Below are 72,089 nucleotides of genomic sequence, written 5' to 3'. Positions count from 1 at the left end.
GAATACACTAATGGCTGGAAAAGCTCAAAAAGGGTCCTTTGAGGGAGTTCTGGATCAATACTGTAAGATGAAAAAGGCAGGTTTTAGACCAGACAAGATTACTTTTGTGAGTGTGATCAGCTCGTGTTCGGAGTTAGCTATCCTTGGTCAAGGGAAGCAAATTCATGCTGAAGCAATAAAAGCAGGAGCTAGTTATGAAGTTTCTGTAGTTAGTTCATTGGTTAGTATGTACTCTAGATGTGGATGTTTGCAAGAGTCTTTCAAATCTTTTCTGGAATGCAAAGAGCGAGATGTTGTGTTATGGAGTTCAATGATTGCTGCTTATGGGTTTCATGGTCAAGGAGAAGAAGCCATCAAACTTTTCAATCAGATGGAACAAGAAAATCAGCCAGTAAATGAGGTCACTTTCCTGAGCTTGCTTTATGCTTGTAGTCATTGTGGATTGAAGGATAAAGGACTTGATTTCTTTGATATGATGGTGAAAAAGTATGGACTCGGGGCTAGATTAAAGCATTATACTTGTGTGGTTGACCTACTAGGCAGGTCTGGCTGTTTGGAGGAGGCAGAGGCCATGATACGATCCATGCCTGTAAAAGCAGACGCAATTATATGGAAGACATTATTATCTGCGTGTAAACTCCACAAGAATGCTGAAATTGGACGAAGAGTTGCTGCAGAAGTTCTTACGATTGATCCTCAAGATTCAGCTTCATATGTTCTACTTGCCAATATTTATTCTTCAGCTAAGAGATGGCACAATGTTTCTGAGGTAAGGACAGCCATGAAAGACAAGATGGTGAAGAAAGAACCAGGTGTAAGTTGGGTAGAAGTGAAGAATCAGGTTCACCAGTTTCATATGGGTGGTGAATGCCACCCAAAACTTGTGGAGATTAATCAGTATCTGGAACAATTAACTTCAGAAATGAAGAAGCGGGGCTATGTACCTGATACTAACTCTGTTTTGCATGACATGGACAATGAGGAAAAAGAACAGAACTTGAGGCACCATAGTGAGAAATTGGCAATTTCTTTTGCTTTAATGAGCACCCCAGTGGGAGTGCCAATAAGGGTGATGAAAAACTTGCGGGTTTGCAGTGATTGTCATGTTGCCATCAAGTACATATCAGAGATAAAAAATGTAGAAATTATTGTGCGTGATTCTAGCAGGTTTCACCACTTCAAAAATGGTACATGCTCTTGTGGAGATTATTGGTAATAGTTACCCTTGATTTCCGTTTCAGATTATTGTTCATGATGTTGCATAGCTTAAAGGTAAGAGGGAGTAAGTTCTTGGTCGCTGCTACAGCACTGGTCTTCAATTTGATTTTCATCTATCACATCACAACCTTACTGCAATGCTTGGTTAAGGCTTTGGTATCATAATTTCCATATTCATAAGTGAAACTTCAAATTAAAAGGGATTCTTTATGGTCAAATTTGAATAAAGAATACTGATTAGTGGTTGCTTCTGACCTCGGATGTTAGTTATTGTTGGTTATCAAGTGCAATTAAAAGCCAATCCTTCCGTCGACGACGTGTCTTCCGCCGCTGCCAATGAGCTCCCATTCCACCACTGCAACCGCTGTGATCCTTCATTACGTGGATCATCATCAAAGAGGTAACATTTATTAAATAATTGTTTATTATTCTTTATTAGTTACTTTTGAAGACCAACTGTCTCAGTACGGAGGAGAGAAGGGGGACCGAGCAATCTGAGCGATAAGATTAATAATACTTTGTTTAAAATAGGAGTGAATTTGAGATGGTTTACGAAAATTTTGAAGAGAATGAAGTTGTTTCTATTAAAGTAAATAGGTGGGAAGTTTGTGAATGATTTGCTAAATATAATAAATATTAAAAAAAATTATGAAATAATTTAATATAATTTTTTATAAATATAAATTAGAATAAAAAAATTAATAAAGAATACTAATAATTAAAACTTAAATTATTATTTATTTTATTATAAATGTAAATATATATATATATATTAATAATTAATAAATAAAGTATAAATGTTATATATGTATGTATATATATGTATGTATATATATGTATATATATATATGTATATATATTAAAATATAATTTTTACGTATAATTAATATGTAATTTATTAATTTTATAAAAAAATAACGTATAATTAAATTTTCTTTACAAAATTTATTTATTGCTTCACTTATAGCTAATTCAACTTGAATGTCAAATTTTCTTTGTTGACACAATCATGTGTATGTTGTAACGTCTATTGTGAACAAGATTATCAAACTTAAGAGTCTACGTAGACTTCTGGAAGTTCTGTTTACACGACTAGGAGACTTGTAAAAGTTTACTTTGTATAACAAAAGTATTTTAATTATATAATTAATTAAAAGGTACTTAAAATAAATTTCACAATATTAATAAAATAATTACATTTAGTAGTGAATGAGAATTATATAAGTTAAAAGTACCTCAAATAAATAAGTTCATACAATACAAATATTATAAACCATTATGCAGTTGGGTTGGGTTATGGATAAACATTATATCCTACAAAATTTTTACTTATTTTTAATAAATGGGGTTGTTATTGGGTTGTCCGTAGTTGAATTTGATCTACTACCAAACATATCTTAAAAAGTAAAATTTTTTGAAATTAAAATTAAAATTCAATTGAAGAAAAACCCAACGGTTTTTAATTAAAAAAAATGAGTTTGCAAGTATACTCCCAATGTTCTCTCCAGCGTAACCTTTAAAAAAACTTCGTCGTAGAGGCAAAAAAAAAATTAATATTCTCTTGGTCAAACAAACCCTAAACCCAAACTGAACAAACCCACCAAATGATCACGACCGCAACGAACGAAGCGATGCACCACCACGATCATAATATAAACTACGACAATCAAAACAGAGATGCAAGAAGAGGCAACCACGAAAGAGTGAACACGACCACCAACACCAACACGAATAGACATTACACCACGATCAAAATAGAGACACGCCACCAAAAGAACACGAGCGAACCCTAATGTTGGCAATGTGAGTTTGTCTAATTTTGGGTTCAAAAACGGGTTGTTTTGGATTTAAAGAAAAACCCTTTAAAATCGTCAACTCAATTGCAAACTAAAAGTTCAACCGAGTTCACCGAGTTCTGTGCAAGTTTATTGAGTTTACTCTAAAAACAAGTTTGTTTATGAATTAACTCATCCAATGAGTGACAATGTAAACTCAAACGAGTTAATTCGCGAGTTTGATAACCATGATTGTAAAGATAAAATAAGTAAATAAAATATTTGAATTCTTGTCATAACTTTAGGTCAAAATCTATCTATCAAACAAAGGTAAATCATATACTAACTTAGTTTATATTTAATACCATTATTCAACCAAAACCTATCAGCCTCAAATTCAAAACTTTCTTATTCTTTCTCAATAAGTTAGTCAAAAAGTTCTTAAGATATTTGTTTATAAATCCATGATTCATGCTTATTCGTGTGATAAATACTTTAGATCGAAAGTTGATGAATTTCATTTATCAATAAAAAAGAACTAGTCTCTCAAAATCTTTTTCACCTTCCAAACATCATATTTGTCTCGATTTCACCTTCCAAACAATATTTGAAATCCTTATTTTTCTTATTCTAAGAATCTCATTCATAAAATACATATTTATACTTATATACATATTTAATAAGATTCATAACCATGAACATAATTTACATATAAGTATTTACAAAATTCTACGTTGTAATTACATCATGTTTAAGAGATTTGATCTGCTAGTATATTATAAAATGGATTGAGATGCATTGTGGTTGTTGGAACAGTGAAAATGATAGTAAGTAGTCCTATAATAGAGATGTTTATGGTTCCATATGGAAGCTTTAATAAGGTTGGTTCATGTCTTTTAAATGTTATTATATTATTTTGCTCGTTTATGATGAATTCACTACAAGAAAATCATGAGATAGAAACTAATTTGTAGAAACCAAAATAATTAGTTACAATAGTAACTAAATTAGAGACCATTTTAGAAACTAAAAAGAAATTTAGTTTCTAAATTAGTTTCTATTATTTTCTATTATTGTTAAATAGTTTCTAAATTGGTATCTAATTAGCAACCAAGGTTTTTGCTACCAAATTTAGAAACTAAATAATTGGTAGTTAAAACCTTAGTTGCTAATTAGATACCAATTTAGAAACTATTTAAAAATAATAGAAACTAATTTAGAAATCAAATTTCTTTTTAGTTTCTAAAATGGTCTCTAATTTAGTTACTATTGCGACTAATTATTTTGGTTTCTACAAATTGGTTTCTATTTCATGATTTTCTTGTAGTGATTTTAGTTTTGGGAACAGAGCATTTATTATTGGAGAGAATAGCCTAACAAACGGATGCCATGCATACATATTCAAAATCTATCTAGCATTTATCATTAAGAAAAAGAGACAGTAAACATTAAAAAGAAAAGGATGTGAGAACAATTTGTATAACACTAATGTGCAATATATGTACAATCAAACTCGTTATTTGATTGGTTGTGCATCAATATACATTATCAATGTAGTAACTAGTTAGGATAAATGAACTTTAATGTAAATTACCATCTAATATGATTCAAATATCACTCTTTTAAATTTTAAAGTCAAACCTCTAGGTACATTTAATTTAAATTTCCCTCTTCTCAAAATAGTGTTAGATATAAAGTGAAACCAATAACACTTTATTCAGACCAAACAATACCAATTAGAGCATAATAATGAGGTTAAAGACACCTCACTTGACAAAAATATAGAATTAATAATACACATGCAAAATGATAAATGCCTCATTCCTTTGAATATTTTGAAGATTGAGTTGTTGATTCTGTGATATTTTCTTTCTTCTTTGAGTTTGTTGTTCTTTTTTCAAGAGTGTGTGTACACATCTTATTGTAAAATTCTTATTTATATGTAATTTGTAATGATTATATTTCTCTTAATTTGAACTCTAATTCTATAATTTGGTTCCAATTGGATTAAGATTTTAATGGTTTGTTTGTAAGAGATAATAACAAAAGGATAGATCCATGAGGTAATTGTAAAAACATAATTCAGTAAATGACACCTAAAAGGTTTCTAACGGAGAAGAAGAAGAAAATTTGATTAAGCTTGTCCACTGCATTAAATTCGTCGTGTCATAAACAATGACTAAAGAATCTTTTTATTCTTATCCGAGTAAATAATTCCATAAGAAAGAATATAAGTTTATAGTCTTTCCATTGCCTTGGTTAAGACTTTAATTAATTATATGATAATTAATTCTTGTCAAATGAGACTTTGGATGGTCTTATTACTTTTGAATATTTGGATTAAATAAACTTACTTTGTTCAAACAATTATATTTTATGTAAGTTTCATGCAAGTTTCTTTTCTTTGACGTAGATCGTTTGTCCTTGTCATAAATTTGTCATCCCAAAGTTATTTTCTCACATCCAGCTTGTCTCTCCCAAATGTTTCTCTAGATCATGTTAGATGATACCCTTTGTTGTAAAATTTGTCGGGCTTAGAGTGTGGAATGAAGTCCTAGATTTTGTTGGTTTTTTAGCATTTCATGAAATGAGAGATGAGGGTGAAAACCTCATGTTCATATGTTCCACATCTTTCATTTGATGAAGACTCAATGGACTTTTCATTAGTTGCTAATGTATCGTTATATGGATGACCTACCAATATATTGACTTAATTGTGATTATGATATAAAAATTTCACAATCTATCATTCAACATTGCTCATTGATTTTACTCATAGTTTAAAGGGATAATCACATTTTTTTCATTACAATAATAATTAGTTGTTTGTAAATATTTTTGTATTACCTATTTTTCACCTTCGTAATAACCTAACAACTCATATATGTTCTCTGTTAACTATTTGTTGTATTTGACTTCCCTATAACTAACCAAAGTAAACCATAAAGACAAACCTTGAGATTCATTCATGTAAGTGATCTAAACACCTACTAAAATACTTTTCAATACAATAATATATAACATTTTCACTTTTTGAAAAACAATTAAAAATACATGATTTTTGGTGAAGACATAATTATAATTCTCTTTAATTATTTCATCCATATTTGAATAAAAATATGGTTCTCTCCTCATCTATTGCAAAAAATATTGAACTATAATAAAAAAAAATATAACATAATGAAAACGTTTATTATATTAAAAGTGGCAAGTCTTTAAGCAATTGAAAATATTTAATATATAATGGATTTTAATTAGTATATTTAGAATACTTGCCATTAATTAAACGTTGATTCATTGGTGTATTTTCTTTCTTCACGGAAGAAGGATTTCTCATGAAATGAAATCCTCTGTCTTAAATAATAATAATAAGAAGAAGAAGATGCATGCTTATTTAATATCTGTGTTCAGAAGAAGAAAAAATAAAAATATACACAGGAGATAATCTAATTCCTTTTGACAAATTTCTTGCAATTTTAGTCAATCTAAGATGCAACTTTAATTGCAGCACCATATGCATGCCAATTATTTGAATAAACCCCACGCACCATGTCCACCAATCATATTATATTATATTATATTATATTATATTATATTATATTATATTATATTATATTATATATATATATATATATATATATTATTTCCTTCTCAATTATTTGACTTTTTTTTGTGCTGCTTTCTGTGCACTCTTTCTTCTTCTTCTTTTTCCCCACTAATTAAGCATTTCTCACTGCATGAAATTGGAAAATTTTTATTTCCTCTTTAGTCATAATATGTGTTCAGCACATTTAAATTAATTGTAGACAAGTCTTTATCATGAGGCACTTACGTCAATTTTAAATTGCAAGTTTTAAATTTAGAAAAGATAGATAGAGTAGCAGACACCCTATATCTTCTATGATTGCATTATGTATTGATTCCTTAATTAGAAAATAAATATATAATAAGAAGTTGACTTCCCTCTTCACGCCCTTCTTAGAAATTTGTACATTTAATGCAAAACTAATTTATTATTATTTTTTATTAATGTATCATAGACATCTCATATCCTTCATTTTTTTTTTAAATATTGTGCCCTCATATGCATTGGTGTCATTTTCATTAGAGATGAGAGTCTGGGATGGGCAATGTGGATTGATTCTCAGTTCGTTATCAAAAGGAGTAAGATGAGCTCACTAATTTAGCCCACTGATCCGCTTTGGCTCATTCTGTATAATTTGCAATCTGTGCGGGACAATAGTGGAGCGAGGCAGGTATGCCCATTGACCTGCATAAATAAAAAATAATTAATTTTTTTTGTTTAAAAAAATCATACCTCATTTATTCATTATTGCAGTATGACCTTTATTTTATTTTATTTTAAAAAAATTGAATCTAACGTACTAAAAAAATGAATGTTTTATTTTAATCCTCTAAAGAAGTTAGTATTAAGAGTGATAATGAATTTAGTTTTAAGTAAAGTCTTATATTTAAAATTTATTAATAAAAAATAATATAAAGAAGAGATTTCAATAGGATAGTTAAAAAATTAGTCATCTTCATTCAAATATTTTGTAGCAAAACTTTGATAAGATCCTCTTATACATTTACATACATATATAGGAAAAAATATATGTAAAACAAAATTTTAACTATTTTTAATCCAGCCTTCTAACAATCCACCCTCATTTATATTTTTATCTTAATTGAATGAATTAAAACACATATAAAATTTTAATTTTTTCAATAGTAAGAATAATTTTTTTTTATAATTGATAAAATTTTAATTTTTGAAAAAAACATATTTTTCTTATGCGTGACGGGTAGTGAAATGAACATACACTTCTTGTACGAGACGGACCAACCCAACTCGTATTTTGTGGGTTAAAAATAAAACGGACAAATACGAATTATCACCCCTATTTTCCATGTCCTGTATGGGCTTGATAGGGTTAGAACATAGAAAGTACTAGGTTAATGAAATGGTTTGAAGCTAATAGGATCCGATTGGAAGGTGTGGAAGTAGAATTGATAATATATAATTCTAGTATAAGGTTTACGATGCCTTTAAAAGAATAACATATATTATTCATTAACAACACTACTTATCTCAATAAATAATAACATAATAATTGTGTGGTCATAATTAAATTCATTTATTTCAATAAATAATAACATAATTGTGTCATTATTATTAAATTAATTTATAACGACGGTCTATATCATCGTTGATCTGTTAAACTTATAAAGACGTTTTCATTAATGATAAATTCAAAACTGTTCTTAAAAATAACTTCCAATCATTCTTAGAAGTTCTTTGTACAATAGTAACGAATGAGAGTTATTTTTGAATTTGAGTTATTTATATTTTTAAAAACTTAACACCGTGTTTAAATAGAGAATTTTTAATTGATAATTTATCTATACCTATATATATGAGATTTTTTTTAAATGTTATTTTGGTATACACATTTATTTTTCAATTTTATTTTTATATTAATATTTATTTTATTATGTGATTTTAAACATTTCAATTATTTTATTATTTTTCTAACGAGTTACTAAATAACCAGCCGTTTTATGATTGACCTATTTAGTTTTGGAAACTGTTTTTCTTCTTTGCTTTTAAAACTAATATTTCTTCTTTGTTTTTAAACTATTGTGAATTTTCTTTTACACATCATGTTCTTGGTTCTTTTTCTAGGTCTTCTTCTCTTTCAGTGGGTCTTTTTCTCTTTCAGTGGTGTTGTTTCATGCTCTCCGTCACCACTTTCTATATTTCGATACATAAAACAGGTATTTTTTCTTAATTCTGCACTGCATTACAATTCCAGCCTTAAATTTTATTTTATTTTTGCTATGTACTAAATTTATCAAAAATATCAAAAGTAATGAGATCACATATATGTAGCACAGACACTCACACGAATACTGATACAACGAGCACTGACACGGAAATATGTATAATATCTAAAATGTAGAGCACGGGAACACATATCCATATATTATATAATTATAAATTATATAAATTGATAATAAAGATTTATGTGCACAAATATGTTTTAAATTATTATTTGGAGCAGAAATATGTTTTTCATGATTGGTTTAAAAAAATTTGTTTAGTATTTTTATAGTTATAATAAAAATTTATACAATAAATTTTAATTTTTAAAAAATTAATATATTCTTTTTTTAAATTGTGTAAAAACCATACTAAAATGTTAGAAATCTAACAAAATAATACTTTTTGAATTAGACACGGATACGTGTTCTATAAGTGTCATATCGGTGTTCGATATAAATATCTATAAATATTCGACACGTCATTTAAAAGAACTTTCTTTATGACATTCTAAAAAAATATGCAGATATGCGTAAAAGCGCTTTTTAAATGTTACTAAATGAAATATATTGATTAGATAAATAATTTTATAAAAAATTGAAATTTTAGAGTAATTTGTTTACTATAAATTAAACTATTTTAAATTATAATAAAAGCTCACATAAGTATCATTACGAGACTTTGACATTCCAAAGAGGCTTCTGTTCAAAGACTCAATAACCTATGACATCACATGAAATACCATAAAAAAAAGAGAGAAGAAAAGGTAGAAAGAGCACATGAGAGCATACCAAAGCCATGTAAAAATGAAAACCTAAAAAAGAGAAGAAGGTTACCCACAATTGAAAGTTTGGGAAAAACATGAAGACCTAATAAAAAATTGCATTGATAAGATTGAGTAATGATAAAAGAGACTTTACCTCTGCTATGATCTGCATATGGTCCTTCCCTGCTTTTAGTTGCAGCCTGACATTGCACATGATTCGATACCTTATTTTTATTTTTTCATTACCACTTACAAAAATTCCTATTCCTTCTATTCATGACATCTTTTAAGGTTCAAATATATCAATGGACTCTTCACCAACAACATTTTCAGACCAACAACAAAAATTAAACTTACATTCTTATATTATTAAATGCTCACAAACTAAAGTATTTTTCGTTGAGTACTATATTCACAATTACTTTTTTTAACTTTAGAGAAACTTGATTCTAAGTGTGAGAGTTACCAATTATAATTTTAATTCAATTAACACATGGTTCTTTTAGGTTGTGTTTGAATTTGAAGAGAATTTGGAGGGAAGAGATAAAGTGAATTTGTAAAAACTTGAGAAAAAATATGAGGATGTGTGATATTGTTTAGATTGAGTGATATTAAAATAAATTTGTGAGGATGATTTATTGAAGTTTGTTGAGGTGAAGGTTGAGAGAGGATATAATTTTTTTTTAAAGTGTAAAATGTAAGTTTATAAATTTATCCTAGTTATTAAAAAACATTTGAATAATGAATTATGATTTTTTTTTTAATTTAAGTTAATTAAATTATTGTAAATTATTTTCGATATCATTAAATAATTTTTTTCATAAAAAGTATGAGTTACCTAACAAAGTTAGGATTAAAAATTGGAAATTTTTACATAAAAATAAATAATTGAATATTCAAAATTCTAAATAAATATCATTCTTAAATATTTTATGTCTTATTTAAATAAAAATCTGAAATATATAAAATTCTTAATCAATTATAAGCATTTCAAACTTAATAAAAAAAATAACAAAAAAATTCATTTCAACACAAACAAAATAAGGAGAGAATCGATCCTCCCTTGAATTCAATATGAAAATTGATTTTAACCCCCCACAGACAAGAGAATCAACTTGTTTGTGTGTAATCACATGAGAATCAATCTTGGTTTACCAACAAAGACACAAAATTGATTATGTGAAGAATACAACAATAATGAGAATGATTCTCTCTTTCAGCACAACCTAGGTCAAAATCGATTCTCGATTCATTACAACATAATAAAGAATCGATTCTCACTACATGTAACAAAGTGCAAAATCAATTCTCATTTCATTACAACGTGAATGAAAATCGATTTTGCTCAAAAACAGAATAGAGAAAATCGATTTTCCTTCTTAAAACACTGCATTCAAAATCGATTTGAGTCACATTGGGTCAATGTCTCATAGGAGATAACTATACCATCAATTTAAGGAAAATATGTGTACAATCTCTTCATATTAAGGAAGATCCAAAATAAAACTCTCTCTCTCCCATCTACGCTAATTCCTCCAAATTACTAGAACCAAACATCATTATCACTATAACCAAACACATCATTAATAACATAAAAAAAATTCTTTCCTTTTTTTTTAGCTAAAGTTGTTGTTCAATATATACAAATATTTATTGTTTATCCTGTATAGTATTGTAGCACTATCCTTTGTCTTTACCATATATACACTTTCTTTAAGAAGGTTAAAGGGATACGAGAAAGTAATACACATCAAAGTGGAAATTCATTAAAATACAGTATCCACATTAATTAAATTCTTTAAGATAAGTTATACTAAAATAACATAAAAAGTTAATGTTTTTGTTTATTAATAAATTATTTAGCATGACAGCACATAAAGTATTAACTCAGATTGTTCCTTTCTACCATTAATATAATTATTTGCAAAAATAATAGCAAACTAGTGATACAAAACAATTTGAATACTTTTATTTATTTATTTTACAATAAATGATGAGTAGTTGACGCCGTCAACCGTCATATAATTGTTCTGAGAATTGTGACACTTCCCCAAAATAATTAGTTCAAACTTTAATTAAGACCTATGTTGCAGGCAGAACATTAGAATTCACTAGCTTTAAGGACTTTTATATCTTTTACAAAATTATTATTGTCCAATTACCCATAATTAATTTCAGCAATATATGTTTTTTTCCTCTTAAAAATAATCTTTAGGCAAATAAAAAATCTCATAAAATTCAATGAAAGTATACTGTTGCGTTACAACGATTAAAAATAAACTTAATTTACTATATATTATTCTAATCGAGATTTAAATCTATATATTGTTCACTATTATATATTAGGAATAAAATAAAATAAACTTAAACTCATTTTTTATATATATTATAAATATTTTAATTTAAATAAAAATTATTTTCGTAAGGTGTAATTGTGATTCCGAAGAAAAGTAGAAGAAAAATATGACCGAAGCACCTCACCAAACCATCATTCAAAAGCCCACCTACCATAAGTAAAACAAATAATCTTAATTTGAGTTAAAAAACAATTCTTTGTAATTTTAAAAATAAAATGAACGATTAAAATTTTCTTAAAAGCAGCACCGTAGTGCATTTGATTGAAAACTGTATTCTTTGAAGTATGTAATTAACATAGGACGATCAAAGTCATATGAATAAAAAAGATGAAGTAAAGAATTTAATCTCTTAAATAATTATTCAAACTCTTGACCAATTATACATTATCCACGCAAAAGATTACTCAGAAACCTTTTGATCCAACTTGGCCAATTCTAGAACCTTTTTTTTATTTTATTTTCAATGTGCACCTGAAATCTGATTAGTATTTTGGTATTTAATAACAGCACGAATGGTAAAAAGTATAAAAATATAAAATAAAATAATAATAATAATAATACAATAACAATAAATGGAAAAAAAAAAAGTTACTCTTTGGGTCCCACATCCACGTCTCTCCCTCTCTCTCTCATCTCCCAGTTCTACATACTTTCACTCTCCCTGTATATTTTAGTTCTTCTGGGTTTCTCTCTCTCTCTCTGTGACTCTGAGGTTTTTTGTCTGCTAGCTTCCAAGAGAAAATAGTGCTCACTTACCGTATAAAGCCAATACAAGCTCAGCGGAAGGACACACTGTTTGTGTTCTGTTACAATCTTTGTTTCCCGTGAAAAACCTTGCATGTCTTTGCTCATCTCTTAATTTTCAAGAATCAGTCTGGAGAATTGAAAATTGAAATGGGTTCTTAGTTTTCAAGACCTGGAGGGAACAAAAGAAACTTTTTTCAGACAATTCACTTTGGAAATTTCAGTACCAAATAACAGATTATGCTACAACAGGTGAGGCTTGGATCAGATAACACCTGCAAACAAGAAGTTTTCCTGTTTTTCATCAAAAGGGTATGGTTGCATGGACCAAATTTTAGTTTTTTTTATTAGGGTATTTGGCTGCTCAAGATAGTTTACAATCTTAATTTGTATTCTACCATGCATATGTATGTAGGTTTGGAAAAAATTTATACTTTTTTATCCTAGTTTCTGATTAAGTTTTTGGTAGTCTGAGCCTGGATCAATATAAGGGTATAGATTTGTGTGTTGATTTTCGTTATTGGGTTGGCATTTTTTGTATCGTCTTTTTTTTCATAGATGCTATGGACCTCTCAGTGAATTATTCAATTTTTCTTTCTTTTGCAGATTTTTTGGGGTGGTTTGGATCCGTGGTTGCTATTGGCATGGATTTCAAGTGACTTCAAATTTAAGGCCTGAAGGTTTCTGTGTCAACCTTTTCGGTTTAATTTTCTTAAGGGGTGGAGGGACTCTTGAAAAAGGAGAATATTTAGAAACCTACAAGTAACTGAGCTGAAAATGAGTTCAAGAGTAGATACTGATGAAGATAGTGATAATAACAAAGGTAGTATGTGGGATTTGGATCAGAAGCTTGACCAGCCTATGGATGAAGAGGCAGGAAGGCTTAAAAATATGTACAGAGAAAAAGTATGATGCCTCATTGCAACTTGGTTTTACCTTCTTTCTCTTACTGAATTTGTCTTGTCATTAATGTTAACTCTTTGGGGGAGGGGGGGTTGGGGAATGCAATTCATTATAACTATAGTTCTTAACTTGTATAAAAATTAATAATTGCGACGATGAATTGTCAATCCAACATTAAAAATTTAACTAATATAGCTATCCTCACTGAGGCAGCCCTGACACAACCGTATTGTTATGCCCTGGTGACTGGTTGGTCATGGTTATTAGGAAGCATTCTCTTTGCAGCATAGAGTAACCCTCTCCCTATACCTTCGCATAGGTTAATATAGGTATCATCAAATGTTACTCACTATTTGAAAGGATTCTTGAACTTTAAGTTATGGAATCTAGAATTTTGTTTGTCCGTTCTTATTATTAATTTCAGTCTACTTAAATTGTACTCTAAGTTGCTGTTGTCAAGGACTTCATTAGAACACAAATTTAACAAAAACTAGTGTTTTCCTTAGAATCAAGAAATATTCTCCGCTTTTGAATGCACTGCAGAGGATATATTTGAAATGGTTCAGATCTTGAAACCGGTCAGCAACTGCAATTTTGGTTGCAAAGTCAAGGTTTTTGAACTCGCTCAACTGCAATTGGAGCTGCATCAGTCACATTTGTCAACAATTTCCTACAACATCAAGAATTGTGATGAATTTGAAACCGTATTTGTCTAGTTCAATAGACACTTAAAGCAATTGTAGTTGGGGCTGCATCACCTGCTTTAATCTGCAATTTTTCCACAACATCAAGGAACACAATTGAATTGTGACTATGGCCACAACTTTAACAACAGTTTGAAACCTTATTTAAATTGCAAATACTTAAAGCAACTTGAGTTCATAATGTCAATTTGACTTGAAATCCAGTTATTCTGGTGTTATGCAGATTCATTAATAAGCTATTATGTAAGCTAAGAGATTTGGTATGTAATTCCTTGTTAACACAGTTTATTTGTTCAGAAATTTTCCGCACTTTTGCTCCTGCGTCTTTCATTTCAGAGTCTTGGCGTGGTTTATGGAGACTTGGGCACTTCACCCTTGTATGTTTTCTACAATACATTTCCTAATGGAGTGAAAGATCAGGAGGATGTAATTGGAGCTCTTTCTTTGATTATTTACTCTCTTACATTGGTGCCACTCCTCAAATATGTTTTTGTAGTATTAAGAGCAAATGACAATGGCCAAGGTATGAATTGTTTTGTTCATTTTTGGCCTTTATGTTTAAGATAATACTTAGTAGTACAAAATTGTAACTTCTTGAATCTGGTTTTAATGATATTTTCTGTAAAGAAGATTCCCACAACATACACTCTGTGTAGTAAATATTTGCATCCCATATGATAGTGAGACAACAATCTGAAATTGGAGGGATATCTTAATACCAGTAATTTTTCCCCTTGCTTTATGCCTTTCCTTGGATATCTGCTGTGTTTTATTATTCATAGTTAAAATTCCTTATATGTATATCAGATTCACAGTTTAGTGAAGAATGACGATGTTTGATTTTTCACTGGCAAGTGTCTTGTTAATTGATAAACTATCCAGTTTCTTTTCATAATTTTAGTTAAAATTCACTAGTTTTTTTATATAGGTTGCATTAGATAGATATGTTACTTCAGACTGCTGAGCTTCAATGAGAGTTTTATCAAACTGACATTTGTGGAACAGGTGGAACATTTGCACTTTATTCCTTGCTTTGCCGACATGCAAAGATAAAAACCATTCCCAACCAGCATCGAACTGATGAAGAGCTAACGACATATAGTCGGTCTACCTTCCATGAAAGGTCCTTTGCTTCAAAAACGAAAAGATGGTTAGAGGAACAAGAATCTGCAAGGAGTGTCATTCTTATTCTTGTTCTTGTTGGTACCTGCATGGTTATTGGAGATGGGATTCTTACCCCAGCTATATCTGGTATGCCTTCTTTCTGAAGCTGATCTTATTCCCATTTTATTAAGAATATTTCAATAATTTCAACTTGTTTACTGTTTACCAAAGATATCTATCAATGCATGTGTGCAATTGCTTGCTGATTTACCAAACTGTGGAAGGTAATTACAAATTCATTATTTAGGCTGACAAAAAAGCACAATGATGTGAATATAAATTATTGGTAAAATGACCTTGTATGCTACTTGTACTAATAGAGTAGGCAACAAAGATGTATTTAAAACTGAATCTTGAGAGGGATAAGGAATTTATGATATTAGTACACTACTTAGAAAACCTGTGTTCTTTGTACTTGGTTCATTACTTCTTAAGAGTATGACTTTCTTTTCATTAGATATGTTAGAATATGTTTAGAATAGTCTAAGTAAGCGTTATTCAAAAGCTGTTTTTTGGGTAGTACCTATCTGTATCTAGGATTACTTGTCTTTTACTTTTTCCTTTCGCATCATTGTATCACAGATCTATTGTATATAAATATGAGCACCTAAGGGAGACCTTTTCAAGCTCTCAAAATATATTGTTCTCTCTTTCTTTATTTTCTCAAGTAGATGTATTACTAATTGTCACATGCCTAGTTTCAGTTTTCATGTAAATTACAACTTCTCTAATATTCCCCCCCGTATATAGGTATGTGCAAAATACTCTGTTCTATTCATCACTTATCTGTTATCTGATTCTCACACCATATGTATACTTCAGAAAGTTTCCGAGAAAACACTGTGCTGTAAGGATACAATTCATGTGAAACCTGTAAGGATGTAGTATTTTTTTTTTCTTGAAATACTATGCTGTACAGCAGATTAGTCGGCCACTGTTGACATTCCTCTTTTGGTAAATTTAAGGCTGGATTTGGTAGAGGGAATTTTTGAGCTTAAATATCATTATAAATTTTAAATTTTTATCTGGCATATCTTCTTCGTTTGAAGTGTTCAGATGAGTTTGAGTTTATTTTAGTCTAAGGTTTGATCAAATGAGTCAGAAATTAAACAAAAGGGAGAAATTAAAGCTAGGTGTTAACTAACAGATCTTTGAAAATATTGTTTTCACCATTTGATATACAAATCTTTGAAGATAATAAACATAATGAAGATAAAGTGACATGTTTGTAGTATGATACGGAAAATAAACACTTTTTTTTCTGAAATCAAACAAGCCTCTAATTCTTTCTTGAAGAAAAAATTCCATTTATTTTTGATTATGTTGTATTGAAAATTTGCAAAGGGATCCTTACTAAATATTATTATTGCTAATAGGTTTTTGTTTTCTTGAGTATCATCTTTAACAAATCTCCAGTTATTTCAAGAAGAGATTCATAACCATATCTTCTGTTGTAGTTTTATCAGCTGTTGGTGGCATCAAAGTAAACCAGCCTAGGATGAGTAGTGGTATGTTCCTTTCCTACAACTATAATAAGACATTTTTTTAATTGCTACTTCTATGTGTGCAAGTGTTTATTGCTTGAATTCATTTTAAGTTTCTTTCTGTCTGAAATACAGGTGTAGTAGTGCTGGTTGCTGTGGTAATATTAGTTGGGTTCTTCAGCATGCAACATTATGGGACGGATAAAGTTAGTTGGCTCTTTGCTCCAATTGTGCTTCTTTGGTTTCTCCTAATTGGAAGTATAGGTATATTTAACATCTGGAAGTACGGAAGCAGTGTTCTAAAAGCTTTTTCTCCAGTATATATATATCGCTATTTTAGAAAAGGAGGAAAAGAAGGCTGGACTTCCCTCGGTGGGATCATGCTCAGCATAACAGGTATGATTCAATTTTATTGTTATTGTTTTCCTTCTCATATTTCAGAATTATTAATAAATGAAGTGACTATTTATAATTTTGTACCGTACAAATTGTTTTGTGATGACTTATATCAGGGACAGAAGCTCTTTTTGCGGACCTAGCCCATTTTCCAGTCTCAGCTGTACAGCTTGCATTTACTCTAGTTGTATTTCCTTGTCTTCTTTTAGCCTATTCTGGGCAAGCTGCTTATCTTATGAGTAACTTGAGTCATTCTCAAGATGCCTTTTACCGTTCAATTCCAGGTTAGTCATTTTTCACTCTATTGAAATTTTTGTCTGTGAATTGTGGTTTTCCTGTAGTATTTTGGAATTGTTACTCCCAGAATCATGGTATTAAACTGATTTCAGAATTATGTGGCTAGTATTTGTGGATATGTTACTATTAGAATATTTGTTTTTTATTTGTATTTTAGGTAGTCATCTGTTTACTGGCCAAAGTTTTGGAGTTTATTCTCTGTTTAGTTTCTATTTTCTAGCTTGACAGCTAGCTCTTCTGTGTGTACATATTTTGATTATCAATCAATGATGAAATAAGGGCGTGAGAGAAAATTATCCCAAAAAACCTGTTTCTGGAATATATTCTGATAATCAAGTATATTGCTACATTAAGAATTGAAAACTTAATGGATGCTTCTCTCCTTTTCCCCCTCCTATTTTCAAATATATGTTAATTAATTTATTATAATTTTCTTTCTATACTTTACAATGAAATCATCCTTGCATATGCCAGGCTGTGTAATAAATTTAACTTGTCCTTAGCAACTGAAATGAATTGGAATAGATAATATACATCTCAAAAGGACAAGGTTAAGCCTTAATTATTAGATTGAGTATAATTGAGAGTTATAATGATGTTTTGTCCCTTTTGGTTAAGTTAGACGTTAGATATAGGGGCTAGTTCTGTGTGTATGTGAGAGAGAGTGAGTGCATGTGTATGAGTACTGAAGCCTAACCTGTGTGTTGGTTGTTCCTTTCAATATCTTCTCTTTTTCTATATTAGATAACTAGAATGTCTTGCCTCAGAGCATCCCCTCACTTTTCTAATGCAGAATTTAGCTGATCAGGTTTATCATTTTTGTTGAATAATGTGCCGTTACAATTTTTTAATGGAGATTGAATGCTTATCGAAGATGTATTAAGAAGATTATTTAGTAGTATTTATGTGACTCTTTATAGTTGTAATGTTAGATCACTGTTATAGAATTCTAAGAGTTATTTTTTAGTCTGTAAAATGGCTGTGAATGTACTTCAGAATGGTCAATTCAAATATTAGATGTAATGGTCACAATAATTGTTGGATTTCCACTACCAAACTTTTCTTGTGTCTTTTCTCATTGCTTGCTTATATATTTTGAACTGCGATGGTATCTGTTTCCTTATGTTAAAGCTTGCATCCAGTCTGTTCAAATACTCTTATTTTGACATGTTTTCCTTACTGAGTAATATTACACACTTTATAAACCTATTACAAGAATTGTCTACTTTTTCTGTTTGATGATGCAGATTTGTTCATTTATTAATTGTTTTGTTTATATATTAGATGTTGATTATCCATAATATTGCAGATAGAATATACTGGCCAGTATTTATTGTTGCAACATTGGCAGCCATAGTTGCAAGCCAGGCCACAATAACTGCAACTTTTTCAATTATTAAGCAAGCTCTTGCCCTTGGATGTTTCCCTAGAGTAAAAGTTGTATATACATCAAAGAAATTCCTTGGCCAGATTTATGTTCCAGATATTAATTGGATCCTTATGGTTCTTTGTATTGCTGTTACCGCTGGGTTTGAAAATCAAAACCAGATTGGAAATGCATATGGTAAGTCTTCCCCTTGCTTCATGTTAAGATGAATATGCTGTTGTTTTTAGCATGCACATGATGTAAATTTTTCAATTTTAGTCTTGATAAGAAGACAATTGAGAAACAAAATGATCTTAATCCTTAAAAAAGAAAATATAAGAAAAAAGAAAAACGAAATAAGCTTCTACATAAGTCAAAAAATTAACTTTTGGAGAAGCTAATATGAAAAAGCTTCTACAAAATTAGCTTAGAAGAGTCTGTTTGGACAAACTTCTCTATAGACTTCTACAAGAGAAAATAAGAAGAAAAAGTGAAATGAACTTCTCCACAAGTTAAAATTAACTCATGCACAAGTAAAAAATAAAAGTTTAGAGAAATTATATTAGAAAGCTTCTATGAATTACATTATGCAGAAGTTAATTTTAACATACAGAGGAGCTTGTCTCATTTTTTCATCTTTTTTCTCATAGAAGTCCTTATGGAAAAGTTTGTTTAATAAGCCATTATACATAAACTAATTTTAGCTTATAGAGAAATCAATTTCATTTTTTCTTCTTTTTTTTATAAGTTCTCAGTTTTCTTTTTATTTGGTGAAGTATTAGTAAGTAATTTCATTTAGTAGCTTGCATCAACTAATGAGCACTACTCCTTAACCTTAAGATTATATCGTACAACCTTTATGCAGTTTGTACATCCCATTTAGACATATTGATCTTGTCCGACAAGTTTATGTATATTCATACACAAACGCTAGCATACTGCTTATGCTACGTGCTTCCCATTTGAATATCTTGTTGTTTTTGGTCCTATATGAATTACATTTAAATATGCAAGATGGATAATGAGGGTGGGCCTTGGAGCAACAGAAAGGTTGCTGCATTGTGACCTGGAGCTCACAGGTTCAAGTCCTGGAAACAATCCTGCTTTGTGGGGGGTTAAGGCTGCGTACATTTACCCTCCACATACTAGGTGAGAGCCTTGTGCACTGGACCACCCTTTATATTTGTTTGCAAATGTTAAAATGCACAACAAACATTATGTTAGAGAAACAATCGTAAGAGAGAGAACTGTGAAATGGGATTGACTAACAAACTTCATTGGCCTCCTTGTACATGCAAGTATTAGGGTGTTTACAAGTGTAGTACATACACTGACAAACCTAGCCTATACTAAGATAAGGTCAAACCCACTGGTTATCCTGTTTATAAACTCCCTTACCGCAGGATCTTTGTAACACCTTTCTTAAGACGATTTCCACTTTGTATGGCCAAAACCATCACAGAAACAAGCTTGATGTGTGCTCCCTATACGGGCTACTGTTTGGATCATACAAATTACTAACAGCTATCAAGAAATAGAGCCAATTGATATGAACGGGATATTCAACTCAGTTTTTCAAGTTTGTTTTGCAGTAAAGGGATTATCAAAGTAGAAATCTAGGTCTTCCACATGGTGTTAGATCAAGATCTCATACCATGTTGGAGGGCATCACTAGAGATGGAGAATTATAAATTGAATTCAATATCACGCATTGTCTGTGTGTAGTTTGTATTGTATATGCATGGATTAGGATACATACTAGTACTTGAACCAGTCCAACTATACACTTGAGGATGAATATCCTTGGAGGGAAGATAAAAAAAATATAAGGTGAATTATTCACGTCTCTCATGAGGGAAATAGTATAAGGTGCATATAGTGGGAATTAAAGGTAACACTAGTGGGAGTTAATTACTAGTGAATATTAAAGATTACTTACTGGGAATTAATGTGGAATTTAGAGGGTTTTACCTAATTTAACCTATAAAAGGATGTACTTGTAATATAATGAGGGAGCTATATGAATTTTATTTGAAGAAAATTGAGTTTTCTCTTTGTGAGAACTTTATGGATCAAATTTGATTTGATCAGGTAACCTGTAGTGATCAATCCCTTGACTTGTTACTCACATTTCATCTTTCTTAAATGTGGCGTTCAATATCCTTTTCCAAGCTAAATAACAGAACAGTCCCCCTTCCGTTTTTTCATCAGAACGGATAAAAATAACAAACATGTAGCAAAATTTCTCAATCTCCATTAACTTAAAATAATTACACACACATATAGAGAGAAAGAAGAGCAAGAGGTATATGAATATGGGAACTAAATCTTCACCATAAGATCTAACCATGAATGTGTAAGATTAAAATTAAAAGGTGTTTATCGGGATGGTGGTAGCCTTATTTCAATGTCAAGAGAGTATAAACAACCAAATATTTTCAAATGTTTGAGTAAATTTTTCAAAATAGCCCTATAACGTTCTTTCCCTACCTTTTGCACTTTTGTGTTTCAAAACAACACGGTTTAGGAAACTTTGTAATGCTCTTGGACATGTTTAATGCTTCTGTTTTACAATGTCATTACAGCCTTTCTTCCAGTATGCTAGTTAAACTTCGAAATTGTAGGAACTCAATTGTATATTTATTGTTTTTGTAACAGGTACTGCAGTTGTGATAGTCATGCTAGTTACTACATTCCTTATGATTTTAATCATGATACTAGTGTGGCGTTGCCACTGGATTCTCGTCCTCATCTTCACTAGTTTATCATTGATTGTGGAATGCACATACTTCTCCTCAGTCCTCTTCAAAGTTGATCAGGGTGGGTGGGTTCCACTTGCAATTGCTGGAGCATTTCTGATTATTATGTCTGTTTGGCATTACGGTACTGTGAAACGCTATGAGTTTGAAATGCATAGTAAGGTCTCAATGGCATGGATTCTGGGTCTTGGCCCAAGTTTAGGACTTGTTCGCGTTCCCGGAATTGGATTGGTCTACACAGAACTTGCAAGTGGAGTGCCCCACATTTTTTCTCATTTCATTACCAACCTACCAGCCATTCATTCCGTTGTTGTTTTTGTATGTGTGAAGTACCTTCCTGTCTACACAGTCCCGGAAGAAGAGAGGTTCCTTGTCAAGAGAATTGGACCTAAGAATTTCCACATCTTTCGATGTGTGGCACGGTATGGCTATAAAGACCTGCATAAGAAAGATGATGATTTTGAGAGAAAACTCTTCGAGAATCTGTTCACATTCGTTCGACTGGAGTCTATGATGGAAGGATGTTCAGATTCAGATGAATACAGTTTATATGGACAGCAAATAGAGCATCCAAGAGATGGCCTTATGCATAACAATGGAAGTACAGTTTCTTCCAATATGGATTTAACAATGTCCTCAATAGATTCAATAGTACCAGTTAGATCACCACATCACATGAATATTACTGTCAGGTCTTCTGGTCAAACAAGCAGCCAGACAGAAGTAGACGAACTTGAATTTTTGAATAGCTGCAGGGATGCTGGGGTGGTTCACATTCTAGGAAACACAGTTGTGAGGGCAAGGAGGGAATCAAGGTTCTACAAGAAAATAGCTGTTGATTATATATATGCATTTCTTAGGAAGATATGCAGGGAAAATAGTGTGATCTTCAATGTTCCTCATGAGAGTCTCTTAAACGTTGGTCAAATTTTCTATGTATAGCAGCATATAGCCCCTGTCCTTCTGTGATTGCCATTTTTTTTGCGAAGTTGAGCTAAGTGTAGCATAAGAACAACAACACTTTGCTTATGGTAATCAATTTTTCAATTCGGAGGAATTGACTTAGAAGAATTTTTTTGGCATTATCTCTTAAAAATTGAAACTATTGGTCCCAGATGGCTACATTGATTTTCAACTCATTTTTCTGTTAAAACTAGGTTGTTTTAACTCTTCTCCATTTCATGCTGCCTAGCTACTTAATATCATTTGAAATTTTGATTATTTTCTCTACTAGTGATACCTTGTGGATTTAGTGAAAATTTCCCAAATTAAAGGTTAGGTAAGGTGAACAAACTGCAAATTATGGGAAAGTTTGGTAGAGTTTGCAGAACTTTTCTAAACATATGGGGTAAAAGTACGTGTGTGGGGATACATTGGTGATGACTCTTTTAAAGTAAGGGGGACACAAGTTGAACAAACTCAAAGTTATAGGTGAGTTAGGCGCAACTAAGCTTTATATTTTTGTTGGGTGGAATCTAAATTGCTTCATGTGGAATCTAAGCTTTATATTCTCTACTTCTGTTTTCTTATTTAGTTTTTTTTTTCATAGCTATTATTGTCACAGAATGCCAAAAGTGATAACAAAGGTGCTGGCGTAGTATGGTTTCTGCAGATCAAATATCATTTTATCATCTCAGAAGTCAACCCTAGGAGCAAAGGATCCTACATAGAGATGTTTGGATGAATTCTGTAGAGAAAAAATCATTTGATAGTTTTATTTAAATTTTAAATTCAATCTAAATGGCTTTGAGTTTAATCTGTTTCTATTAGTCTATATAGTTTATCTATGGAGGAAGCAGTAAATAAATAATTATATATAATAAATATGACAAAAAATAATAATAAATATTAAATATCTCATCTGAGTTATTAGTCTTCTTTACTCAGGGGTGAGTTTGTTTAAACTTATTTAATTAAAAAAAAATCATCCCAATGTGAGGATTCGGAAGGAGTTGCATAGCTCAATGTGACCTATCTCTTGATCTCTCACATAGTACATTGCAGTTCTTCACTCTCACTGCAACAGTCCTTCATTTCCTATGCAGTGCAATGTTACTTCACTTTTAGTCCAACATTTTTTTAATCAGAAGGACTCATTTTTAACTCTTTTTTTCTGTGGGTAGTTTCTTCCTCTACCTCCATAGCTTCTCCTCACACCCCATGTTAGAAATATTTTTTGAATTCCACTATTTTTTTTATTTACACATCTCAAATTGTAGAATCAGAAAAATGTTTATGGATCTGCAAATATTTTTAGATTATGCAATTTTTTTTCTTAAAAAATATGCATTACAGATTCTAATATTAAATGTATGATTATAATCTATAATGTATTTCCCCATAAATTTTTTTTCGAATTCTATAATCTAAAATGAATATATATTTTTTAATTTACACATCTTAGATAGTAAGTATTTTCAGATTCCAAAATATCTTTTGGATTTTATAATCTAAAATATTTATAAAAAAAAATACATTATGGATTATAGAATCGGAAAGTTTAGAAATACTTTGAAGATTTTATAATCCATAACGTATGTTTTTAAAGAAACACATTTTGTTTATAGAATTCAAATGATATTTTTATCTAGAAATACCTTACGAATTCTATAATTATGAGTTTTTACTTATATTGATAAAAAATATTAATAAAATAAAGAGTATTTTTGGTATTTTAAAAACTATGGATATGTTGATTTCATTCTAGGTTTAGATGTGTTTTTTATTCTTTTAGGATCCACTTTGTATGTTTTCACTCTCCATGTGTGTTAATTTTGAATAGAATCTCTAATTTGCTATTGTATAGTAATTTGGAGGTTCTTGTTCTGTTAAGATTTTAATCCAATTTTGTAAAAGTTATTGGTTAATTTAGATCTTTTTGTTGTACCCAAATAGAAACAACACATAATATTGTTTTTATTTTCGAGCTATCACGATCCTTAATTCAAACAAATGAAAATTAGTTAAATTAAAATAATCATTTTAACCTCAAATATCATGTTTGTTTTTAATATTTGTAACAGTAATAAGATCTTCATTTTTTCTTGTAATCATACTTTTGCTCCTTTTTTTAACTTGTTCTTTCAATAGGTAGTGCGAATGTAGAGATTAATTTATTGTGAAGATACGGTATATGTTTTTTACTTATATTACAATTATAATATAAATACTTTTTTTTATATCTTTTGTTGGAACATTTTTTTTTTAGTTTTTCACGTATAAATTGTTTCTTTTGATTGACTCCAGAGGATCGTAATAGTTTTATAGTTTTAACATTTTACTTATGAGATCAATTTCTTTATTAAAAGAAGGAAGAACATTTAAAATTATGATTTATTATTTAATTTTTAATTTAATATATAATTTTCTTTTAATGGTTTACTTTTTACAAGAAAGTCTGAGTTATATGAAAATACAGAAATATCTATATGGTTGGAACTTGTTGAAAGTGGGTTTCCTAGAATTTTACAATACTGTATCTTGTTTGCTAAAACTAAATAGAAATGCTTCATCTTATATTGGCATATATATAATCAATATCTTAATTCACCAAATTTTAAAATAATTGTACATCAATTACATGTAGTTATTTCATAATATACATTAATTTTTATAATTTTAAACAATAGAATGTCACCTAAAAAAAACTTGGCAACTACGAGTTTCATTTGATTTACTAGTAAATCATGAAATATAAACTAATTTTAGAGACAAAAAATAATTAGTTGCTTTTATAACTAAATTAGAGACTATTTTAGAGACTAAATTAATTTTCGATTTCTAAATTAACTTCTATTATTATTAAATATTTTTTAAATTGATATTTAATTAGTAATTAAGATTTTTTCTACCAAATTTAAAATCTAAATAATTGGTAGTTAAAACATTGATAGCTAATTAAATATCAATTTAAAAACTTTTTCATAATAATAAAAATTAATTTAAAAACTATTTCTTTTTAATTTTTAAAATGGTCTCTAATTTATTTACTATTACAATTAATTATTTTGATATCTAAATATTGATTTTTATTTGATGATTTTATTGTAATGTAAATAAAAAATTCACAATTAATACTTTTTAGATTTACATAACTTTTAATATTGTTTTTTATGTAAAACAAGTTGCTTAAAAAGAATTTGTACTATTTATTCTTAATAATAGTGTTGAAATCTGTGATTTAATATAATGTATATATGTGGGTTATTTAGCATTTCAATAAAAGTACGATGAAATCATTAACATCATTTAATTTAACTTTTTGGGTGCACATGATCATAAAAGAGTGGTGTTGTCAAAGCTTAACCCTCCGATTAACAAAATAAAACGTAAATAAATTAATTAATGCCACCAAAACTGAATCTAAGTAAGACTCAAAAGCCACTGTAATAATAGTTTTGTATGGAAAAGCTTGAAGGTGAAAAGCAGATTCTTTCTGCTAAATTTTTGGTATGTTCTAAAATATATTGATTTTGATAACTTAATTACTCAAAATTTTCAACTCATTTTAACAATAATTATTTTGTATTCATCTTTATATGTAGAAAATATAATTTTTAAGAAATATAAATAATTTTATGAAGATAAAAATTGAGGAATTATATGATTAATTTTTATTAAGGGTTTATGTAGTTATATTTTAGTTAGATAAATTGTGTACTTTTATTTTCAATGAAATGTAGAACTATTCAATTAAAGATGATATAAAAATAGATATAATATTGTATCCCATTATATAAAGATAAATGATGGAAATGATAAGAGTATTGGATTCCTTAATACTGATACATCCGTTAATTCGTTCTATATTAAAAAATAAAAATACATTATATATTTAATGTAATTTAAAAGATTGAACTAATATAATGCTAAGTTGCAAAACTAAATGATACTTATCCCAAAAGTAAATTACTATCTTGATAGAAAACTTGTTAACAGAAATTTCAAATCTATATTTTGTTCCCATGATTTTGTCAATGTAATTTTTTATTCTTATAAACATTTAAGTTAATTCCTTAGTCTTCTAATTTTTTTGATTTTAATGTTAATGTATTTTTTGATTTATGATTGAAAATATATTGAAGTGTGAATCAATTATAATAATGTTTGATACAAATTAATAAAAGTGTTTTTTTTAAACAATAAAGAATAAATAAATTAGATGTATTTAAGGGATGCTCCAATTCTATGTAAAAAAAGTTATATGATATAGTCTCTATAATTCACAAAAATAACATTTCAGCCATTACATACCCTGCTCCCTAATCTCAATCATACAAAAGTGACTCACTACATAAAAACCATAAGATGATGTGGATCTCATATATCTCTATAAGCCCCTACATTCCTATTTCAAATGAATTTATTAAGAAATATTTGTGCTTTCATTAGCTGAACATGACAACATTTGTTAGATTTGCACCAAGTTTGATTTGCATCAAGTCTCCTACATTTGACATTTATACAAACTTTCAAACAATGATTGCTATATAGAACAACAAAAGAAAAGTGGTCAAGAGCTAGAAAAACAAATGCATCCTTTTAGTCTCCTCCACCTTAGCATTCTCCTGTTGATTTGCAATATAAGAGTATTGTGATGTGTCATGGCTATTTATGCACAATTAACTATTCATTCTAACCAAGATTATCCTCTCACCCACTTGCTTCATCTATTTACTTGCATAAAACTTCAATCCTAGGTTTTGCAAACTTGAGTCATGTTATCCACAAAACATATAGTTCCATCCAAGACTATCATGTTATCCATAAAACATATAGTTACATCCAATACAAAATGATAGTTACATTAAATCCTAATTTTACACCTAATGCATAACTACATTTCTTCCTATTCTCCCCGAAGGTTTCAAAATTTCAGAACTCATAAATATATCTTACCCCTTTTTGTATATTGTACATATCATTTGGACGCATACTAATGAGCACAAATACTAGTTAGAGTAAGAAAATACTGCTTTCACTACAAAAAAAAGTGTATATTGTGGCGGTTATTTTCGTATAAACTGGCGTTTATAACCGCCACAATATACGCTTGTGACGGTTTTCCAAACCGCCATAGAACTGGCCGCCACAAAGTTTAATGTGGCGGTTTTACTCTACCCGCCGCAACACCCGCCACTTTAAACATAGTGTAAGTAGTGACAGTTTTTATATGTAAGTAGTGTCAGTTATAACTGTCGCAATTTACATCCATTGAAGAAGATTCTGGCGCCATAATATACGTAAGTAGTGGCGTTTTTAACTGACGTAATTTTAATTTTGAATAAATAAAATTTAACCACCAGTTTTTTATAATCTGTTTTATACAATTATAAAATTTAACCACCACTTTTTTATAATCTGTTTTATACCATTATAAAATTTAACCACCACTTTTTCATAATAAAATAAAATAATGTATAAAGTTATAATCATCCATTCATTTCATTGAAAATTAAAGCACACGTAATAATGTTCAAAAGTTTATATGTAATTGAAAATTTAAACATATAAAAAGTTCATACATCCCTAATCAAGTTTAAAATTACAACACATAATTATTCAAAAGTTCATACATCCCTAATCAAGTTTAAAATTAAAACACACATCCCTAATCAGTTTTGCTTGCAACACTTGATCCTATTACTTGATTAGGTGATGGAGCACCACTTCCATAATCTGATGCCTGAAATAAATAATTTTAAGTTAATGAATTTGTATGTTTATAATTATAAAATAAAAGACACCAATAAATATTTAAATATATTAATACCTCATTGGGGGATGTATGAACATTTCGGGGGTCTGGAACAGCTCCATCAAACCTGCCAAAGGACAAAATCTCCATAAATCCAAGAAATGCATATCAAAAACAAAATTTTGAGTAAGAAACATTTCTTACATTAAAATAAAAAAGTAATAAATGAATAGCGTAATTTTGAAAAGAAATCTGCTGACATACAACAATGACAACCAAAGTGGTTAAGGTATCTCCCACTTAGGTGGGATAAATATCTACTAAGAAATATTATATCCATTTTATTAGGAAAAAGAACCTAAAATTTTGATACATACTTCTTTCTTTCCATTTGATTCCTTGACATTCTTTTGATGATCATTCTCAAGATTTGCCATACTCGTGTACTTGAATATAAAGTCGTTTGTAATTGCAACCTACCATTTAAATATAGCACAAGAAAAATTATTAGAGAAAAAAGAAATGGCCTGATATCAAATTGAGGAACCATTACAAACCTAGATGAAATTTTAACTCAAGCATGTGAATACGAGGAGTGATAGAACAAAAAGTAATAACAAACCTGTTGTTCTAATCTCTCATCTTTTGAGAACCATGCTTAAGTAGTAAGATACTCTATTTGATCTCTTGCACAAATCTGTTAAAGGAAAAGCAGTGCAGGAAAGGAAAATAATAATTAACAGTAAAGGAAGGTAAACTACAATATGCAAGAGTATATAGATGAAGCAAACTATTTTTGGTGTACGCACACGTTAGAAGGATTAAGAAAGCAAAAGTTCATTATGTACCCATAGAAAATCATAACGATGGAATGTAAGAGAATAAATGGAATTAGGACTAGATGTGACTGGTATATCACTCTATGTTTCATGAAATGATAGATCCTTCAAAGTTCAAGACGACAGAGTACTAAATAGATTTCTAGCACCCATAAACAAAATTCGAGCATCCTCTCTAGAAATGTTAGATATAGTTTAAAGGGGAAAAACAAGACAATTACCCTTTGTATAGGTATGTCCTTAGCCTTTTGAATCTTCATATCTACCACAAAATTACTGAAATCAGCCAAGACCCCTTTAATTTCAGGATCTTTGGGAAAACTTCCCTTGTATCTTCCAGATAAAATCAGTGGACCATCTGAAGAAAGATCTAGAATATGGAAGGGGCACGCCTATCACAAGATATATTGCAAATAATGCCATTAGAGTGAACCAAAAGTTCAGGGGAAGTTAGATTAAAATAGAACATATAATAACATATGCTACAAAAAAGTAATATCCATACTTGACAGGACATTAATTAATGACATCTCAATTGATATACCAAGTTGCAGAATTTTATGCCGGTGTCAATATCTTTGATAGCAAAGATACCAGTAAACCAACTATATGAGAGGCTACACAATCATACAATCCTTGAAAGATGATTTTAAAATTTTGGAAATCTGAAGTCGATTCATTCTTATCTATGCACTGCTATCATCCCCTTCTTTACAACCATAGCAGAAAGCAGCCAACAGTTTTGGACCTTGAATGTAGTTTTGGACATTGAATGCGTGAAAATAAAAGTTCAACAATCACATATAAAAAGTTAGTTTCCTATCCAGATTCTTTTATTCTATAATTCCTAACTTCTTAATGTTTTATACTTTTCTTCCTCCCTATTTCAGTTTTGCATAGGATGAACACATATAAGAAAAAAGATTCAGTCATTTGAATTGTAAGAAATTACTTCCAACACACTAGAACTCCAATTCAATTCTAAACTGCAACTCTCACTCTATCGCAACCAAATCCACACGCTTAATTAAACTTTCAAGAAGTTCACAGAGCTAAAAAATGCAGACTGACAGACACATATATGTACATAAATATATATATATATAGAGAGAAGCAAAAACTTCAGACTTTGTTGCTGAACCACGAGATCGTGTAGTGTGTTACTGGCCTCGCTACCGAAGACGCACTTCACAGCGGAGAAAGAGTTTCGCCTACGGAGGAAGCTCAAGTTGGAGCTTCTTCCGATAAACCTGAGCCTCGATTTTGCGAAGGATCTCGCAGAGACGGTTAAGAGCACGGCGAGGGAGTTACGGCGGGGAAGCACCTGAGCACCGATGGAAGTAGCGGAGAACCACATTGGGGTGGAAGCCATTGCGAATCGCAAATCGCAATCTCTCTTCTCCTGAGATCAATAATCGTAGAGAGAGAGAGAGGTTTATTTGTTTCTTTTCTTGCTCACGAGCTTGGTAGTATGAATTTGTAACTGAGGGTGTTGTGTGACTATAATGAAGATGGAGGTGTTACAACTCTGTTGGCGCTCTATCAAAGTGCCAGTAGTTACTTTCCCTTCCGCCTTAACCTTCCCACCTTGTCGTCACCAAAATTTTCGATTCCAATTTTATAAATATAAAATATTAAAAATAATCAACCTTGTATAATATTTCATATAAATAAGGGTAAGAGGTTAATTCTTATTATTATTATTATTATTATTACTATAATCATTATTATTATATTATTATTATTATTATTATTATCATTATTATATTTTCAAAAATAATTGGGAATAATGAGGGAAGTAAAACTTGTTTTTATTCTGAAGGATAATTGTGACAGTTGAAAATGACATATTTTAAAAGATAATTGTGACAGTTAGTCAAATGACGTATTATACTGAAATTTGTGACGGTTATTAATAACCACCATATTAAAACTGTCACTTTTTACACGATTTTTTGTAGTGTTTACTAAACATAAAATGTAACCAAGCCCACAATTTTAGTTGCACCTTGTTGAATGTCTCTTCTATATCTAACCTTGCATTTTTAAAGATAATTGTGATTTTGTGCTCCTAGATACAAAAGATTACACCTGCCCACATCCCTTTCTAGATTATATTCCCCACCTCACATAAGGTTGAGGTACTAAAATGCTAGAAATAAGACTTAGGTTGGTGATGTTGGACTGTACTAACCCCTATCCATGTGTTACACTTATTCCACACTCTACCAGCCACATTGCATGTGATAAAAAGATGGTCACTCATTTTATTGCTCCTTCTGCACATTACACACAACTTGTTTTGAGCATGTACACCTCTATTGCTTAGATTTTCCACTATTGGGATTCTACTTACGATTACTTTCCAAGTTATGTGGTGTGTAGATGGTTGAGCCTTTGTCCTCCAAAATAATTTAAAAAGTTCATTATTCTCCCCAATATAAACTCTCTCTAACTTTTTGTATGTTGATTTTACTGTGTATTCATCCACCTCCTCATCCTTCCATACCCAGTCATCCCCTCCTTCCTTGTGAATCCCGAGTTTTTATGTCTTGGGCAAACTCCATGTATTGTGTTTTTTTTTTCCCATTTAAATCAAGTTCTTCTCAATTGTATGCTTCATTCCCATTTATTCCTTGTCCATCTCCCAACCTCCTTAATTGTTACACTCTTAGCAACTACATTCCCATATGTTCTAGGATATTTATGCATAAAGAAGAACTCTCCACACCACCTATGCTTCCAAAAAAATATTTTATCTCTTTGTCCTACCTTCCATGTTGTACTTTAATCAAACCATTCCCCATGCCCTTGTTCACACACCTCTCAAGTCTTTCTTCCACCATCACGACTCATGGACGTTTTTTTCCACTCTCATTCAGATTTCTCCACGAGCCATATTTTGATTATAGAATACTTTTCTAAAGTCTCTTATGTTGCATACTCTATGTTGTCCCATGTTTCATATACCTTGTCTATGGATACAAAATTTGTTACCTTGCGAAAATAGTCTGCGTTCCATAAGGACAGGGGTAGGCCAGTGATCCTCACCCATTACATCCTATTACCAAACATTACCTTTTTTCGACCATGGTACAATAGTTGAGAACAAGCTTTCGAACCATTCTTTATTTTGCTCAATGATTTCCCGTAAGTGTTAGCAAAACTAAGTTATCCCCCATGTACCTTACTTGAAACATGTTCATACTCCCTTTTACAAACTCATTAGAAATCATATTAAGTGACAAATAGTAGTCTTGCATGTAACCTATAAAGCTTTGCTTGAGCCACAAGGTATCTTCTGTAATGGTTTGTATGATATGTCCATTCCATTGGGTATGTGAAATCGAACCTTTTGCAGTTTTTGCAAAAGTTGGTTTCTTTCTCTTTTCTCTCTAAACCAATTAGTGTTGTTGTTTATTTATGTCAGATTTGACAGTATTCCTTAAAGGTTGAGAGTTATTTGTCCGTTTCTTCTATATTTGGAGATTTTGACATTGTCAATATGAATGTTGTCCAGTTCCTTGTTTCATCTATCGTGCATTCCTTACGTCATAGAATCTCACGAACTCAAACCAGTTTCCTTGAACACCTATTCACCCATTCCCATCTCTGAAAATTTTTAAGCATATCATACTCTCTATAACCATTAGAAAGGTTGGAGAAGAAGAATGTTGTATAGTTCTAACCACTAAATCCAAGAGGATATAGCTATTCCTTCCTTGTTCTCATCACATCCCATAATGTTAAATCATCATCTCTATTAATAAAAGTGTTTAATTATAAAATTTAACATTTGTTGTTAATAATAAATACTATATTAGATTACTTAATTTGCAAAATTTAAAGAATCAAATATGCTATTAAATTTTTATGAAGACCAAAAATTACACATTGTTGAAAAATCACGTGGACCAACAATGATTTAAACCTAAAATAAATTTTATTTTTGAAATCACATCTAAAACATTGTCTGACACGCTAAACTAAAAATGAAAATGATGAGGCTTTGGGTGTGAAAGTAAACAAAATAACAATGATTGAAGAAAATTTGTAGAGCCTATTCTCTGAAGTGATAATCCAAGCTCTACACACACAACTTCCATATTTGATCTTCAATTCAAAAAGTACTTATAGATTAAAAAAAGTAAAAAGAAAAAGATATGGTAACTGGAAAAAAACAAAAGAAAAGCACTGCTTTTGCTCTGCCATCAGTCCATCACCTCGCCCCATTATCATTCGTCATCAAATCAGATGTAATCATTTTTCTTATACAAAATCAAAGACTACATTTTCATGTATTCATAGCTAAGTCTATTCAAATTATAGTAATCACGTGGCTGATGTATCTTGCAGTGAACCAACTTATACATATTCTTCTGATTCTTGCCTTTACAACTTTTCTTTATTCTCAACTATTCAAAGATTTGCATTAATATATATTATATATACACATAACAGAATTTCATTTTTTAAATACCTCTTACTGTCACACCAATTATATAATATATGGGTCATGTGATAACACTGTGCATGTTCAGCTTAAAATATATGCAAGTTCTTCCAACAGTCAAACAATGCTCCTATAAGAGAATAATATACGATTTCATATTCCACAATCCACATTACTCTCACTCACTCACTCACTCACTATATCATCATCAACAACATTGAACATTCATATATTCCTTTCCAGAAGTTGCATGACACAAGAAATGTGGCCTTTAAGCTCTCAAAAGAACTGCAGCAGCAACAGCATGAAGATGCAAAATGAATCTGCCACGTCCACAAGCACCACCACTGCCACTACTGTGGCAACCAAATCCATGGTGTCAACATGCTACTGTTGTTGTTTGGTGACAAAACTGATGAGGAGACTCAAGAGACGTGGCTGCAAAGTGCGAGCAAAAAGTGGCACTCGACAAGGTTCGTTCCAGTGCCGCTATGATCCGTTGAGCTATTCCTTGAACTTTGATTCCACTGGATGTGGCACCTTAATGGATGAAGATTACTATAAGTTCTACGCTTTTTCTTCAAGGTTTGTGGCAAATCCAACAACTTCATGCCCCGTTCTTCAACTACCATCAGAAAACTCCCATTAACCACCACAATCAACCTCTTCTTCTTCCTTTTTCTTATCAATCTCTTCTTTTCACAGAAATATTTCCAATGTAGGGATCTAATGTCTTGCGTAACATATATATTGAATCACATCAGTTATCTTTTCGTTAATTTCGTTTACTTCTATTAGCTCGGCTAACTTCAACCATGTTCACTGCTAATCTCTTCAGAACTCTCATTTCAACATGCCACGTTATTACAAATTCATTTAGATTTCATACGAATAAATTAACGAATCTCTCTATTTAAATTTTTATTCCTGTCTGGAATTGGAACAGTGTGGTCAAAGAGAAAGAACTATAAAGATTAATTGAAAAACACAAAGCCTAGAAGCTTTCGCCACACGATTATTTTATGCAGGATAAAAATTGTTTAATAGCATATGGATTTATTCTTTGGAATAAAGTCAAACGATGTTATTAAGTTAATGATTATTGGATGCTGAAATATTCCCCGTGTATATTCACATCACAACCTACCTTTTTCTTCTATATTGAGTTTTTTGAAGGAGAATATATGTGAGATGTTAAAGAGTTAATTATATTATGAACAACAAAAAATGGTGTTTTATTGATTGAGTTGTAGTGAAATGAAATAGTGATATTATTTGCAGAATGGAAAAATGAGTGAGAAAGGAAGTGATAAGAGTTGAAGAGAGAGAGTGTTTGTTCTTGAAATATGGGCAGCAGCCATGTGCAGTTGAGCTAGTCTCTGGAAGCAAGCATAGGTTATTTGAGAAGTTATGAGACAAAATTCCGCAAATAATGGTCAACAAAATTAGAACCAACACACATGCATGCTCACAGTTGTTAACTTCCACTGTTTTCTTTTTCTCTTATGGAAACATAAATGAGGAAATTATTTAATTATATACTGTTCAAAAAATCGAGTAATTTTTCCAAAAAAAAAACACTAACAGAAACAAATAATATTGAATAGTATAACAGAAAAAAAAAGCATAATACCAATAGAGCGCGAAAAAATAAAAAAAAAATAAAAAGAAAAAACACATAAAAAATTGTTAATGGAGTTCGACCAGTTTAACCTAATCTCCCAACACAGCTGAAACAGTCCGTTTTTATTATTATGGGAGAATATATTACAAATTAAAATATTAACAATGAATTTATAACCCTTAAACTTCCTCCTAAAATAATTCTCAGAAGAGACTTGAGATTAAACCAAAATCAACTTATACTTCATTGTTTTTTTCAATTTTCTATCTTATTAACTTTTTTAATTATTTATAAGATAGTATACCTATGAGAAGAGTTAGAATGATGTATTCAATAAATATATATTACGATTTGTGCAATAACAGTTAATAATGATTTTTTTTACAACAGAGGAAAAATAGGTTAAGAAGAGAATAATAGAGGGTAAAATAAATTATATAGTGGAAATAGATAAACGGAAAAATAAATTGTAAAATTATATTGCAAATATAGCATTATTGTGCATATATTTTTTTTTATGAGTAACGGTCAACAAATTCAGCATCAACACCCATGATTTAAACTATAGTAGTTAATTATATAAGTTTGTATGTCTGTTTGGTTTCTGATATCTTATGATTCCATGCACAAAGATACAGGTGACAGCAAAATCCATAACTACCCAAATACTTTAAAAATATTCTGAAGATACCTATTCAAGTTTACTCAGTCCAAGTAATTATTTTTTTCCTACTAGATTCTCAAGTTATGAAACAGTTTTTAGACTTTACAAATAGGAGGTAATTGATATAATTTTGAGCTAATAAGATTCTAATTTATAAATTCTAAAATAATAAATTATAGCTTATTAGATTAAAAATATTTATTAAAATTAGTGAGTAAGTTAGTTGATAAATTGTAAACTAATATAAAAAAAATATAACTAATTAGCTTTATCATATAAATAAAACTTATTTTTTTAAAAAGTATATTATTATATAATTATAATTTTAGATCTTATAAAATGATTAAATTCTTATTAAATTTTTTAGTTTATTTTTTTTTAAATTTATATAAATTAATTTTATTTAAATATTTTTACTTATCAGATCAAACTGGTGTCATATTATTATTATTTTTACAATTTTCATATACATAATAGAATATTAGTTACTTTAACTTATAATGCTATTTTTTTTTCAATTCAAACTATGTAAAAAAAATTAAAAAATAACTCAACCAATATTAAAAATAATGTAATAATTAAAATAATTTTTAAATACATTTTTCTTTAACCCAAAATAATAAAGAAAGACAATCTTATAATATAGGCAACAATTGAAAATAGATAATAATATAAAAATTAAGAATAATAGAAAAATATATTAAAATATGAAATATTTTAATGAAAGAAGATTAAATAAGATATCATCTAAAATATAGTTAAAAACTAGAGTATCTTACTAAATACTCTTAGTCAAATATATTAGATTTTTTAATCTGATTATTTTGTTGAATTCTCCTTAATCTAATGTCTTCACGTGATTCCCACAAAGTAGAGAGATTATTAGAAGTAGCACTAGACCACTTGTATTATATTTTTTAATCAAAGATTAAAGATGGTTTATTGTTAGTGATGTCTGAAACTACAATAATAAATTTCTGACAATGAGCTCTTCTCCACATTATTTCTCTTCAAGTGCTCAAAACTCAAATCATATCACATGCTAGCTTTTCACTCACTTTCATATAATTGTCTTTCTTTATAAAAGTTAAATCTATTGTTTTCTTAATCAATAAAAGTTAGTTGATGTATGTAATAATATACAATACAATATGTTTTACTAGTTTCTATTTCTTTAATTATATGAAGATCATTTCATTGAATCAGTGCAATGCATAGTTATACAGGTACATTTCCTTTTTTTTAATTGTGATAATTAATCTCTAAATATGTAATTACAAACTCTTGTATTTTTTAAGTAAAGAAATTAAATAATTTTTAACAATAAAATGCAATAAGAAAAACATGTAATGTATGAATTGGGTATATATTTTATTCAATTGTATCATTTCTAAACATTTTTATTTAAATCATATTAATTAAATTTTAATAATATAAAATTAATTATTTGTGTTTCGTTGCATTATATCCTCTTTCTGCTGAATGTTATCCCAGTAAGTACTTAAGAGAACAGAACTATGTACTTATATACATGGATGCTGGGGGTCCTTATCTTCTTGTAAATATTCTTAATACTAAAGTGAAAACTAATTGTAATTAATATCTTAAAAATGTAACATTATTTGTTATATTTACTAATAATTAGGAAATTTTATATAACATTATTTATTGTATTTACTAATAATTAGGAAAATTTATAGAAAAACAATTGAGTGGATATAAGATTAAAAAATCGGTGATTAAGGATTAAGAAGATGTTTGTTGGCTAGTTTCACATGCTTTTTTTAATTAGGACCTGACTTGATTATAATTAAGTATATTAATTATTTAAGAAAAAACGCATAATTTAAATGGTTCATATCATATAATTTAATTCCCAAAACAGGATTAAAATAACTTAAAATTAAATTATCAACCAATTAAAAATCACTTTAGATATAAATTTTAAATAATTATTAAAAGTTTATAATTGAGATGTGATTTAATGATAATGTAAAAAAATTATTTTAATTAAATTATTAAATAAAAATTTAAAATTTTGAGAGAATAATTTCCATTTACGCCTAAAACATATCAATTTAAGTTAAAACTCTTTTATAACTTATCATTTACTTTATTTCAAATAGAATATAAAGCTTCAAAATATTACGTAATGTTCACCCATTTAAGATTGAAAATGTTTGACGAAGTCGTTAAAATACTTTTTAGTAAATAAATTAATTACTTAATACGTCTGTTAAATATTATATATATATTTTCACGTTTCATTACTTTTACTTTATTAAAATAAATTATAACAATAAAATATGATTTTTTTAATAGAAATTAAAGAATGTTAAGGCATCACTAAGTTTATTTTATCTCAATTCACCACAAACAACATTAATCAAAGAAAGAAAGAAGAAATAAAAATAGTGGAGGAACAACCTGCCCTGTTTTATCAAATCTATGAGAAAACCACATATAATACTAGATGAAAATTATTAAATAACAATTAAACTTGAAAAAAAAATAATTAGTTACTATATTGATTAAATTAGATATTATTTTAGAGTCTAAAAAATTATTAGCATCTTAAATAATTTCTAAATTGATATATAAATTAACTACTATAAGGTTTTAACTACTAATATTTTAGATTCTAAATTAGTCTCTAAAAAACTAATAAAAATTATTTTAGAATATAAAGTAGTTAGAAACTAAAACCTTGTACTTAATGATTAAATTTAATTGTACTAAATAATAAATTTGACATTGAAGAATTAAATATAAAAATCTTGAAAAGTTTAAATAGGCCATGGTAAACAATATCTAAATCAATAGACTTAGAAACCATGCACATGACAACACTCTTGAAAAGCTAAGAGAACAATACTCAAAGGGGAAGAGGAAAAAAAGAGTAAATAGATGAGCATTGCCTTGAGAGTGGACTCAAAAAAAACTCTAGATGTAGATTTAGATAGTGAGAATCTGAATTTGATGGTCAAGAAGTTTTAAACCTCTTAAGAAACAAGAACAAAAGCAAAACCCAACAACTAAGCAAGACAAACAAGAAGAGTGATCAACCCTCTAGCATAATATGTTATGAGTGTGGTAAGCCTAGACAATCAAACCTAAATGTCCTTTATTAGAAACTAATCTTGTTGATGATTAAGAAATATAAGAAAATATTTAAAATGAAGAAAGCTTATGTTGTTTGGGAGGATAATGCCTCATCTTTTTCAAGTGTGTCTAACAACAACGAAGAAGAAGCAAACCCATATTTGTTGGTTGATAAATTTTCAGAAACCAATAGTGTAAGTAACACTTATTCTTCTAAAAATAAAAATGTGAAAAATAGGGAAATCATAAGAAAGGATGATTGAATTATGATTGAATTAATTTCTAAAAAATTTCACAAACATAGTCTCACTATAAGTCTAGTAAAATTTCTAGTTGAGATGCTAGATGATAAATATTTCGTTGATGAACTCATACAAATGTAAATTTAAACTAAGTTGACTTGTTGAAGCAGACTGACTTAACGAAGTATGATTTTATAAGTAGTTTTCAAAGTGGTACATCTGATGAAATACGAATTATGTTACTTCAACACTTCATCATATATTTATTCAAACAGACATATTTGAAATCTTATTTTAAATGAATCTCTTTTGTCTAAAAGGTCACAATAGATGCAACTTTTGAAACTTAAATGAATCACTTGATTGATGTATTTTCACATTTAAATTAACTTGTGATCATATCATAGTTCTTGCATCTAACCAAGAACTTATTTAAAATCTTAATTTTGAAAATACTATGATAAATACTTGTGACAATGCAACCTATGTTCTCTTTTCTTCTTCTTGATTGAAGAATTTACATAGGTGCTGGAAGAAGATAATCGTTGAGAGTTAGTTCCTGTCTATTGAGTAACTTCAGTTCTTCTTATGTCCTTTTTCGTCATCAAACTTGAATATAGTTGTTTCATTAAATGCACTTCATCTTTACACAAATATCCTTGATCGTTGACAATACTCGTCTCCATAGGTACATACCATTTTACACCAATTCATAGTAAAAGTGCACATTGTACAAGGCATATAGCTGGATCAGAGTTGACAATACTTTTTATGTTAGGAGGTTGGTGAAGAAAGTAGCTCTAGCTTTTTTCCAAAAAAGATAATTTTATGTTGAATTTGGCTCGCATCTTTAACATATCTCTTTGGTAGATGAACACTCCCTACAACATAAAATAAGCATCTAGATTTAGTTTGAAGTTTGAGGTTAGTTTAGTCTCTGTATGTATAATCTGAATTTTTATCCACGTTTCATCTGGTCTTGTATATGTCTTATCATACTTAAGAGAGGAGATCACAATGTTGTACCATTTATCAAATGAAACATTTACGTCTTACATGATCTATTGTTTTCATAAAGTTATCATCTTACAAACGAAACATGATCATGTTTTATACTTAACTATTTTTAGCACTCAAAAAAATTCTAGAGTATTGGACTTTTGCCTTAACAATAGAAAATGGTCAACTTCTTGATGCTTTCAATGAAATGTATGAATAAGTTAAAAGACTATCTTTTTAAAAACAATATATTAAAGGGAGATAATAGATGGTTAGAAAATAAAGTGAAGCAATTAGATGAGGAAAACTACAATTTGAAAACTAATGTGGAAAGTCTAGAAATGATTTATAATTCCTATTGTAGTTGTGAAGCTAATTTCAAAGTTAAATTTTATGAATGGGAATCTTGCAAGATTTTAGAAGGAAAAGTAAAATTTCATGAAGGTGAAGTTGCAAGATTAAAAATTGGAAAGTATAACTTGAATGTCATCTTTAATTCTCAAAGAGATGTAAATGAAAAATTTGGTCTTGGACTTAAACCAAATATAAAAATAATATTTTTTAGGGACCTAGTTAGATTTTTGATTTAGTTGTTTTTTCAAGGTGGAGCAAACGAAGTTTGAAATCTAGATATTCCTACAAAATATTCAGGTGAAAATGTTCCTTAATGTGAAATCTTTCTGTTTGAATCATTCGATACTCTTGGATGTTTAAGGTTTGTAGTTAAATTAATAATATACCTAGATGTATTAAATGTGTTTTTTTGAAAATGCTTTTAATACAGTATAATCTGTTCTTTTGCAATTTAAGTGATTTATTTATGATTTTAGAACACATTTTTCAAAATAGGCTAATATTTTTCAAAATAAAATTTTTAGAATGCATAAACACGCTTTCAAATATGGGTTTAGGGTCCAGAGAGTTTCAAAAATCCAACTCCACACGTTCTAAAGGCTTTTGCTTCCTGCACCCCTATTTTCCAACATGTATCCTCACAATTGGATGAAATGATTGAAAGCGTCTGCGCTACCATTGCAGCCACTATTGCACCATCACCACTGCAGAAAAAGAAGAGAAGGAGAACGTTACAGAGGAAGAAGAGAAAAAAAAACTCGTTCCAAAACACATGTCATGTGTTCCAAAAAGTTTGTTTTAGAAAACTCATTATATACACTAAGGAGAGTTTGTTTCACAAATTTTGCTCCAAAATGTATTTCATAGTTCTACATATTTTATTCCAAAATTCTTGTTCCATTGGAACATTCTCTTTCCCTATCATCTCATGGTCACCTTTCTCAATGGTTGACATAATATAGAAGAGGACATGGGATGGAGGAATGCTCTCCAAAAAAAAATGAAGCAAAAGAGACATAATGCAATTCTATAGAGGGGTGTAGGAAGAAAAATATATTGTATTTCAGATTTTTCAAATAAAATACAAAATCGGAGTATATATATTATATTTTATTACATATTACACAATTCAAAATACAAATTTTGTATTTTAAATTAAACAATTTAGAATACAAAAAAATCACAAATATTAAGTATTCCGAAGTCTTCGGATTTTACAAACCAGAACTAAAAAAAGTCAATAAAATATAGAATAATTTTGGTATTTTAAGAAGTATGAGTTAGATGAAGTGAATATGTAAATGCCGGAAGAAATTGCCGGTCAACATTTTGCGATTTGTCTAGGAAACAAAATTCAGAAAGTTTCTTAGTGACCCATTCAGTTCAATCACAAATAACAATTTTTATAAAAGTAAATTGTATAATGCTTCAGAGTCCATTCTTATAAAAGTAAATGAAGTACTGTGCAGTGTAATAATGAATTATTGTATTTATATGTGGCTCCAATTTAAAAAAGAAAATTCCATGCTAGACAAAGGGCAAGACACAATATCCAGCAAGCAACACTATATTTCATTTCACTTGGAGAAAAAACTTTACATGTTCTCAACAATCCTATATTTGCTAGTTCACTCACTGTCATACCTACAAAAATTCTAGCGCATTGGTGAAAAGGCTTCAGCAGCAAGAAAGAATTGGTTTCATTTTTTTTTATCCAAAATACTACAGTTATGTTTCCTGATCTCTCACAGCATGGTCTGAGACAGTTCCCTCAGATGATACCTCCACTTCTTCGGGCCGTTCAACCCGAGAGGGATCTGACTGAGTCTTGCTGGAATCTCCACTGTCAAGGTCATGTACTTCTTGCTCTTGAGGTGGACACCAAATTTTTGGTGAAACCTGCCTAGGATTCTTATTTCTAAAGGCACCTTCTGAGTCTTTGAATTTGGCTCTTCCAACGGGCCTTGGCAATGGAAGCTTGCTGTCAAGAAAGTTCGAAGCACCGGTAGTGATCGATGGAAGATGGGGGCCAGAAGCAACACAGGCTGCAACCAACTGAAGCACTTCGGGAGATGGAGACATCCCTGAAATTGCTTTTTTTGAAGAGTGTGACGAGTTTGCCACTTTCAAGTTTAGAGGAGGCAAGTTAAGGTCAGATTCAATCTGCTGAGGTCCTAGAGGTCCTGTCTGAGAAAGTAGAGGCAATGGCGGGCCCGAAGGAATGGAGCTTGAGGCACCATTATCAACATGGTGGCTGCTGTGCAAGTCCCTGCTGTTTCCAGCAAAATCTGGAAGACCCCGATTGAACTTATGTGATCTTCTCTTCTTTTTCTTTTTTACACTACACCTGGGGTCCTTTGGTAGGGAAGGAGGTGGTCCAGGAATCACAAATGGAGGAATTGTAGGCTTATCTTCCCCATACAACAGACGAACTGATTGAGCAATGGCTGATACTGTGGGTGGCAATTCAGGATCGGGAAGTTTGGCAGGGGAGCTAACAGCTTCTCGTAACCAGTGGGGAAGCTTGTCTTTTGAAGTACTGCTTCCACCCACTTCCTCTACTTTTGAGTGCAAACGATCAGATCTAATTGGATTAGATAACAATCCAGAACTAGTAGATTCACCATTACCTACATTAACATGATTATCACGCATATCATGTTGTGATCCATCTAGAAGTATGGGCAACTTTCCACGCTTGGTGTTTCCTTGGTCATCCTCCTTCTGCTGTGCATCAATGCTGCCTGAGCAATTCAAACCTAAAGAGCCCAAGGTACTGGTTCCAAAAGAATTGAGCAGAAATGGTCTTTCAGTCAGTACACTGGAAGAAGTACCTGGTCTATCAGATGTTTCAGCAGAAGCACCTTCAGGAAATTTAGATCTGTTTTTATCATAACTCCAAGATGGAAGGGATACATAGTGTTCATTTTGCATACTAGGTCGGTCCAATGCACTAAAATGTGACAGACTAGATGCAGAATCACCTATCCCCAATTTCATGTCAGTCAGATGGTTATGAAATTTTGGTGGCAAGAAAAATTTGCTCCCATGCAAGGCCCTTTCCATCATGCCATCAGAGATGGGAAAATGTGCTGATTTGGTAGACTTTGTCATCTTGGAGGATCTTTGAGTAGGAAAAGGTGGCCCCTGAAAGACCTTTACCTGTTCCTCTTCCCACCTCACTGATAAATCCTCAGATGTTTTATACTTTGAAAACTTTAACTTGGGATCTCGGAGCATAGCATCCCAATTACCTCTCCCATGCCTACGAACACCAATCCATAGGGAATCAAGCTCATCTTCAGACCACCCATCGGATTTTGACTTCTTTTTCAATAAATTACTTGATCCAGATCCGGTTCTCATCATTATGTTTTCAAGCACCTTCCTATGGTTTTCAGGGAAAGATGAGAACGTGGTTGACCTTTGTCCCAAACCCAAAGTAGGGGGTACATCCCTGTCTTGCTGATTATATCTGAACAAATCTTCAGGGGGTATTTTGAAATTAGGCAATGCTGGCATTGTCGGAAGGTCTTGAATAGATCCATTCAAAGATTCAAGTCTTCCTCCTATAGACAAATTAGGCAAAAGGTCCAGATGTGAATTTGGTATGCTCTTGGTTGTAAGTGGAAACCTTGTCAGCAACCTTTCATCAAATGGCAGGTTTGGCAATGCCATCTTCTCCTGAAAATGAGAGAATCTAGCACCTGAATTCTCAAATGCATCAGATTCCTTTCCATGCACAGAGGGTGGAAACTGCAAAATAAAAACAAAAAGAAGGAAAGGATACAAATCATAAAGACAGATCCGTAATGCCAACTACAATTGACAACGAAATCCAGACATGTATTAAGAGAGCATACGGGAACAAATGGGAGACTGTTATCAGGGATGCTATTTTTGAAACTTGGGTGTAAATTTTCTGTGGATGCATCTGCCAGCTTGGTATTTGCTGTCACTTCCTTACTTCTCGCCTCAGCATCCATTGTTGTCCCAGAGCAAGGGGCAAGACTGAATGGAAACTCTTGTCTGGATCCATGTCTATTTTGTCTCCAATTTAACTTTGAAGTATTGCTTTCTGATGACTCTATTTGTTTTGCATTGGGAGCACAAAGCCCTAGTACGGGCAACAAATTGTTGGTGGATATATTGTTTGTCATGCTCAGCCCCCCCTTAGGATGACTTGGAAGAAAAATATCAGGGAGAGAACGGCCTAGGTTACTGACAGAAGCATCGAAGTGACTGCTCATTTTATGTTTGGAAAGCTTGTCAATCCTTGATAAGGAGTCAGCGTTGCCATTCTGAGCTTCTGAAAGTTGTGTGTATTTGCTGTCCTCTAAGTTTATAGAAGGCAACTCTTGAACCGAGTGTGTTGGTCCAGCCCCTAGATCCCCACCCTTGGCAATGACTGATGAATGTGAGAGTAACTCGTTACCTAGAAGACCCTCAGGATTTGCTTCTTTAATCGCCTTCCTTCGGGCAAGTAGTTCTTTTTGCCGGGCTCGGAGTTTAACACTGTAAAAAATAGCAAGTGAAAATATTCAGCCTCCGAAGCTCATTTAATCATAAAAGCATACTATTGGTATACAGAATCTACCACTGCCAGAGGAAATGATATCTTGTTCCGCTAGTATGAAATTACTGATTAAAATACTTGAACCACAATTAAATAATCACATCAGTAGAATTAGTTCTGATGAGGGAACACCAGCATACTATAAATTGTTAAGAGGAAATTAAAGCATGGATGTTCATATTACCATAAACAATTTATCAACAGCATGTAGGACTTGCTAAGAGCTTTAGGTATATCATTTCCAGAAGTTAAAATTAAGGTATTGGAGGCTTATATTTACATGCATTAAACAACTCCATAAAAAAAGAGAGGAAAACAAACAAGGAACTCCTTGACAATTTACTAAAGCACTCAGAAAAACAAACTTCTTAATAGAATAATGCATTGCAATCGACGACATACTGTCAAAAGAAACACACCCTTGAAGATGAACATGTATGGATTTCCCTTAACATTATTCAATAACTGTGAAGTAATTCAGAAAGTTAAAAAAACAAGTCATACTATTTTGTCTTATGGGCCATACTGTCAAAAGAAACACACCCTTGAAGATGAACATGTATGGATTTCCCTTAACATTATTCAATAACTGTGAAGTAATTCAGAAAGTTAAAAAGACAAGTCATACTATTTGGTCTTATGGGCCCGTCCTGCTGGTGTATATTCACGCTCAGGCTCTGGTTCTGGCTCTTTTTCCTCTTCACCACCACTCTGGTTGAACAAGCACACCAATAGGAAACATTAAGAAAAGACCAACAGAGTTTCTAAAAGAGTTAAACTGAACGTACTGGAGCTAAAGTAATAAAACTGATTAACAGAAGAAAATTTCAACAGTTAAAAAATAAGCAAGTGGCCTTAATTGTAAATATGAGCCTATTTACAGCCTTCCACTCAAACCATAACTAAACTAATACTGAGCTGGAAATAAATTTGGACAGAAATAGCACGACACAAATAAACTCAGTCCCATTTTACAAGAATAAAATATCCATGTTAAATGCAGCACAAACATTCAATGATAATTGTATGGAGTAACTTGATTAAACTGAAGAAACCAATTCTATCACCCCCCTAGTAAACACTCAAAGTGCCAAAAATGCTAAAGAAAGTTGCAACACAACTGAAGCTTTTTAAATTGGAAGCCATAAATATAGAAAAATGTCATTGGTACACAACTAATAGCTGATTAAAAAATTGTACAAAGACCAAAATAACTTTTCAAAATAGTTTTGGTAGATCTATCACAACAACCAGGGTACAAAAAACAGAGTCGTCATCATAGTTCAACAGCATGGCAAAACCCTAATAGCAGACTTGGACCTAGATAAGGATTTGATATCACTTCTGCATAGGAAAAGTACTAACACCTAATATGTAAAATAAAATGGTTTTTCCCTCGTTTTCATTAAGTTATTTAGAAAGAAAAACATCTTTTTATTTGCATTTCATTATTTTAAAAAAAAAACTTGAGACTTTCTACTTCTTTTTATCTTAGTTTAATCCTTCATTATTGATTTTCAGGGAACAAAGCTGAAAGTCCAAAACCAAACTTAACCAACATTTAAGATTTATTAGCTTATATATCTGATGAAACACATGGGAGGATATTTTAAGTATGAGAAACAAAACTTCATCTCCCACCACTGATATTCAGAACCAAATACATAATTAAAAAATATTTATCTTGAAAACTTGTATGTTTTAGTGGTGAGTAGAATCAAACAAATCACCTCACTCATTGTTTCACTTGGATGTGGAGCATATACTTCCCTATACGAAACAGCTTTCCTTTGCCGCTTCCCTCGACCAAGAGCTGCTTCCTCTTCATTTTGATATTTCTCCCACCTACAAACCAAGTTAAGACAAAAATTTAAGGTAAAACATGTTAGTCACACCACTTGATAGCTATCTATGCTGACAAATGCATGACCATATGAATTTTTAAAAAAAAGTGTACTATCATCACTTGTATAGATAAAAATTAAAATAGTTGAATTTTAAAAAAAGTGGCTTCTAATAAGCATAGCTCCTTTACTATCATATGCTCAAAAGAATTCATTGTCTGCTGCTTTAGTTCTTATAAATAAATAATTATACTACTATGTTAGAATCGTAGTTAGGATTTACATGTGTACCCAAATCTTTTAGTTTATAATCATCTGCATTTTTTGTGAGTATTGTGCCACTTCACATAACCAAGACCTGAGTGTACCCACCTTGTGAGACTAAGGACCAGTTTTTTAGAGATTTTAAAATGTTATTAAGAAAGGCTATCAATTAGACCAATTTCTTTTCAATTCAGAAATTCCTCCAAATTTTAATATTGTGGTAAATGAGTTTTCCCAAAAGCCTCCAATAATTTTTTGGATCTTACAAAATTTCACCTTGGTCCACCATCAACTTTTAATTTGGATCCATGGGACTATCAACAGGCTTGCAATTTGCCAACCCGGTCTCCTCTAGAATGTTGAGAGCATATGTTCTCAGTGAAAACAACACCTTCCTCTAATTGAGTCACTTCAATACCTAGGAAGTATTTTAGATAACAAAAATCTTTACTCTGAAAATGGTTGCAAAGTGTTCCTTTAGTCAAGAGAGATCCCAGTGGCATTGTTCCTTGTAACAACATAGACCATTAAATATACACACTTCCAAAGAGAAGCATAACAAAAGAAAACTGAATGACCCCTCTCACTTCATTTCCATCCAAAAGCCTGAATAGTATGATTGAGTTTATAAAACCTAGCTACGGGTGATTGCTTCATATAAATTTCCTCCCCGAGAGCAACAAATCCAAGAGGTTGCTCCATATAAATTTCCTCCCCAAGATCACCAAGAAGGAAAACACTTTTAATGTTAAGTTGGGGAATTGGCCAATGATGGATAGCTGCCATTGCAAGAAAAAGTCTAACAATGCATATACTTTGGCCCCTCCCCATTATCACAATAGCCAAGTCCATAAATTTGTGTATATTCTTTGGCCACAAACCGAGCTTTAAGGCAATCAAACTTCACCACTAAGCCCACCTTTAGTAGCATAGACCCATCATCTACAATCAATCGACTTCTTTCCAAAGGGAAGAGGACAAGCTCCTATGTGCCATTGTTGCAAGGGCGTGTTGTGGTCTATGATGATCAAGTGCCTCATGAATAGTTCTGGGAACAATGGTACAAACAAAGAAAGAAATAATAGGATAACTTAAAATAATCAAAATAGGATATGGATTACGAGTAGAATGAATACTTTTCCTAAAAGCAAAAGGCCAATCTGAATTGAAGTCATGTGAAAGAGATGACGGGGAAGGATACATGACATAGGAAGTTGTTGGAGTATGATCTAAATCATGAGAAACTTTAGGAAGATTAGGAGTTCTTTGTGTCTTATGTTGGTATGTAAAGAGAGGTGGTGGAAAAATACCAGACTAGTTTTCATTTGGGTTGGAGTTAGAAGAACCTGGAATCATCAAAGAACCAAAGGTTGGATCAGGGAGGACATTTTGAATGGACAATGGAGTTACCACAGAGGATGAGAAAAATGGTGTCCTAAAAAAAAGGTAAGATCAACTAACATATAGTATCTTTTGGTAGTTGGAGAATAGCATTGGATCCTTTTTGAAGGCGAGAATATTCCAAAAGAACACATTTAAAAGCCTTTGCAAAGAGTTTGTCTAAACCTGGAGAGACATCGAAGAAACATGAAATAAAGGATAATTTGGAAAAATAATGAAGTGGGGAATTTGATTTTCAAAAGAGGAAAAAGGCGTTCTATTGATTAAAAACTAGCAATGAGCATGGTTATCACTCACCCTGGGTTATCACTCGCGAGTTTACATTCCCACTCACCCAAGGCGAGTTAACTCGAAAGCAAACTCGTTTTTGGAGCAAACCTATCATGTTTTCCTAGTACTTGGTACCTAAATATCTGAATGAATGGTAGAGAATTACACTTGGTACTCCGCATTTAAAAAACTTGGACTCCTTTTTCAGATTTAGACACATGGGCTGCCTTGTTTGGAAAACCATGCAAGGAGTAGCAACTTTCTAGGGCATCACCTATTCTTTTGCAGTATGTGCATTGAGGAGATCCATTCCAACCACCGCATCGTCTTCAATTGCTACGACCTCCTCCTTTTCCTCATGGTGCTACCATTGTTGATGTATCAATAACTTCAGCTGAATTTTTATCTTTTAACAAGGTGACCCAAAGAAGTCTAGTGACTAAGTTGTCTATTTAAGGAATCTAATCACCCTAAAATTGTATCATACGATCAAAATCTAAGTGTAGACTTCTCAAAATTAGGACTATGTATAACTTAACAAGTTTTTTGTTCATATCCTCAGATGAATTAACCACAAGAAATCTTTGTAGTTCTTCTATTGTAGCCCGAGCCTTTCTAAGAGGGGCAACTCTTTCAGTCGCACCAAAGAGATATTGACTGTCATTAGCAAAAGTATTTTGTATCTTCTTCAGAAAAGAAGAGCATAACTTAAAGGATCTGAGTATTTCTAAGACATCTTGTTCAACTGACTACCATAAAACAACGTAGTTGGAAGTCCAGTTTCTACCACTAAGATTTACCTTTAGTTACTACACCACTGACTTCCTTTTCCAAATAGTCATGGTATCCTCGACAAAGGAAACATAACACAACAGGCATACCACGATAAGTAGTTCTTCCTGTTGAGTTTGGCCATGGTAATAGAGCCATAAACATGTTTGAGTGGGAAAAACCCTAAGTTGTGATGAGAGAGGCTTGACCAACTATCCACTTACATCAAAACAGGAAGACAAGCTCTGCCCAAGAGTCACTGACGAGACCAACAACAGTGGTTTGGTGTCATTCTGACACCACGAAGGCAGCACATGGGACACACAAGCCTAGTGACGAGTTGGCAAAGATCAGCACATGATGGTCTATCATGAAGCTTTTGGTCGTGCAACCACCGAGGGTTGGGTCATGCTCCTCAAGGCGCACTTAATCTTTACTAGGCAAAACAATGGTGGATGGCAGCCAAAAACAGCAAACAATGGTGGTCTAACTACAAGAGAAGATAAATAGGGCTCTTGATACCAACTTGAATTAGGATATGATAAAAATCAGCTGAGTATCTTGCTCAACTGATGTATATTTTATATATGCAAAAAAGAAGAATACAATACAAAGAAAAGGTATATCCTGTAACACTCTACCCTTAGGCTAGGTACATATACCCAAAAAGAAGCTTTATAGAAGTTGTACATTACAATAACAATCATGATTTTAACAAAGACAATAAAGCTAATTACCTCACACGCAGTAGTTTGTCCCATTCATTTTCTTCATTGACATTCACTGTGTTATCCTCTCTCTTCTCAGAATTTTGTGGACATATATCATCAGTCCCATCAGGAGGAGATTCACCCACTACATGCTCTTCAGTTGGTTCATCATTCCACTCGAGGGCCTAAGTAAGAGATTTTCAGTCACAAATGGGGCAGAGCTTAATCATTCAATTATATATAACCATAAGAGCACAGTGACACAATTTAAGAAAAAACAAAAGGGAGGGAGAAATTAATCATTTAATTAACATGATAGAATCAAAATTTGAGAGGAAAAACTTGTAGAAAAAGGGCAACACAGTGCATGAGGCTCCCAACTAGTGCAGTTTGGGGGGTGTAGCGTAAACAGCCTTACTCACACAAGTGGATAGACTGTTTATAGGATTTCAATACATGACAACCAGGTCACAAGGCTTGGCCTTAGACACATGTATCATATTAAAAATAAATGGAATGGATTTCCATAGAATTAAGCACAAGGGGGACAGAAGCATCAACAAATTCTTAGTTTAGGTTGTTTACATGTTAATCCTATAGACAACTTCAAAAACTACATATAGGGTCAAGTATAACCACTAATGACAACAGGAAAACTTAAATAATCATATAAGCACACAAACTACAAAGAAACTTTTACAAGGCAAAGGTACCTAACCTAAGAAAGGAAAAGAATAAAAAGCCAAGAGAAAGAAAAACAAGGGACAAGGGTGCATGTCCATGTCTAAAAACACAAACAAGCAAAACAGGATTCGTGAGTCAAAAAACCTGCCATGTGACTGAGTTTATTGCCCTATTGGTAATATTCTAGCTTCAAGTGAAAGTCCAAAGAAACAATACTTTATCAACTAGAGTTAGTCAATTATCTCACCTTCACTGAACCCAGCATATCATTCTCAGAATCCCCTTCAGCATTATCAGTTGAACCATCTTGAAGGTTTGAACGATCAAGCAATTTTAAAATAGCAATTTCATCCCACAGAATCGTGCTGCTGCTATCAGTACACTTATCCTTGTATACATCTCCCAGACCACCAGTCCTCTTTCGATGCTTATGTTCTACATCTGCTACAGGCTCATCTTTGCTACTATTGTTATTTTCATTCATGTCTTTCCCATTCAGTCCTGGAGAATCGTTGAAGAGTTCCTCAGTTCCCCACTTTAAAATATCTTCTACTTCCTTTTGTGAACCAGACTTATTTACAAAAAGCTGATCAAGCATCAATTTCTTCTTAGCAAGCTGCAAGATGCGCTCTTCAACACTAGCACGAACCACTAGCCGGTATACCAAAAGTCTATTTGATTGTCCAATTCTGTGAGCTCGATTCATTGCTTGGATATCTGCATGGGGGTTGAAATCAGAATCATAGATGATGACAGTGTCAGCAGTAGCCAAATTTATTCCAAGTCCACAAGAGCGAGTGGATAACAAGAAAACAAATCGACTTTTGTCTTGGTTAAAGCGAGAAATTGCTGTCTGGCGATCAGCTACAGAAACAGATCCATCTACTCTCTCATATGTTTTAGGCCCAAATTCTATAGTCAAATAATCCTCCAGGATGTCAAGAAGCTTGGTCATTTGTGAGAAAATAAGAACTCTGTGACCTTCCCTATGTAAAATCTTTAGCATAGAATGTAGAAGAGTCAACTTAGCTGAAGCCTTTATTCTCATTTCATGAAGGAACTCGACAGAACCTGATTCAGGCTCAGTTCCTGGTATGAGGTATGGATGATTACAGACCTTCCTCAATTGCATCACAATATTCAGCATAGACTGTTGGGCGACCCCTTTCCCAATATTCCGCAATATTTGATAATTCTTTGTAAGCATTGCCCGATAATATTCAGCTTGGATGGATGACAACTCAACAGGAACCATTCTTTCTGTCTTGGGAGGGATATTTTGCATGGCTTCCTTTTTAAGTCTACGAAGCATGTGAGGAGCAACAAGTTTTTTCAATTCATCAACTTTCTCAGCAGTCGTAAGATCATTAAATTTCTCCTCAAATAAAGTCAGAGAAGGAAATGAAGCTGGCTGCAGGAAGTTAAGCAAGTTGTACATCTCACCAAGGTTGTTCTGGAGAGGGGTACCTGTCAACAGTACACGGTGTTGAAAGGAGAAGGTATTTAGCAAACTGAAAAGCTTACTTCCAGAATTCTTCAGTCGATGGCCCTCATCAACAACAAGAACTTCCCAAGAAACTCCTCGTAAATGGGAATAATCAGCAAGAACCATTTCATAAGTAGTTAAAAGAACATTAAATTTATAGGCTTCAGTTTTCTTACTCAATCCACTTGGATCATTAGCATGCCATTCATACTGGCGAATCATGGCTCTAGCCTTGGCACAGCCATGATATTCAACAACATTCACATCTGGAGCCCACAGTGCAAATTCAGCAAGCCAATTAGGCATTGTAGAAAGTGGTACCAAGACCAAGCAAGGAAGTGAAACATTGAATTCAAAATACAATGATGAAAGAAAAGCACAAGCAGATACTGTTTTCCCAAGTCCCATCTCATCAGCAAGTATCACATTTTTGGACTTATACCAGCATCTGCGCAACCAGTTCAGTGCCTCAAGCTGATGAGGAAACAAAGAACCACCTTTCAAATCCTTAGGTTGCTCTGTGAGATTGACAATATCATTTTGATGGTCGTTGTTTCTCCTAGTTGAATTTTCCTTTGATGAATCCCTTTCCAACGTGAGAGTTTCAAGCTTATTAAAAAGGGTAACCAAATGAGAAGAATTTTGAAGCACTGGTTCATCTAAACTTTCCCAAGTGCATTCATCATAAGGCAGTCCACTCCACTTTACAAATGCTTCAGATGTTCCATATTTGGAAGTTTGAAGGGCCAGCACCCGCTGAGGCTGCTTCCAACGCTCCTCACAAATATTAATTATTGTCATCCCATACTTTGCCTTATAATTTTCTAGTTTTCTCTTTGCAAGAACTTTTAACTGGGATTCAGAAATCCAACTATTATGAATATGAGACTTTCCTACCCATTTAACTAAAAATTCATAGAAAACCTCCTCTCCATTTGGACCAGCACAATCAATTGCATTAGCATCCTGAGCATTATCATCAATATTGCCACTCATCCCCTTCTCCACATTCATTTCTTTTTGTTCTGTTTCAAGAGAGACATGTCTTTCACAATTTTTTGGAAGCTCACTGTTATCTTTGCTTCTTAAAGCAACATTAATGCTGTCTTCTGTCTCCAGCTTGTCATTTGGTTTTTTCAACTGCTCAGCAGATACAGCAGAATCATCCTGATCTATACCATCCCTGGCACATGAACCTAGATCCTCAGTGGCTTTACTCAATGAATCAACAGGATTTCCTTTTTTACTTTCTTTTGTTACTGATCTTCTGTATACATGAATTTTTTCCACTCTATTAGGGTTGGTCAATATGGCTTCTTCATCAGAACTCTTGACGACATTTTGATGATCATCAACATGATTTTCAGTTGATTCCGCATCCAAATCATTAGCACAAGCAGAATTATTCTCTAGAAGCCTGGTCTGATTTTCTGATATGACCAGATCACCAGAAGGTGAGCCACCCTCAACATTCAAAGACAAGTTATGTAAGGAATTTGTATTCTCACCATGAATTCTACACCCTAGAACTCGATCAACCTGTGAGATGGATATTCAAGTAGAGTGAGTTATGTTGATCAGATAAAAGATGCCAGGTGAGGCATTTTTTTAAACAAAAAAATGCAAATCATCAGACACAAGGTCTTTTTAGATGGCTACCTGCAGAGACTCAATAACAGCACTGTCTTCGTGCATCAAAGTTTCATCTACAAGATTTTGTGTTTTATCCAGTTCATTTGATGTGTCTTTCATTACCCGAGAAAACTTCTGCATCCCAGAGAAAACAAATCATGCTTACAGTGTAATAAAAATGTGATAGAATAATACTAAACATATTTTAGACAGTATATTTAATATAAATCAAGGATGAGATTGTAGAATTAATACATTCAAATAGCAGACTAAATATATTTTACCACATCAAGCTGCTCTGACATCCTAAATCCAACCCAATGTAGCAAAACCTTGCAGGTTTTGAGAAACATTTACACCTCATTTTTCTTAATTTTGTGCAGTGTAATACACCTAAATTTTGCTCACAGAACTAGAGTCTAAACACAACAATATTTAAATTCTCTCCTAATAAAGGACAACGTATTTACACAAATTGTCTCATTCAATAGTTCTTTATCAAATCCTAGTATTTGGCATCAGTTACATCACTGTCAGCCTGCACCATTATTCCTTATTTTTGTATTCGCTTTTTTTTACTCTTCCTAACTGAGCTTACAGAGGCCTAGGAGATTTGGACAATACATAGAAATGAAATGTTGGCTAGAATTAGCAAATGAAATTAAATTTTAGAGTTAAAGGTGAGTTATGCCCAGTAAGGACATTACAGGTGAAAAATGCCACACATAAAAACCTCTTCAATAGCCCATCTGAGTCACCATAATTTAAGACTACAATAATTAGATCCTTTATCATTTAGACATTATACATGTACCTGTAATTAATTTCCTCGAGATTTATAAACTATAGACTGCCACTAAACCACTATGATAATTTAAAATAGTCATGCTTTAACAACAGCACTATTTAATGTAGTATACCATGGTCCAGATATGATGTCAGCAGAGACAAAAAAAAAATGCTCAAACTCAATATTTTTTGAGATAAAGTGTAAATACGAAATATAATATAAATCAGATCAATTATGTTAAGTTGGTAATAAATATACAAACATTTTGACTCCATAAATAAAAAGTCAATAATATCATGACAGGATTCAGTCACTGTCCATATTACTAAATGATATCCAGATTTAAACTAACAAGTAAATAGAAGTATTTATTAGGGAATACAATAACTACTTATCCAAACGTAGCAAAATAAAGAAGAAATGTTCTGATAGTTATTAAAAGTAAAAAATCCAACAAGATATTAGAGGAGGAACAAGTACCTCATCTTTCTGCTGGGCTTGAGAATTCTTGTTTCCAACATCCTCTTTAGGTACAGATGAGGAAATGCTATGGGTTATAGACTTCTGCTTCTTGTGTACTTTACTATTCCCAGACTTGGACTTCGTAGAAGAAGGATTGACAACTTTTTTGCCCTTTTCAGTCTTTTGCTTTTTTTGACTAGTATTATCATTAACAACTTTATTCTTCCTTTTTCTCACATCCTCTCCACTAGCAGCAATAGCAAGAACAAGTGTTTTCCTTAAAGGAATCTTATTGCAAGATGAATCAGTCTTACCCTCCAGTTGTTCATCATTTGCTTCTAAATCAGTAATTTTAGAGAGCGGTAAAACTACCTTCGTTGGTGAAGTTGACTTCCTATCTACAGGGGAGTCTATTGGGGACAAGCTTGATTTCTTTTCATCAGCATCCACACATGAAGTTCCTTCCATAGTACTCCCAAGAGATGGGTCAACAGGTTTGTCGTTACAAGTTTCATCAACTGAGGAAGACAACAATTTCTTTCCAAAGAATTTGACTCCCACAGTTGAAATAGATTTCCCTTTGCTTGAGGACCTTTTCTTTGAAATAAGTTTACTTCCAAAAAGTCCAGATACTTTTTCAAGGTTAAGTGAGTTAACTTGACCTTTTGATTTTGCAGGGACAGTCTTTGTCCTTGCTCGTTTTGAAATTGGATCCAGGTGGTTCATGGGCTTTAGTTGATCCTTTCCTTCAAAGCAAGTTGGACATTGCCACTTCCCATTAGGGATGCGCTTCAAGAGATAAAATCACAAATGGTTGAAAGAAATCAGATTAAAAAATCCCAAGAATCAAGACTCTGTAGTCGAAAGAAAGCACAGCATGAAACCAGGTTTGGACATACCTTAAGAGGGGGATCAAGACATTGTAAATGGTAGGTGCGAGGACAGCTATCACAGCACAATAAGTTACCACCAACATCACAGATCACGCATTCATAGTAATACTGGATCATAAGTTTCATTATATTAAGTTAGAGCAACCAGGTGGAAATAATAAAAAAAAATCGAGACTGGAAGCATCCCAAAATATTCTTCATATAATAAATAAAATATTATTAAAGAAAAAGAAGTATGAAAATTGGAGACTGAGGATAAGACATGCAGCTAGAAAATAAAATAAAAGCATATTATTGAGATGACAATGACATCCAAATCCAATCCCATTGCATATATCCCAAAGATATTTTACTAGAAGAGATTTTGTGAGGATAACAGTACAAAGACGGAAAGGAAAATACATCCTCTAAAAGGTAACAAGAAAGACTAGACAAACAAAATAACATCAGGAAAGCTTTTGGAAAGCACACTGTGGCACAATGGGCCTATCTGCTTAAACTTCTCCATAAGCTAAAACTAACTTAGCATAAGTGAAATAGGATTTTGGAATAGCTAATATGGGAGAGCTTCTACAAGTTATCTTATGCATAAACTAATTGCATCTTATGAAGAGACTTATTTAAATTTCTCCTTCATCCTTTCTTTTCCTACAAGTGTCTATGGAGAAATTCGTCAATACAGGCCCTGTATATAATTAGAGAAAGAAACCTTTGGAGAACCCATAAGCTCAATTCCAAAAGACAAGGACAGCTTTCCCAGATAAGAGGAAGCAGAATACACTTCTGCTACAAATATTTTTCCATGTCATTCATTCCTAATCAATATCAAATAAATGCATACATTGTACATTGAAACATACATCTTAACCAAATCTGCCAAGCTACCAGACAACGCAAAAAGTAGTGGCTAATTGTATAAGGATATAAGAGCAACATAATACAATCCTATACAAATTGAAGAATATGCCGAATTCTGCATATCCCGGTAGCACATTGATCTCATTTACAATCAATCAAGCAGCTGATTAGGATCTATTCAATAATTAATTGACAGCAATGATTGTAACTAAAGGTGACCATAGCTCTCAAAAGGACAGCATGAATGAAAAAAACTAGCATAATACCATAATATCCTCAATTAAAATAAATAGCCTAAAATCATGTGTTGTAATATAGCCTAAATTTAGCATTATACATTAAGAGAAACCCACAATCAATTTCCTTCAAATATTATCTTCAGATTATTCTAGGTCAGAAATCATTTTCATTTAAACTACATTGATAATACAAAATATTTGTCTTAATAAAGTCCCCAACATGGTTTTGAAAAAGTCTCTAGTCTTACTAAATGAGTTTTATCTCATGCACCATTTCAGGTATATCAACATCGTTTAGACCTATTGATATTCTAATATAAGATCCATCTTCGACAAATAATGATATAGTGGAGGTCATGCCTCATCCTCCTCGAAGCCATCTCCCACACCGAATTTGGTCCCATCTGAAAATGATTGGCTTATTGCTATATGAAAAGGTACGTTCTACTTATAATCCTTCTTCCCACTATACAAACCTTAGGTATCATAGGTTTCCCCATAAAAACCTTACTTGTTTGTCTCTATTCATGTTCCTAAGTCTCCAGGTGTGGCTTTATCTCACGCGGAGTGGTGATAAGCAATGATTGATGAAACGTGTGCGCTTAAAAGTAATGGTACTTGGGAATTGGTTCCTCTTCCAACTGGCAAATCAATTGTCGGGTATCTATGGTTGTATATTCTTAAAACAGGAGCGCAGCATTGATCACTATAAAGCTTGAATGGTTGCCAAAGGATACACAAAAATCTATGGCTAAGATTACACAAACACTTTCTCTCCTTATTGCCAAAATGACATTTATTTGACTTCTCTTTTCCATTGCAGTTACTTACCACTATATTCTATTTCAGCTTGACATTAAAAATGCATTTCTACACGCTGACCTTGATGAAGACGTCTATATGGAGCAACCTCCTGGACTTGTTACTCAAGGGGAGTCATCTAATATGGTATCTCGCCTAAGGAGGTCCCTATATGGCCTCAAGCAATCACCCCATATATGGTTTGGTTGTTTTTGGACTGTCATCTAGCAGTTTGGAATAATACAAAGTGATGTTGATCATTCTTTGTTCTATCATCATTCTCCCCAAGGATGTATCTATATCATTGTATATGTGGACGACATTATTATCACAGGTAGTTATAAGGAGGGTATCATACAACTAAAAGAATATATTGCTCAAAAGTTCCAGACAGAAGTTCTTGGACACCTAAGGCATTTCCTTGGTATAGAAGTGGCACAATCCAAGGATTGTTTGGTCATATATCAAAGAAAACATGCTCTCAAACATTCTAAAAGAAACAGGGATAATAAATGCTTAACCATGCAAACACGCCAACAGATCCAAGTGGCAAACTTGTACCTAACTTAGGAGAACCTTATTGTGATCCTGGGAAATATAGAAAGTTGGTTGGTAAGGTAAATAAAGTTTTGCTTCCAACCGGATGAGTCATCGGTTTCATCCTAATTCATAACCGAGTTAATGACATCATTACAAACCACATGCATTCCCAATCTGATATTCTCAAATTTAGAAGAAATAATATTCTACTTTATTGTTTCAATTATGAGGTCATTGGACCTATAAATACATGAACCTGCTAGTTAGTTTAGGAAATATGGGCAGCTAATTCTAAGGAGACAAATCCCTGTGATTATGGGATTGTTTCTAAACACATAAACCTAGTATTAATAGTGTGATACGGCTTTGATAAAGGATAAAATTACCAGAAGGATAAAATGTAAAACTTCCTAAAATATACAATGAGCACCTCCATTTTAACAGATATAATGACCAGACCACCTACAAGTCCAGTTTCCAGTTAAACCAGTCAGACCAGCCACTCCAGTCCAATTGTCTACATAGATGTCAGGTATTTCTTACATCTATAGTTCTATATTTTGTTCTTCTGCTTTCCTTTTCAAGGATGTGTTTCCTGACTGTTGCAATCATCCATTCTCATCAATAAAATTCCTATTCTATCTAAAAACAATAAAGACATTACTATTTCACATAAATTATCATAAGTTACATATGTGTTTCCTGACTGTTGCAATCATCCATTCACATCAATAAAATTCCTATTCTATCTAAAAACAATAAAGGCATTACTATTTCACACAAATTATCATAAGTTACATCGGCCACAAGCCATGTACTTAATGACAATTCTAAAGACCATTTTACTCTTCATAAGTTGGGTTTCCAACATCCTCTCTTTTTATTCAAGAGCTAAGTAAGTTTGCCTAATGTAATAAAATGGACTCAAAAAGGTAACTCACCCCATCATTTCCTTTCTTCTTAGATGAAATTTGATCGGTAGGTACTTCAGTCTTTAGCGCACGTTTAGCTGAAGCATTTCTAGAAGATTCAGATGTTAGTGAATTTTCTTCTTTACTATTGGATTGCTCTTTGCCTGAGGACTGATCTAGTCCAAAAGGAAGCTTTCTGCGCTTACGCTTTAAAACCCAGTTCCTGTTAAGCATTTTAGGCGCTGATGATTTGTTTTCCTTCATTGTTCAAAGATGCATCCTGCATAAACACTTTGACCATCAGCACATCATGAGAAAAATAAAATTCAAAAGCATTATAGCTTATAAAACAGCATTAAACATGTCTGCTCATTAACAGAGCACAGAAAATAGTTTTGAGCAAAAATTAAAAATTAAATTAGCCCTGGTAATCAACAGTGTTTGTCATAATAATTGTAAGCAAAGTTCAACCATTAGCAAGAAAAAAGATTCCAGATGTGTTCCCAGCTAGAGAAACATTCTTTTGATATATTCAAAGTATAAACCATCGTTGTACTTTATCTAGATAAACAAAGAGTTTATTAAGAAATAAAGGAGATATAAATGCAAGTGGATAAGAAATCCTCATAAGCTGAAAACTACACCAAGAGAGAAAGAAAAAAACATGAGACTAAGAACATGAAACATGTAGCAAAGCATAACATGCCTCTCTAATGATCTTTCAAAGATGTCCCCTTAAAAAGAACATTGACATAACACTACAAATAACTAACATGCATTCAACTTTTAAAAAATATTTATATAGTCCTCCTTTACTATTCATCATATCATAGACACTATTCATGATCATGTAATATCACTCAACATGGGAGCAAAAAGGATTCAAGAAAGAATATGACACCACATTTCGTAATCACTCAGCAGGATATCATGTTTTCATTTCAATTTATTCTTCTTTCTCCCAACTGCAATCACCAAAAACTGTCTCTGGTTAAGTATCAATCAGCTGGTTGAACAAAGTTCGTCCTCTTTGAAAACCAAACCAGCATTAAAATAATATTTTTCCTCAAAAGGAAAGGTTTGATGGTAGCTAAGGGGAATCAGTCTAAAAAGTTAGTCTCGAGTTGAAGCTTCAGAACTCATGTTCGAGACATTAGCTAAGATAGATGGGCTTTGATTATAGTCAATGCAGTCTTATCCAAGGTTTGCCAACATTACGAGAAATTATAAGCAAAGTTCGTTCAACTGGGGTGTGACTTATTCAAGGTTAGCAAATTTGGAAAATCTAGCTTACTTAAATCTTGAGACAGGCCTTAGGTAAAACTGAAACCCGGGTAGTTGAAGTGAATAACATGATTGCTGCTGATAGAAAAGTGATTTCTAACCTGCCGCTTGCTAAGGCAACGAGTCCAGTCAATGCAAAATTGATTGCCTCGGTCAAAATACTGCGAGCATGTGGTTGGAAATCATGTTAACATCAGGTAGCAATGTGTATCAAAGAATGTAGCAACTAAAAAGACCAAACAGCGCACATGATGTAAAATGCCAAATCAAAGCAAAAGAGATATTTCGCATAAGAATGATAATTTACAGAATCACAAAACCAATCAAGCCTTTTACACTTAGGAATGAACATTTCAGAACCAAACAAATAAACTCGCTCCCCTATTCCCCGAGAAAAATATCAAACAAAAGCCATTTTTTTATCATTTATCACTGAGAAATATTTGGTACAGAACACTTATTTAAATCAATCCCATACGCCAATCCTGTCACAAATGTTAGCATTCGGTGGTCCCCAATGCGCAACCACATTCATAAGAAGCAAAAAAGACATCCAAGAATAAAACATGTCATTGCCCCAAAAAATGTATACAAAGACTACACAATGATATATTTCCTCAGCTTTTGTAGATACGCAACATAATTGATATCTACATTCATTCCTCAATCAAAACAAGATCAGATTATTCAATCAGCACAGACAGACTACTTCACGTAAAAAATATTAATCATGCTGAATCGGAAGATCATAAACAATCTCCATCAAAAGTAAAACAAGCAGCAGCATACACAATGAACAAGAAGTCAGAGTATGTCCCAGCACACCACAAACACGAAACACAACAAAAGCCACCAATCCACACCCAACAAACGGTGAAGCATTCCGCACATTCAACTCACACAAAAACCCTCAAGTCCCTAGGAGGAACAAGTGGAGTCAGAAAGCAGCAAAAAATCCAAGTAACAACCCTGCTCATTGAACCAACAAAAATCTGCAAGCCAGAAACCCAATCACCGGCCAAGTAGCTTGAAAATCAAGGAACTCAACAACACAAAAACAAAAGACCCAACTGAAATTGAACAAGAACAAGAGGCAAACACAAAACCCCAGAAGCCAAATTCGAGCCAAAACCACAAATGAAGAGCAAAAAAGGGAAATTGAGAAGCATACCAGTTGGGGCTACGGATCAAATAGCAGCAAGGGGAAGGATTGCATGAGAAGGAAAAGGGGAAAGTGGAGAATAGGGAGAGAGGGTATTAGGGCATGGATGCAAGGAGATGAGAGATACGAGGAGAGAGAGAGAAAGAGAGAAAGAGGGCAGACAAATGAATAAATAGAGAGAGAAAAAGAGTTAGCTGTTGTTGTTGTTTGTTGATGTTGTCATGTAGAGAGAGAAAGACACACAAATACGGATTCGCCGGGGTCATAGGACGGGGTTACTCTCTGACATGGCAGGAGAGAGAGAGAGAGAGTTGTTGTGCTCTCTCTTGCTCTTTGTTGAAACCCCAAACCACTCTTCCACTCTAACCATGCCACGTGGCACCACCACGAGCCTTTGCCTTTCTTCTTGCATTCTCCTTCTTCCCTCAAAACTCAATCTCTTTCTGCTTCTTCTCCTCTTCACATCCCCATCTCTTGCTTCCTAACTCTTATTTCCACCATTATTAATTTCCCTCCTTCATTATACTCATCTTTTCTCCTTCACAAAACATGAACTCAGGTACCCAACCAAGGATCACTTCAAACTTGCTTCAAAGTTTCCATTTTGAAGATCCTCACAAAAATATCAGTAAAATAATTTTATCTTATATCAGATAAACAGAATTATCTCTAATATAAGATATCTCTCTCAACTTAATATTCGAATCTTAAATTAGAAACTACTGGTTAGTTGATCAAAAGTAACTGTTTTTTTGTTTCGTTTATGTTCATCAGTTGTTTGGGGTGTTCATTTATAATGTCGCTGTCTTATTAATTTTTTAGGAAAATCTATTTTCAGTAAATTAATACCTAAGTTAACCAGCATTCAACACTTTGATTGAGTTTCTGAATCCAACAACTATTTCGTGTTTGTGTTTGTGTTTTCAACCCCATTTTTGTCTCTGTAACTGTAAATATCACAAGGCTTTCACTAATTACAAAAATATAATCATCTAATTAACACGTATTTAACGTTTAATTTAATTACAAACTATGTTTATATTAGTAGAACCTTATCTCAAGCAGTGAACTATTGGCAAAATAATGCAATCATTTTTTCAAAAAACATGGATCACTGTGAAAAATATGTCATGTTTTAACTAAATGTATTAGGATTTAATCTATTGGAAATATGTTAAATACTACAAAGTTTACAATATATATATCCTGATAGATATATTTTCTTCCTAAAAAGATAAATCTAATCATTTACAAAATTAAATATTCCTTAAAGAATGAATAGTCTTGAAAATAAAAATTTAAAAGTGGCAAAAAGATTAAATTCACGTATTATCTTTATTTTCTTTCTAAATAATTTAAATATTATCAATCGATGATAAGAAATTAAATTAATGCATAATTAAATTTTTCATCTAATATTTAATTCAATACAAAAGACAATTAGGGAAAAGGTAAAAAATTAATAAAATCATTAAATTGTATATTTTCAACTTGTATTTAGTATGTTATTTATGGTAATGCCAAAAAAGAAAAAGAAACATTGTAAACGGCATAGAATGCAAACAAAAATAGAAATATCTTTTATATCCTTCCAAAGTTCTATTCTTCTCCTAAAAATATTAATCTGATAATTCTCAAAATATTTTTTAAAGGACGAAATAATCTTGAATACTATAACTAATAAAATTGATAGTTGACTAGTGGAATCCACGTAGGTATGTGTTTTATGATTATAAGACATAAAAATATAATTAAAATTAATTTAAAATATTATTAAAATTATAAAAATAATTTTTAAAACTTTATATAGGAAAATTTGTAAATTTTCATGGAAATCAAAAGAAAATATAACAAAATACGTATAAAAAATGGTTATAAAATATTTTAATTGTTTTTTGAAATTTATGATTATAATTATACGATAAAAATATTTTCATTTTTATGGATAGGTTTCTTCTAGATAATGGAAATTACAAAGTTGGTGAATGAATATAAAAATACCAAGGATAAAAGAGATCAAAAAAATGTGCACCAATAAATGGTTATAAGATTTAATTCCATTATTAGAGGTTATATAAATTATGTTTTTTTTAATTGAATTTTTATCATGCAGAAGTAAACCAAAAAGAAGGTAAAAGCAACACGTTAAATTGTCTATTCATGTTTTGTTCCATGTTTTCTAAATAAGGATCATTACTAAATTGCATGCATGTAGAATTCACAGCATATTTTTACAATATGTTAAATCCTTAAAAAATCTCTTAAAATATTAAACAGCATTTGTTTGTTATATAGATATCCTATTTTATTTTATTTCATTGGTGAAGTATATTTTTTGTTATATCATAAAATATTTGTGTAGAAAGTAGTTTGAAAAACTACTTAATTTTATTCATTTAATTTAAGATAATATTATTGTAGTTAGAATTATTATTATTATCATTATCTTCACTGTAAAAATAACCGTTTTAATATCATTAAAACTTTTATCATCGTTGTTAATATTTAAACATTATCATTATTATTACTTTAATTATTATTTATTATTTATTGTTTTTAGTATTATTTACTTACCGTTTTTTTCATCATTATTTTAAAATATAATATCATTTTTATTATAATCATTATCATTATTCTTATTATGATTATTTTATTTTCAATACCATTATCACAAAAACCATTATAAGTGGTAAATATTATTTGGAGTAGAGAAGCACTATACTCTCCCTAAATTTTTAATGAGTATTTAAACAGATAATTTATTTATTTATTTTTATTCATAACTATTGTGGTTTTAAAAAGAAAAACAAAGTGAGAATAGCAAATAATATCTTGTAGTCGTGATACTTTATCTTTTGTTTTCTATGCATTACAACAATCGATCTAGTCTTAATGCTTGCATGTTTCAGTTTTGTGTTAAGGCTATGTTTATTTATTTCCTAGTTATTAATGATATTTAGTCATTGAATGAACATAAATCAAAACTTTAATTAGTATTATTATTTGTATTAAATTAACTATTATTTTTTATAACTTATTTATGACTAAGTTTAAACATTAATGTTAACTTTCATACATTAAATATTTCATTAATTAATTTTTTTTCTTCCTTAAAACTGTTGTTTTAATAATTTTTATATTTTTTCTAGGAAAGTTTACATGACACATGCATACTCAAAGTTTAAGAGACATAAATAACATCCTGTGTTATTAGAATAAAAAAATAATTTTACTCTTGAAAACATCAACAACCAAAAATAAGAAAAATTAAACATTAATTAGAGTATAAATTTTATATGAACCTTCTATTGGAGTAAAATTTTCAAGAGGTCTTAAAATGATGTGGCATGATAGGATCCACACAAAAAAAATTAAACTATTATATAAGAATGAATATCATGATATATATCTTTATTAGAGAGGTGATACATGGTCTTAAGTTTAAGAATATTTAGGTATGATAAAATATCCTTATTGGAGTATCGGCAAATTTTTCCATACTTCTCATTTATTTAATAAGGATGATCTTCTTTCTTTTATTAAGAGTAATGGTAGTTCTTTGGTTAAATTGATTAAGCTTGTTGTGATAACTTTTTCTATTTGGATATTATGGTGTATGAGGAATTATGATTGTTTTCAGGATAAGATTGGGGTTTCTAGGGTTATTTCAGTTATTAAATATTTAACTTGTCTAGTGGGAAAGTTCTCTAAAGCTTCAATGAAAAATGATATGATGGATTTCAGTGTGATTAAGTTTTTTGGTATTAATACTCGTACTGGTAAAGTTCTTCGTCCTCTTCCGGTTAGATGGAAGTTTCCTTCACCAGGCTGGGTTAAAATTAACACTGATGGGGCTGCTAGGGGTTGTCCAGGTCTTGCCACTTGTGGAGGTATTTTCCGTGGGAGTATGAAAGAGTTTATTGGAGCTTTCTCTGCGTTTCTTGACGTTCAGACTGCTTTGGTTGCTGAATTTTATGGAGTTATGTATGCTTTGGAGGAAACTCAAAAGTTGGGACTTACTAATGTCTAGCTGGAATGTGACTCTGCCTTGGTTTGTGCTGCGTTTACTGTTAGGACAAATGTTCCTTGGATGCTTCGTAATCGATGGAATACTTGTCTTAATTACTGTGGAAAAATCAGGTTTATGGTTACTCATATTTTTCGTGAAGGGAATGCGTGTGCTAATAAGTTGGCTAATTTAGGATTTATTCATAGAGAATCATTTCATTGGTATAATAGGCTTCCATGTAGTCTGTTCTTAAAATTCTTTATTAATAGGTATAGTCTACCTATGTATCGTTTTTGTTAACATATGGGTTTTGGTTTAATCCCCCATATTTTTGTATTTTTTTTTATTAATAATAATTTTTTCATGTGATGACAAATGATTGTTGTTACTTGAGGTGTCAGCCTAGTTGAGATGTCAAGTAGCATAGTGATGCTTAACACGAAAGCTTTTTATAAAAATAAATAAAGAATGATTAATAAAATTAATACTTAAATGCATTCTAACTTAATTTTCATTATCAACTCAAAGGAAATTTAGGGGAGAAGGAAAGGATAAAATAGCAATTGAATTATACCTTTTAAGCTTCTATGTTCAATCATAACCACAATAAATTACAAAACTTAGCACAGTCCCACAAAATATTTAAACAATTTCTAAAAACATCCAACGCATATATCTTCAATAAATATTTTAAAATTTTATAAATCTACGTAAAAACATATTTTAAAGTATTCACACGACCAATTAATATGTAAGAGCAAGGACTATGCTCATAAAATATATACAATGTAGATTCTCAAAGGAGGATTTCATCTTAAACTCAATTCAATTACTTTGCATACAAAGAACAAGAATCAAACTTATCATGAAACTAAAATTAATAATCAAATAATAGATCTAACCGGAGAATTTTCATGAATGAAAAAAATGAAAGATATGAATAAGATTTCTTACTCTTGAAGATATGAAAGTTGAAACTTGGAGTTTGAGAATTTATGAAAAATTTAAGCTTTTGGAACTACTGAATCTGAAAATTAAACCAACCATATATTTAGAACATTCATATGCCACACATTTATTATTCAAGATCAAAAACATATTTTTATGTTTAGGAATTAAATAGAACTTAAAGTTTCTAACTTTTAAGAGGTTTTCAACATAAACTCAAATTCCCACTATTTTCAAACCAAGAACATAAAAACCAAGATACAACTTATTAGTAAACCAAAATAAGCCATTTAAAGAGGATTTTGAATTATAGAAAAACTGAAGGATACAAAAAGTTCTTGTACAGATCTAAAAGTTGAAAGTGCTTAAGGTAAAAAATTGTGAAAAAAAAATAAAACTTTTGGCTTAGCTTTTATTAATTTTGAATATGGTCTCAACCAATCTTATATGAAAACTTTCACACAACCACTTTTCATTGTAAACTTATTCCAACATCATTTTTGAACCAATAACAAGAAACAAATTTATTAAGAAACCAAATTAATTTATAAAATGAGTATATCTTACATTTTTAAAGGATTTTAATGCACGAAAAATGAAGGATGTGATACATTCTTATGCGTGAAGATTTAAAAGTTAGAAATGTTGGAGATGTTGAAAATGAAAGGTAAGGTTAGTTCTAGAAATGAAAGGTGTGAATAAGGTTTACAAATTTTTTCCCTAAAATAACCGGAAATCGTTCAAAATCTTTAGCAAGATATGTTAAAATAGATGGCCAAGAATAAATGTAAATATAATAAATAATAGCATTAAATACACAATTTTATACTAAAGCATGTCAAACTTCGACTATATTCACTTTTCCTAGCAAATTGTTAAAGGTTCCACTAATCAATATAAATTAAAAAACATTATTATTGTCACTTCTAGCTTATAATGAATACATAAAATCATTTATGTCTATTCGAGTACACAACACATCTCAAAGCTAAGTACACAAAGTATTACTAAGTTCTATGTTAAACTTCCCTGAGTTTAAGGACTTAGTATACAATGTCTCTTCAGCCCAAGTACCTAAGGTTTCTAATGGTTATACACTAAACAAGTTGTTAATTATAAGGTTCATTCTATACTAATAGGATACGAAATATGCATTCTTCACTATATAGATATAACTTCACAATGTTGATCAAGTTGATAGAGACATTGAAAAATGAATTTCTCTAGTTTGTGTTTCGGTGGTGTAACAACAACATTGTATAGTAATAATCTAATAGCTCAAATTTTATTCAGAACATCATTTATAAAATAATCAATTATATTTCATACTATTGATTATCTCATAAAAATCTTGAAGAATGAAATTTTGTTTAGCTTGTGTTTTGAAGATGTAACAAGATTATTTGTAGGTTTCATGTGCTTGAATATGTGAGGAACATACGTATAAAAAGTTGTATCTTAAAATAAGAAGCATGAACATCATTAACATTGATTTTTTGTTAATTGTTTTTTAAAATGTTTAAAAATTATTAAAAAACATTTTAATTGATTATTATTTAAAATAATTTGTAACATAATAATTATCTTTAATAATAATTAATTGACTAAAAGTTTATTCAAAACATCATTTTATGTGAAATATTCTCAATTATCTCATGAAGATCTTGAAAAACTATCTCATTTCGTAAATATTATCGATATTACATTGTTTTTGCATTTCTCTTTCCAATTTTCTCAAAATAAAATGAAGTTCCTCATCTAATTAGGAGGAATGTTTAAAAACTTTAATTTCACAAATTTTATTTTCAAATAATTTGATTTTAAGGTTCTATGCTCATTTTATCAGTTTATAGGACTATTATTTATGTTATGACGATCAATTAGTACATAATTCTTACTTTCAAAAACATAATGTGTGAACCTTAGGATATGATAGGATCTTGGTTAACTCAAGAAGGTGTAGAGAATTCAAACCCAAGGAAAAGCAAGGAAGAATGAAGAAAGCATGTGATTCCATGGCTAACTTAATTCGACACTTCAAAAATATAAATGGAGGGGAACTCGTCACCTTTGTGATGAATCCCAAAGGATAAGCCTTGGAAGATTGGTCACTTGAGAAATCTTCTCAAGATAAAAACCAAGACAAGAGTAGAGAACTCTTAAGACTTTTAAAGTGAACTCTCAAGGAGAATTTCACTTAATATTCGAAAGTGATTTTACAAAAGGGATTGACTCTCTTTTATAAGGAGCATGCCACAATTTTAAAGAGGAAAAAAATACCTCTCAAGTGTTTAGAAACATTAGGAAATACAAATGTAAACATAAGAGTACGTAAGCTAAAGTTAACTCAACTAATCTTATATTTAAAACTTAATTAACTCTTATTTAATCCTAGCACATGAGTTGTTCCTTGAAATTAAGGAAAGGCACATAGTAGCTCCTAAAATTAAGCAAAAGCTCATCATTACAACTCAATCTCGTTTACTTTCTTGCATGGTTATTTTTTCAACCTATAAAATTAAGAGACAATTGATTATAATTTTGATAAGATGACTTTATTAACAATAAACTTTTAAAATATGATGAATCTTTTATAAACAAACTTTCACTTTTCTTTTCCACATCTTTTACTTTATCTCTTTTTGTTTTCATTTTTATTTGGTCATTATTCACCTTTTTAGGAGATAGATGTTTAAGTATGAACTTATTTCCAATGTAATTAAAAGAAAGTTTGTTGGTAAGGTCATCATGTAACATTTTCTTATCAAATTTTCAAAGTCTTCCCGAAATTATATGAGTATTTTCATTGGAACAACATCACAACAAATTTCATCTCCATACTCACCAATGGTGAAGATAATGAGAACTTGATTATTTAATTTTCTTTCTTTATCCTTACTCAACAATTTTAATTTATAAGGCTTGATATGAAATATAGTAGATAATCCAAGATTATGCATTACTCATGTACTAGCTATATTTACAAAACTACCACTATTTATTATCTTTCAATATAATTTGTTGTTTATAAGATATCTTATGTGTAAAATATTTTCCCTTTTTGAGAATTGTCAAAGTCTTTTTTGGCTTGACTAAGCATTCTTCTTACCATTAACAAATCACTTTTATATGGAAGAACACATTAATCACCATTAGATGAAGATGATGATTGAGAATAATCATTTTCAAAATTAATCGGAGTATTATGTTCACTACTAATTGTCCCTTCCTAAATCAACATAACTCTCTTGATAAGTCAGTTAGATGTTATATCCCAAACTCCAAACACCTAAAACATATTATTTGACTTATATTTTGAGGTGTTGTAGAAGAAAAAGGTATAGAGGTTTTAACTTAAAATAATTACTTTTGGAATTGTACTCTTTAGATAAATTGGAAGAATGTTTATCATTTTTTAGTTTATTTTTATCCTTTCATTAAGAATGGTGGAAACCATCATTATGATTATTTTTTTAATAAAAATATTTTATTTGAATTTGTGATTCAACATTGGTGGCTAGGTAAATCATTTTTTCCAAAGAAGTGTACACATACAATTCTATAATATCTTGTATTTATCTATTAAGACCACTTACAATCTATTAAATTTGGCCTTACTAGATTCATCATTAAAATTAGTCTTAACCAAATTAATTAATAAGTCCTTGTAGTACTCATCTATACTCTTAGTTCCTTCTTGAAGTCATCGGAGCATCAAAAAGATTTCTTTCCTATAATATACATGTTCCTACTAGGGAGATGGGACCTAGAGAACTATTGAAGTCTTCTTCTCCTCCCTTCGTTCAGTCAGGTGATTGGGTGGTGAGTGGGATTCTTCTCGTCCTCCTGCTTCTCCTTCGGCACTCGGCCTCGGCTGAACACCAGATGGTGGGGGTACCTGCGAAGGCACTCTGACGCTCAAGTCAGTAAAGCGGGTGGTCAGCTCTCAGGTAAGTGTACAGTAATAAAGGACATACCTTACTCCTTGGGATGCGTGCTATTTATATTATTCTAATGGACCTACCTTGTTGGGCCCATTTGTCGAGGTGTATACCGCTTAGGGTCGCATTACCTAATTCCTAATGATAGATTAACTTCACTGATATTGCTTTGAGCGTTAACTGTAATGGGGGTCGATCGTCGGCCAAATCATCACGATATGGGTCGGCCATCGACCATATTCAAGTGGTCTTGATTGTCTCGGCCAAGCCTTCTAAGGTCTCGGCCTCTCGGCCAAGTCTTCTGAGGTCTCGGCCAGGTTCCCTTGGTCTCGGTCAAGTGGACCCGGCCTCGCCCATACCGGTACACTTGCCCCCCAGGCTCGAGGGCAGATGTGTCAGATATGTCCGATGAGTCTTTAATAATGGGAGTCAGTCTGCCTCCCTTGGGTGTGCGGTCGTTTCATTTCTCGAGGTGTGACTTGAATAGGCGGCGTGACATGACTTCAGACGGCGCGATGTGATGTGCATTGATGAGGGTTTTTTTGGGCGGGGGAATTTGTGGACCGTTAGATCTAAGAGATCCAACGGTTAGGATTAATCTGACGTTTCGAATTCCGAGGCCCATGGGCCCTATAAGTAGTGGTCCACCACAGTGTCGCACCCTTGTGTTTCCTATTTGAGCGAACTGATAGCCGAGTGACCTCTCGCCCTTAGCTCTGATAACCGAGTGAACTCTCACTCACACTCCTTTTCCTAGAAAAAAGGTTAGTTATGTCGAGCCGGTCTCGGCCTACATCATCTTCGTCCGGTTGAACATCCTCTCCTTCCGCCCATCCTATGTGTCCTGTTAGTCGTCTGATTTCCCCTATCGGGCGGTCGTCC

At 31.5% G+C, this 72,089-nt stretch overlaps 4 protein-coding genes, 1 long non-coding RNA gene and 1 pseudogene across 8 annotated transcripts in view; 3 read left to right on the top strand and 3 right to left on the bottom strand.

Annotated features, from left to right (window-relative positions):
• LOC137811709 (pentatricopeptide (PPR) repeat protein) overlaps positions 1-1,812 on the top strand; it is a 2,816-nt gene extending 1,004 nt beyond the window's left edge. Inside the window, exon 1 of the mRNA XM_068613540.2 lies at positions 1-1,812. This exon is cut by the window's left edge and continues 1,004 nt beyond it. Coding sequence (XP_068469641.1) covers positions 1-1,216 — 1,216 coding nt within the window. The 3' untranslated portion in view covers positions 1,217-1,812.
• Positions 1,813-12,537: 10,725 nt separating this feature from the next.
• On the top strand, positions 12,538-22,828 carry LOC137811710 (potassium transporter 10). Of its 4 annotated transcripts, none has more exons than XR_016518677.1 (10): positions 12,538-12,996; positions 13,291-13,590; positions 14,589-14,814; positions 15,297-15,542; positions 16,913-16,963; positions 17,075-17,335; positions 17,452-17,619; positions 18,942-19,196; positions 20,013-20,147; positions 21,657-22,828. XR_016518677.1 is itself a non-coding variant. In XM_068613541.1 (9 exons), the coding sequence occupies exons 2-9, from the start codon at positions 13,462-13,464 to the stop codon at positions 22,697-22,699; spliced, it is 2,379 nt and encodes a 792-aa protein (XP_068469642.1). In that variant the 5' UTR covers positions 12,538-12,996; positions 13,291-13,461; the 3' UTR covers positions 22,700-22,828. The 4 variants fall into 4 exon arrangements, 2 of the variants coding, with proteins under 2 accessions (XP_068469642.1, XP_068469643.1); XR_016518678.1 differs by having other exon boundaries at positions 12,604-12,936; XM_068613541.1 differs by lacking the exon at positions 20,013-20,147.
• A 5,350-nt stretch (positions 22,829-28,178) lies between these two features.
• Positions 28,179-30,894, bottom strand: LOC137809728 (uncharacterized). Its single transcript, XR_011080802.2, has 3 exons — positions 28,832-30,894; positions 28,530-28,581; positions 28,179-28,442 (listed from the first exon to the last, which is right to left on the bottom strand). It is a non-coding gene; the product is annotated as an uncharacterized LOC137809728 (long non-coding RNA).
• A 3,012-nt stretch (positions 30,895-33,906) lies between these two features.
• Positions 33,907-34,525, top strand: LOC150029147 (uncharacterized). The gene has a single exon (XM_090299422.1). The coding sequence runs from the start codon at positions 33,997-33,999 to the stop codon at positions 34,393-34,395; it is 399 nt and encodes a 132-aa protein (XP_090155548.1). The 5' UTR covers positions 33,907-33,996; the 3' UTR covers positions 34,396-34,525.
• A 7,757-nt stretch (positions 34,526-42,282) lies between these two features.
• On the bottom strand, positions 42,283-63,041 carry CHR4 (chromatin remodeling 4). The gene is made up of 12 exons (XM_068613544.2): positions 62,319-63,041; positions 61,249-61,308; positions 59,894-60,143; positions 56,521-56,622; positions 55,640-56,410; positions 54,397-54,504; positions 51,499-54,276; positions 50,595-50,752; positions 47,038-47,152; positions 45,936-46,018; positions 44,595-45,246; positions 42,283-44,487 (listed from the first exon to the last, which is right to left on the bottom strand). The coding sequence occupies exons 3-12, from the start codon at positions 60,125-60,127 to the stop codon at positions 42,460-42,462; spliced, it is 7,029 nt and encodes a 2,342-aa protein (XP_068469645.1). The 5' UTR covers positions 60,128-60,143; positions 61,249-61,308; positions 62,319-63,041; the 3' UTR covers positions 42,283-42,459.
• On the bottom strand, positions 49,129-50,071 carry LOC150029146 (uncharacterized; annotated as a pseudogene).
• Positions 63,042-72,089: the final 9,048 nt, after the last annotated feature.

Source organism: Phaseolus vulgaris, chromosome 2 (assembly GCF_051622355.1).
Source record: "Phaseolus vulgaris cultivar YP4 chromosome 2, ASM5162235v1, whole genome shotgun sequence".
In the NCBI taxonomy this organism is placed as follows: domain Eukaryota; kingdom Viridiplantae; phylum Streptophyta; class Magnoliopsida; order Fabales; family Fabaceae; genus Phaseolus; species Phaseolus vulgaris.
Note: the sequence above shows the minus strand (reverse complement) of the source record. Positions and strands in the feature narration are given on the sequence as shown.

What these genes read in the sequence shown, in the direction of transcription:
- LOC137811710 (XM_068613541.1), top strand. Translation starts at nt 13,462, where the DNA reads ATGAGTTCAAGAGTAGATACTGATGAAGATAGTGATAATAACAAAGGT. An exon ending in TCTTACCCCAGCTATATCTG is followed by an intron (nt 15,543 to 16,912) that starts GTATGCCTTCTT and finishes CTTCTGTTGTAG; the next exon opens with TTTTATCAGCTGTTGGTGGC. An exon ending in CCAGATTGGAAATGCATATG is followed by an intron (nt 19,197 to 21,656) that starts GTAAGTCTTCCC and finishes TTTTTGTAACAG; the next exon opens with GTACTGCAGTTGTGATAGTC.
- LOC150029147 (XM_090299422.1), top strand. Translation starts at nt 33,997, where the DNA reads ATGACACAAGAAATGTGGCCTTTAAGCTCTCAAAAGAACTGCAGCAGC.
- CHR4 (XM_068613544.2), bottom strand. Translation starts at nt 60,127, where the DNA reads ATGAAGGAAAACAAATCATCAGCGCCTAAAATGCTTAACAGGAACTGG. An exon ending in GTCTTGATCCCCCTCTTAAG is followed by an intron (nt 56,411 to 56,520) that starts GTATGTCCAAAC and finishes TATCTCTTGAAG; the next exon opens with CGCATCCCTAATGGGAAGTG. An exon ending in ATATGCTGGGTTCAGTGAAG is followed by an intron (nt 50,753 to 51,498) that starts GTGAGATAATTG and finishes TCTCTTACTTAG; the next exon opens with GCCCTCGAGTGGAATGATGA.